General features: G+C 43.2%; 1 protein-coding gene across 1 annotated transcript; it reads right to left on the bottom strand.

The window, feature by feature from the left end:
* Window positions 1–865: 865 nt before the first annotated feature.
* On the bottom strand, window positions 866–55,733 carry KIT (KIT proto-oncogene, receptor tyrosine kinase). The gene is made up of 21 exons (XM_059817440.1): window positions 55,667–55,733; window positions 36,676–36,915; window positions 32,725–33,003; window positions 29,073–29,209; window positions 26,184–26,343; window positions 23,169–23,358; window positions 22,366–22,481; window positions 16,873–16,987; window positions 15,388–15,581; window positions 14,181–14,287; window positions 13,962–14,088; window positions 13,606–13,710; window positions 13,408–13,518; window positions 11,559–11,709; window positions 9,669–9,757; window positions 9,194–9,321; window positions 5,906–6,028; window positions 3,077–3,188; window positions 2,880–2,979; window positions 2,165–2,270; window positions 866–1,068 (listed from the first exon to the last, which is right to left on the bottom strand). The coding sequence occupies exons 1-21, from the start codon at window positions 55,731–55,733 to the stop codon at window positions 943–945; spliced, it is 2,883 nt and encodes a 960-aa protein (XP_059673423.1). The 3' UTR covers window positions 866–942.
* Window positions 55,734–61,084: the final 5,351 nt, after the last annotated feature.

Here is a 61,084-nt window from a genome sequence, read left to right as displayed (position 1 = left end):
GCACAGTTTACTGAAAGCAGCCTTCCTCCTCTATTTTGACCAACCTGGCAGGGCCCACCTATCTTTGGTGAACACTTTTGGACATAACTATTAGCAAAACAAGCATTGAAGCCCTCGGACTTCCAAGGCAGGGGGACGCAGAAGTGGTTCAGGCTCCACGGTGGGGTGAGACCCAGTGATGGGCAGCTCCATCCCTGGCGGGGAACAGGCCAGTGGGAAGTAGTGCATATACCCACGGAAACCTCGCGACCGGTCTGCAAGGCTGACAGAGCGGGTGGAAAATAAAGATGAAGATCCACACTCTTCTCACCTCTTCCGATTCAAACCCCAGAGCTCCCGGGAGGGTTTGCTGCTGCGCAGACCAACTTTGGAAGGGTCTCGGTCCCTTCACCTCTCTTGCCCAGGTACATACAGCACCCTCGCTGGCCTCCAACCTACAATACCTGCCTGGGAAAGCTTCTCAGGCTTGGCTGGACATGGAAAGGGGTTTGCAAAGCCATTAGCTTCATATCCGTTTATTTCTTAAATTCAGCAAAACAAGATTAACTAGAAAATGACTGTATGCTTTCCAGGCACAGATCCAGAGAAGGATCACTGCAGATTTGGTTTGATCTGTAGTCATCTTGTTCCACACCCTGGCTCAGGATTTCTTTTGTTGGTTGTTTTTTTTTTTCTTCAGATCTGGCTCTCTACTGCAAACACACACAATATAGCAAAATATATACAGCTTTAGTTAACATCGCAATGACGCCTGTAACCGTGCTCAGCAGATTAAGTTTATGTGTAACAATGTGTGGTAAAGGACAGTATTACAACAATGTTTCAGCTACACAGTGGTAGTAGTGAGTAAAAGTAAGAGAAATGATTGAAGTTGTCCCTCTCTCACCCCCTGCACAATACAAACAGCTAATACATCTGGGCTCCTCTTCTTCCAGATGCCACTCAGACATCTTCGCGTACCAGGAGAGGCTGAGTAGATGAAGCACTGCTACCCACCGAGTTAATCCTCACGGAGTGATCTGGAGCGTTTCCTTGACTGGAAGGTGGAGTTGAGAAGTTCGCATAAACCTGCAGAAGCCAAAGACCGGTGTCAATACTCTGCAGACCGCTCACTTCATGCATACTTGGAGAGCTCTCCTTTCCTAGCCTTTTCCCTCTGTGTACTACGCACCACCATGGAAGAGTTCCAGCTCAGGTGTTTCTTTTCAAATCTAAAGAGAGTTTCAAAAGCTCTTGGGCTTAACTGCTCTTTTGAAGAGACAAGAACCTCCATCTCAGTTATTAACAACACTGCAGCTTCCAACTGCATGCCAAATTTCAACTGAGCTTGAAAAAACGCAGCTCACGTTATTACTAAACTCGCCCAGAAGCCTCACTAACATTTCCTTCGCATTCTTGCTTTTGTTTTAGTAATGCCTGCACCTGCCAAAAATACACTACAGGATGCAATCGAACACCAGCAGCTTTCAGTTTCCTCTTTTCTCAAATTGTCAGGAAGCCATGTACTCGGTGCCCAAACAAGGCATCCAAAAGGTAAAAGGCAGCTTTATTTTTAAACCAGGTTTTAAGCTTACTTTTTTAAACCCCAGTAACACCAGTGTTATTGCGAGAGAAAATCCAAGTCTCTGATGTGCCTCCACTTTTTCTTTGGACTGTTTTGACCAGTAACCCTCTCAGAAAAAGCTTTTACTAGGGAATGGTCGAAAGAGCAGTGAATACAGTTTGTCACCAAGGTTATACAAATAGAGCTAGGGGAAGAATGTGAGAAGAAGCAGAAGAGCACTGAAAGCTCAACCCCTTCATCCAGAAAGATGAATTTTTCATCGTTTAAGATATGATGAATTTATGCAGTACCATTGCATTTTACAACACCAGAATTGTTGTGCCAGGTCTGTTTTGAATGAGAAACATCAACCATGCAAAGAGACTTCTCCAGCTGGTACCTGTTTTGGGCACGGGCTTAGACTGCTACTGTCTAATGGCACAACAAAGCAGGAGTGGGTAGCCCAGGCATCATTCCTACCACCCAAACTTACAGTACAAATCTACATAAATAATACTGGAAAATTAATGAAGTACCCAGGCTCTTTGCTCCTCACAGCTCTAGTCTAATGTCTTGCTTGAAACTGCTTTGACTCCAAAAAACTGATGATCCGTAACTTACCCGGGGGGCATTATCAGAAAGCTGCTGCTCTATCAGCTGTACGATTTGTTTAAATGTGGGTCTCTGTAAAGGATCAGCATCCCAGCAACTCTTCATTATGTCATACCTGCAAAGATACTGAAATTAAGTACTGCTGTTGAGGAAATCCTGAGAATTCTTATCTCGCCTCCATTATTATTTGACAGAAAAGTGTGACTCAGTCTTACAGTTAACCTTCTTTAAATGACTTTTAAGAATAGAAATAGTGCTGGTAACACCTGTGCTTATGACAACAAAGGACTCAATACTAATGGGAGTCTATGGACACAGTTTTCCTTGACAGCTTGCTAAGTGCCAATTCATTTACAAAACAGGGAATTAGAGGTGGCTTATAAAGAAGATCAGTAGCCAGTTCTCTTGCTGTCAGGAAGTACAGCACAAATGCAGATGCTGTAGAGGCTGGTGATACATTTCACTGACTGCTTTATCTGCATTAAAAATGTTTAATTATGTTCTGTGATCTGTCAATAACTTATTGACAGGGAGCAGATGCCATGACAAAGTGATCAGATGGTACAAGGCAGGAGTGCATTTCATTGCTTGTAGCAACACAAGCATGTATTCCGCTATTTAGATTACATGAATTATGTAAAAAGCGAAAAGAACTTCAAAAAAAGACAACGGGGCAGTGCAATGAGCCTTGTTTGGTGATTAGAGGTGCTGGGTGCTTGCTTACATTTCAGGTGGTGCACACTCAGGGCTGAACATCCTGTATCCCTCCTTGATCATTTTATAGAACTTGGAGTCCACGGGCATCCCTGGATATGGACTGCTTCCTGTTGAGAGAGCACACGAGCATCGTGATTTCTGCATTTGCAGTAAAACCAAGATGAAACAGAAGTCCCCTGAAGTACAGATCTTGAAGGAGCTTACCTAAAGAAAAAAGCTCCCAAAGCAATATCCCGTAAGACCAGACGTCACTCTCAAAGGTGTAGACGCAATTGAAAATACTTTCAGGTGCCATCCACTTGACAGGAAGACGAGCCTTTCCAGGGAAAAGGGAATAAATTAAGACAATGGACATAAGGCATACAAAATTTACAGGATAAAATTAACCTTTTCCACTGCTTATGTGTTTTAAATACTCGTTAAATCAGGAAATAGAAGTATCCAACCAAAATGGACATCTCAGCATTTTAGAGTCTCGAAGTGCTGCATGGTTATTGATCCATCTTTCTGTGGATCTACCAAACTGGCGCAGTTTCTTGCACTCTGATTTTCTGTATACTGTGTGATTCCTTCTGTCTTGTTTATAAGGGATGGTAGGAAGTCAGAGCAAAATAATATAGATGACCATCCCATGGTTCCTTATGCAAATATGCAAGTCTGCTTCCCTGGACTGGCTACCACAGGCACACAGATGAGATTCACACAGTCGAGATGCTTCAAGGCTTTAAGCAACAGTTAAAAGACATCTGCTTCAGCTCCTCAGTGTATAAGAAAAAAAAAGGAAGTTCACATGAAAGAAATAAATATTGACATTTTTCCTAAGTTTGTGTGGGGACAGACATCCCTGGAGAATGCTAACTGGAGCAGAGGAAAAGGCACAGAAAGCCGTTCGATTTGCTTCCACCTTCCTCTCCCTGCTCTGCCCTTTTCTTGTCTTGCCTGTAGGAGCCAGTCAGGCTTCTGTCCCAAGCACTCGTCCTGCTGTGGGGAAACCAGACCTCTTCCTTTCAAGTGGCCTTGCAACAACGCGTCCGAAGACATATTTCAACCATACAATAGAGAGGAGCCTTGACGTCTTGTAAGGAAAGGAGATACAACAGAAAAGGAGGTAACTGGAAAGGAAAAGAAGTGAGGTGGAGAAAAGGCAGCCTTTGCCACAGGCTGGCTCACCAAAGAGGCAACCCGAGTTGTTTATTTCCTGAGCAACACAGACAGCAGACACTCTTCTTGGCCAAGCCCCCGGCTGCTGTCAGCAGCACTGCCTCCCAGCAGCGTCCACAGCTAGCGAAGCCCCAGCGCTCCTGGTCTGCTCGAAGATCAGGCCAGATGCAACGAGACGCCTCCTGCAGCCACTGCTTCCTCTCTCCCCAGGCAGCTGCAGCCTATCCTCCTCTGACCCTTTCAGGCCACGTAAAATCCTGTTCTCAGGCAACTCAAGAAACTTAAAGGGTAGCCTAGACATGTAAAACTTAATTACTTACTGCTCACTTCCCTCCTAAGCTGCTGGTCTGCGCTTTCCACTCCCAGGATCAAGCAGCTCCTGACCTGACCCAGAGCCTGAAAGCAGCTTTCTTACACTAAATGCCACTCGGTATTTTGCCAAGACAGCCATTCCTGAATTATTTCAGCTTCCGTTGTTCCCTGCCCTCAACTTCTAGGCACCCCGTGGCTGACACCAACATTGTTTTTGGAGACAACCAATAAAGCCTTCTCTCCCACAGCCTAAAACAGGGGTGCTAGAGGTACCTCGAATATCAGGAACTGCTGGGTGACAGCAGAGCAGCAGGCATATCTCGGACACCTGAGATGCCATGGACTGACTGAGGTTAAGTGAGCATGGCAAACCACTTCAGTGAGAGGTGCTCAGGTGTGGGATTTTCCTTCTTCGTCAGCTTGCCCAAAACCCCGATGGCAACCTTCAGTTTGTGTGTTGTCAAGTCCCTAATGCCCAGCTCCTGACCATGGAGCACTCAGTGGGGCTGGGGAGGAGGGCTGCCTTGTTGAATATGGATCTTCTCTCCTTTGAAAAATGGTGCAAGTGAAAAAACATGTGTCCTCTGAAGGCTGCTTGTATCTGATGCAGACTTAAAACACTAATCCAGACAGCGCAAATCAGTTTGAGATGCAAAATACCTATACTTGGTAGCACACTTCTCCAGCTTAACCACAGACAAGCTCGATTTTCTTTTGTAGTAGGGCTCTTTTTACTGCGCTAGCACTTTGAAGGGGACATTGAGTACTGCCAAGGGAATCTGATCACTTCAAAGTGTCTTTGTACCCCTGCAGAGGTCTAGTGGGTACTAGTGTAATTGGTACTCTTCTACATAGGAGGTTTTAAACTTTTCTCATCAAAACATATTGTCTTGTTCCAGCTCCGTTACAGGGTTCAAACTATAGCTGCAAGTTGAAGCTGTATTTGTTACACATATGAGGTTAAAATCTGTATATGGAATCAGAGAAAACCAAGGCGTCCTTGCCTCCCACTATGGACATAATCCATAAACTCACACTTCAGAATCCAGTTTCTGTTGTCTGAATGATGCTTTGTAACAAAGAACAGGCTGCAAAATCCTGATTATTTAGATATATTGAAAATAAACTATTTCAGTAATGGGCAAATAGAGCAATGACCAGAGGAAAAAGTTTCAAAGTAATTGTAATTAGGATTGAGATACCAGAATATTCCAATGGCAAAACTTGCAATTACTCACAGAGCTGTAACTTCTAGTATGTTCAGATGTAACAGAAAGACTTGCCATTATATTGGTGCAGCAAAAACATCTCCACTACAACACACATTCAGATACGAGCATGTTTTTTTCCAGTATAACAAAAGGTATGTATCAGGGGTTTTATCAGCACATACGTCTACATCAGGAATCGCCCTACCTAACATTTCTGACCAGCACAGATATATACCAAAATTGGGAAGTCTAGATTTCCACCTAAGAAAGAAAGACTGTTCTTTCCAAGTCAAGACAACAGGAACTCCCCTAACTTAAAACAGGTGAATAAAATATCATATATACTTACGTTTCCTTTGACCACATAATTTGAGTCATTCCTTATATCTCTTGCCAGGCCAAAGTCACAGATTTTTGTTATCCGACCATGAGTGAGAAGAATATTTCTTGCAGCCAGATCCCTATGAATGCACTAAACAACAAACAGATGAACAAACAAAGCTATTTTGCAATATCCTTAACAGGCTGTTGCTTGGTTACATGTTTACTTAGCTATATAACTTACTGCATTATGCATTTTATGGTAAGCTGAAAGTCATAATGAAGCCATGTGTTAATAAGCGTACTCAGATGATTAAACAGTCTGGTGTAGTATCTTTAATATCATGACATTGATCCACATAGTTAAGCTTGTCTATGCATTTATTTTAGAAAAGTCTACTTGCAGTCACTTTGAATTTTCTAGTGTTTCACGTTTGCAGCTAAAGTTTAATGCACTTTTTCTCTGACTTTTTATCAAAAAATCTCTGGCTTGTTTCCTAGCACAGGACAAATAAGGGGGAAAATGTGGTTTGTTTCTAAAATAATTTCAACCTTTTATTAAATAACTATTGTGATTGAGGGAAAATTGCTGAAAAGCTGAAAATAGGGAAAATTATGGTAACAACTTCAAAGCACACAAGCCAGGAAACTGAATCCCGTTTCAAAAATACTCCTCTGGAAGATTTGAATTATTAAGTACCCAGGAGAGTTTTATAAGCAGGCCTCAGTATTGGAAAATACTGGAAACTTTCACATGCCAGTACCTTTCAATGAACAGTCATGCGTTCAGTGACCTAGCTAGTTTATATTCCAGTTATCACTTGAGAAGTGTGCATGTGTTTGTAACTGCAGCTCCAGAAGGGTGCCTGAGTTTCCTGGCAGTCGTGTTTTCTTTGTATGCAACTGTGGAGCTCACGTGCATTTGTTAGAGAATGGAGGTATTTATTTCTCTAACAAAATGACCTCTTTTTCCATCTGGAAAGGAGACTATTAAGATCCTGCTTTACTGATGGTATATAGCACACAGGTCACAGCTGTCTAAAAAATAGCTGAAGATGGTTCAATTTTTCTCTTCATTTTTTTCCTTGAAATTCAAAACTTTAGGAAGACCCTACAAAAATGACTTAAAATATCAAGAATTATGCAAATCAAACTCCAAAAATGATAACTGCAGGTTGCATAAGCAACTTAATCTCTGCCCCTTTTGCATGCTTACACAAGGAACTATTTTTAATGACAATTACTGTCTCAGGGGACTCTCCTTCACCTCCCAAACAAACGTATTCTTCACTTTGCATATAATAATCACCGTACTGAAGCAGTAAAGTGAAGGAATAGCCAAGCATCTGGCATGTTGTCGCTTTGTTCCTCCAGAAGCAGTGCCGTTTGCATTGAATAAAGACTTTGTCCATTAGAGGAAGCCCTGTCCTGTGATTAAGGCACCGTGTGCTTAATACGGGAATTATTCCCCCAGGACAGGCTCCTATCCCGACTCCTGCACAGAGGCACTTTTATGCCTCTGAGCCTTCATACACAAACAAGTTGCAAAAGAGCAGCTGGGTACTCTGTGCTGCTGGTCTGCGTGGACCCTCCTTCCCCCCAGGGCATGAAGCAATCTGAAGCATCTTATCCATCAGTCCACACTACTCTGCGATTACTAGCTGGAGTTAAGAGCACGTATGTATACAATGACCAAAGAGGGCCAAACACAGTAACATGTTAGCACAGTGCAACTTAATTCTGTGATAAAGCTATTAATTCTGCACTGCCAAAGCAAAACTGCATGCCTATAAAGAAAACGGTCACTGGGAATGATGCATAGCGAATCCTGGGGCTATTCTGTAGCAAAGCAAGATGAAATAAAGAATATGTGCGGTAAGCATTGGATGTCCTGACGAAGGAAGGATGCAGGAGCCTGGTGAAAACCATTAAAATCTGTAATATAATGTGTTTGCCTGTCAAGTCTGTTTTGAAGCTGATGATAGATGAAAAATAAACTAAAGGGTTTGGAAGGAGTAACAGTGGGGGAAAAAAAGAAGTGCAAGAGCAAGTTTTAACGTGGACTTCCTTTGGAGCAGAATTAGAGCCACATTTCCCACTACTAACACAGGATCCCAGGATTACCTTATTTTCTCTAAATTGCGTAAGTTTGGTTTTGTGCTTTATTCAAGGTGCACCTGTACTATCCTGTGTCTATATTAGTTACAATGTTTACGTGTTAAACAGCATTTTTCCAATAAAATGTAAGAACAACCATAGGAAGATCATAATTATGCTGTGCTTAAGACTTCTGTTCTTTATAAATACCTTTCTGTTATGCAATACCTCTCCTATGAAACCCAGAGAAATGTCTATTATGGTCAGGGTGGCCAATGAAGATTCTTTGTGGGTCTGTAGCCTGATTTTGTCTTTCCAGAAAATTAAAAACCAAGACATATCCTGTGCATTAAGCCATACTGCTAAAAAAAAAGCTCAGGATGTGATAGCTCCCCTGTTTAAGGCAGTATTCTGCATGAGAGAAGTAGCAAGTGCAGCATTGTTTAAAACATGCAAACAGATAGCTTTGCAGCTGTCTTCATACTGTTCTTTAGCTGTAAGCTCTCCAGCAGTGCCACAGAGACTAAATCTTAAACTCTGGAGATTTAATCGGTTTTGAAGGCATCCACATGTTGGGTTTCCGATTCTTTCCTGAATTCCATTTAATTCCCTTACACCAGAGAAGACTGAAGAAATAACTCCTCAGGGTTCCTATGGGTTTCACTGCCTCCAAAGTCATCAGGAGCTCTCATGAAACTACCTGGATGCTCCAGGAAACAAAAGAAGGGCTGAAGATCAAACCTGAAAGAGGCACCACCCAAGCTAGGCGGGTTCAGCTGCACCCGCCATCTCCCAATACATGACATTATTCATCAGTGGAGCCTGGGGTGCAGCAAACATACTCTGCTGCAATTCCTCTCCGCTGTCTCTTCTCTTGACATTTCTATGACTATTTTCTGTTCATGAGCAAGGCCACTGATTCTACTAGCCTGAACTGTGGACACGCAATAGCACTGCTTCACGTTGACTACTGTGTACCCTATATTCTGTTTTATGGTATATACAACACCACTTTTGGCCAATGAGCACAATACAGAACTCCAACATCAGCCAAAGCTTCAGGTACAAGAAGGAGCATATCAGTTTGCAGTGTTTGTTGAAAAGAATGCAGAAATATTCAGCATTTAAACATGTAGATCACATTAAAACACTGAAAGTGATGCTAAAGGAAATCAGAAATCTACTGATTCTGTCCAGCTCTGAAAAATTCTTAACTTACATTTTTGGAGGCAAGGAAGCTCATGCCCTTTGCCACCTGGTAAGAAAAGCTTAGTAGATCTTCAACATCTAGAGCAAGTTCATCATCTTCCAACATAGAAAGGGTAACATCCTGATCAGTGTAGGATCCTACGCAATATAAACAGCAACAGCTTTTGAGTGGAGCAAATGTAATCATTTAGAAACGGAGTTGTCTTAACATTAAACAAAACAGTGACCTGAATAAGTACCAGACTAGAGTCACGTAAATAGCCCATCTCCAAAAAGCAAAAAATAATCCTGATGCTCCATTTAAGTGTGGAGAAATACAAGACTGTAATTTAGCATATTGTTCTTTCTCAAGCCTTCTCATATCAATTAATGAGTTTTAATTGTCCCCATCCCTGAGAGAAAAGTATGATAAAACTGAAAAAATCCATGAAGCCCCTCTCTCTGCACTCCCACCAGCAAACAGATTTCCTTGTCACTGTACTCACCAGACTTCACTGGTCGTTTTTTATCAGCTTTTGGTGGGACTGCATATGACACTCCTGGTTTCATGTCCATGTACTCATTGGCAACATCACTGTAGAGGCAGCAGATGAAATGAAACATAGTTTAGTGAAAAAGGTCTCAAAAGCTATTCAAACAAAAAAGCAAGGTTACGCCAACCTTCTGAATAGAATGCCTCACAAAAGATCAGTAGATTGGAAATTCATGAGTGCGTCAAAAAGATGAGGAAAGGCCTGTACAGAAAGAGAGGTTTGTCAGTACAACTAATGATATATCTCAAAGTTTGGAGTTTGGCTCAGGTGAGCAAACAAAACCTTTCATATGTATACTGTTTATAAAGACTTCACTCTCTATAAATTAACATCCAGATGTTTCACAGGATCTGCTAGTGCTTCCTTCTTCTGCTTAGGCCAACTTCTATCAGACTATTTCAGCAACTCAAGTGGCAATTGAAATGCAGAAGACAAATGGTAAAAAATGTTAAATTCAGAGATTCCCAAGTTCCAAAGGGGATTTGTATGTATTTCAAAGAATCAGCCAAGGCTTGGGACAGCCATCTGCTACATTTTTTAAGTTTACGTTTTCTTATTGCTATGTATAACTCAAATGTACAGATTTTCATACTATATGGTTTATAAATATACAGTTAGGCACCTTTAGAAATGATGGATGTACTTTGGCATTTTTTACTTCATTGCCATTAGAACTCGAATACATAGCCCTTCCTTAGCCTGAAATATCTGTTTAGTTTATAAACAATAAATGCAGCCACAGAGCTAACATGGAAAGGAGTAATGAGATCACCAATAGCTTTAGTCACCACCACAAACAGATCTGACACATTAAGCAGCTGCAACTTTACAGTAAACACTAATAGAAGAATTTGGTATATACTCTGCCGTTAATACCTCAGTAGCATGTGCTCAAGCAGTGAGATTCCTGCACTGAAAAGAGGGCACAGCTCCAACGGCAAATCATAGCTTTGTGTTCATCATCTTGGTGGTCCCCAAGCTGGGCTATCACCAGCTATCCATATATTGCCACGGCACAAACAGCTTCACCGGTACTACATCTTGCCGGGACAAAGGACTTTACCACCTCCTAAGGGTCTGCCTGGTTCTTTTGTGTCTGCCAACACGAAGTAATGGGCCCAATGGAGCAATAAACAGACTAAAAATAAAAATGGGCAGGGATTGTAACAGCTCCTCTGTTTTGGTAAGTTATGTCTCCCTCACTTTGCAAAGGGAAGGAGTGAGCAGGAAATCTGCTTGGAAACATACTTGGAAAGAACTCTGGACTTCTATGATCTAAAACACAGCGGTTAAGAATATACAGATGAAGTAACTGAAAAAAAACAAAGTACAAGAGCAATCTCAGAATCGTTACATGGGTCACGTCATCACAAAACCTAGCGAGCTATCGGTGGCAGCTTGCCTCTGATACTGTAAGATGCTGGTTTGATTTTGTAAGAAGTCATTTCTGAAGGCAGGAACTTAGGAGAGCTCAGAGTATTAACACCCCAACACTGGGGGAATTGTCATTCAAACTGCTAAATGAGCACTGCCAATGCCACAGGAACAATAAACACAAATACATACGAAGATTGGAGCCAAGGAGTTGTATGAAATAACTACAGGAAATTTGATAAAGCAGTAAAACAGAGAGTGTATACAATCAATCGTGCTCTGTTGGAATAAACCACCCACTGTACAAATCATCTCTTTAATTAAATTGTTTCCTTGCATGGCAAAGAATCTTCAAAGCCTGCTGCATGAAAGGTTTCTCCATATTTCTTATCCCTAATAAACTTCTTTGATATCTCCTCCTTCCCAATCTTCTGAAAACACAAGTACATTTCAGCAGGTCATACTTACGCTGCAGGCTCTGCCTGATCCAAAAGGTTCTCATAAACTGCTGTTTCTGCATGTTCTTCATGTTTTGGACAAATAAATGAATCTCGTTTCCGCCTCAGAAAATTTAAAAGATCACCATAGCAGCAATATTCCGTAATGACCAGGGTGGGACCTGTAGATATACATGAGGTTTAGAAAGCAGGTGAGTATTGTTTTTAAAGCAGAAAACCTTACATAAAGATAGCATTCAGCCAAGCACACAGGCTGGACTATTAAAAATCATACTGCCTAGCACTGTCTAGACTTGAAAAGTTATAGAAAACTAACCCAGCATCTTCCTTTTCACAGATCAGCAACTATTGTCCAGCTAAAGCTGTGTCGCTCCCAATTAATTTCCCCCCCGACCTCAGAAGCATTGCATTGCACAAAAATTAAACAAATAAGTCTTTTTCTTCATGTGATAATGTTTCTGGCCAGACACATCTGTTTGATTTTGCTCACTTCCTGAAGGAAGTTATTTGTTCCAAACGTTAGAGTAATTCAAGCTTCAAACATTAATCCTTTTGATTCACTTGTGTTTACAGTAGAGCTTCTCACTCCTTCAGTGATGTTTTGGAAATGATGTAGAGTGTTATATTCTGCAGTATAATAGGAAAAATCATTCAATCAGAACAGCCCGCTGCAACAGAAAACTACACTGCGCAAAGGCCTTAGAATATTAAAATGAAATCGGAAAGGAGAATCAAGTCATCTGCAGCACGGATGTTTATAGATCAAATATATGTTTTCTGAGTGAATGACTCCAGCTCTGGCCCTTGAATATGTAATTACACTGCGTACTATTTCATCTACGGTTCGACTTAATGATCTTAAAGGTCTTTTCCAACCTAAATGATTCTACGATTCTATCTGTAAAGTTATTCTGCACCATCGTTTCCTAACCTCACTGGTTTATTTCCATTTTTCTGCAATTGAAAATTATAGCTTTCGTAATGGCAAAAGCAGTGTTTGTCATGGGACTTTCATACAGATGCCACATTTTTTCAGCTGAAGCAGACATGCACTCAGGCCAGTGAGTCTACTTTGTCGATTGTCCTATTTTAAATCACTAAATGTGAAACTAAGAAATGTTTTGCCTCCATCTAAAACTATGAATTTTTACAAGCTCCTTTTATCTGAAAAATGAGCAAAAAATTCAAGAACAAATATTTGTGTAAGAAGCAACACCACCTTTCACATTAAAATGCACATAAATTAAAAATACAGGACTGTATCACTCTGTATTGACACTTCAGCTGTTTTGTAGCTTTTACTATGCATGAAAACAAACTTATTAAGCTAATATTACATGTGAAACATTTGGGTTGTGCAATAGTTTATTTGGAAAATTCTTTTTCTCAAATTTCTGCTGCTTAGAATTTCTAACTTCAGTGGTGCCTTAACAGATGGATTTACAGTTTAAACAGAAGTCTGGATGACTATACAAGACCGGCCTGTTGACTTCACCTTGGATACCAACAAAGAACCAGTTCACGTATCTTTTCTCATTTGTGAGAAACAGTGTGGTTGAGGAAAAAACTTGCACCGTGTATTTTGTCATGTCTCAAGAAGGAAGCGCACAATGGCTTACATAAAAGAGAATAACAGCAACCTTCCTTTTTAGCTGCAGCTACAGCAGTCTCATTACTGCTTTTAGGATGAACCGAAAAATCTAGACTCAGGAATTCGCAGGTGATAGTCATGAAGATCTGCAAACTGCCTAAGCAAGAAATGTATTTTAAGTTAGTGGCACTGCATTCTTCTTCACAAGGTTCCTCCTTCTGGCAATAAAAAAGCACAGAAATAATCAATATTCTGTTGATAACTCCACCTCCAATAGTGCAAGCTCCAAGCAGATTCACGATATTAATGTGGTTTCCAAGGTAACTCAGCACTTTAAGCTCTGACATCAAGGCTTCTCTTTCTGTTAAATGGGCACTTGCTGCAAGGCAAAGCACAATGTTCAGTACATAACATACCGACCAGAAGGAAGTGAGAAAAAATTGTACAGTATATTACAGTAACTTACGTTTCAACATCTTTACTGCTACTGTCATAGCAGCATCAGATTTAAATAGACCATAAGCAGTGGCTTCAACAACTTTTCCAAAAGCTCCAGCACCAAGGGTTTTACCTAATAAAGCAAAACAAAATACTCTGTAACTTGGAGCACTTATTCCTGAAGGGTTCAACAATTTTATTTTATGATATCAAGGAAGCTATTGTAGATACGCTTGCTTGCTCTTTGTCCCAAGGTAGGCATGAGCAATTATCACTATCTGCAGTATTGCACATTTTTTTGACAAAGCTCTGCTGTGTTTGACCAAAGTCTCATATGAGATCGAAGGTTTCACCTTGCAGTAAGTTAAATAAATCTAAACTAACCAAAACTCAAACGGTTTCTAGGAAATTCCCATTTGTGATCATAAGGAAGTTGTGTTGGGTCTATGTAAACATAGTTGTTTCCATTTATTTCTTCAACAACTTTCCACTGAACTTCGTATTTGGGTTTCTGGAAAAGAAGGAGAACGGCTGTCACTACCAAAGCCTCCACAGGCAGCTCACACACTTTCCTAACTCAGGCAGAGGGGCTTCTGATTTTACCTGCAAATATATGTACACCAGGATCATGACTATGATGCACATCAGTCCTGCAGCGACTCCAAACGCGATTAGTAAAGGGGTGAAAAGGGTATGGGTACGGATTTGTTCTGGAAAGAAACAGAGAAAATTCTGCTTAAATATTGATCAAGAAAAACGATATTAAAAAGATGCAGGTGAAAACCTTTCCTTGGTTCTTCCTTGTGAAACACGGTTTGGGGTTTTGACTTCCCCAGATGTGCTCCAGGTACCACAGAATGGCTTTCCTGAATGAGCTGGGGGGGACAGAGCTGGCACAGAAACCATCCAGTTTGTTGCCTCAGGATTCTCAGCTTCATCAATTCAGGAAGCGTGACACCAAGATCTAATAATGCAAGGGGTTTGCATGATCTCAGTCAAGTTAGGTTAAAGAAAGAAGTTTTTTTCTAAAGTCCTAATTTCTTCTCTTCCCCTCCCCCCCGCACCCCCAACTATGATCTCCACAGCACGGTCTTTACAAGTACAGGTTGTGACGAGTAGCAAAGGAATACTATTCCAGTAAAACCCATCTGCCCCAAATCTGGCTTATTTGTTTATGTGTTATATCTGGGTGTAACAGAGAAAAAAGAAGCAGCAGAACATTTGATTTTGCAAAGCAGAGCACAGATTTACAAACACATTTCAAGTAATCTATGTTCTAGTGCTTTTTTTTCCCCCACAAACCCACAAATACTGCTACAAAACTCATAATCCCTTTTGCAGTATGTTGTTGTTCCTTCTTTTACAATAGCAGGGTGCTTAGGCTCCAGGCAAGTTTGGGACCACATTTTTCCTGAGACATTGTAAAAACATTAAAAAAATGCAGTCTTTCCTTGAAAAAAAAGTGATGACCTGAAGAGTCAAAACAGACAGTGACAGGAAAAGAAAGGGGAGAGAGAGAAGGAAAGCCAGTGTAATGCTGTAGGTGGTTTGCCCCTGTGCTGCACAAACAGAAGAAAACCAGCTACCTGCTGTGCTGCAGATATGGAACCGTAAAAAGACGATACCACAATATTCACTGAAAAATTAAAGCAATGCTTTGACAGGTAGAACATATAGCATAATACGTTATCACACACTCAGCCACAATACCATAAACTTTCTTACGGCAAAGGTAAACCACTTAAAATCATTTTACAGAAAAAGCTGAACGGCACCCACATTTTATGGGCTCATTCACTCCAGCCATTACCTTTAATAGCAAAGTTGAAGAAAGCAGAGCTCCTGTCCCCATTGCTGGAGGCCTCGCAGCACACGGTGCCGGTGCTCCTGAACATGCTGGCATTAATGGTGCTTTCAACCAGGATTCGTTCAAATGACGGCACTGATGAATTTGTGTAACTGATTTTGACATCCATGGGGGATATTGTTGGTGAATCAAAACACCTGGGAGAAACAACACTGCCAGTTACCTGCCGTAGATTGCTACCTGGAACGGATGACAGGTCCTGCTGTTGAGGCAGATAGTCACTGCCAGACCATCAGATCAGTTACTAAACAACGCTGCTCTACAAAGGGATTCAGCTGAAGAACTTATCCTCAAAACTTAGCCTACTCACAATGTTGTCTTGTCTTCTGTGTGGTGGGTGAAATAGATACATACACCAAGCCTGATCCCACTGGACACCATGAGGTCTTTGTGTTTGCTTTTGGCTAGAGATACCTACAGGTCTGTAAGTCCACTATGGGTTTTGTACCGTTCAACCTGCATCTCCAACTTTAGCTTTAAGCAGTTGTGCTCTACTATCTGGTCTTGAAAACTTTCTCCAAGCATCGTTTTATTACAGCACAAAAAAATCCATGATTTACATACACTATCACCAAGCTTATATGCAGCCAGAAAACAGCCAGTTCTGTTCTCTCAAGATGCTGCCTCCCTTTCTTTCCTTAGAAGTGGTCCATGAACTAATTAAAATTCTGCATTCCTTTTTTAAAATTACTTGCAGTGTTAAAAATGTAAAATATTTACTACATGAGCACAAAGATAAGATAAAATGTACTATTTCAAAAAATTAGGGAAATAACAATTATTTTTGGCATAAAACAAATTACGCAGGTGGGAGACCCATGACTCGCTAGTACGAGATCTATAACCACGGTGGAAGTCGACAAAACCCTCAAAACATTCTTCACAAATGCTCACTTCACAGTGAAACTACAATCTTTTTAGAAACGTGGTAACTAGACATCAGGTTTTATTCATAGTAACTCTGGACTTGTTTACTTGTCATATGCTTCATTTAAATAGAAATCTAATTACTTTATGTCTTGAAAAATTATATCATTACACAATAAAACAAAAGATAACAGCCATATTCACAAGTGATTCTGTGATTGTCATTCTGTGAAATTGCACACAGAACATGTGTCATTTGGGGCCAAACCGATACAAACTTTAGCTAGCTTGCAGCAGGGAGAAAGTTTGGCTTTTACTTTTCCACAGCAGAAAATGTTGGTTATTCCCCTTTCAGAGATGGAATGCAAAGGGGAATAATGAAACATACCCCTACCTTCCCCTCAAACCACTGCAAATAATGCAATGCCAAAAGTGATGAAAACAGTGATGCCACATTTGAATATAACTGTTCTCGAGTCATTTTATGTTCTTAATTTTTAATTATAAATTGGGTGTGTTGCATCTAGAATAACCTTTGGAGACTCTGGTTACTTAACTCACCTCTGCTCAGTTCCTGGGCAAAAATACCAGTATATGGTGGGGGCTGGGAATCCAGCTGCTACACACTGGAGAATACCATTGCTAAGTATATCCAAAGTGAGAATCTCTGGTTTTGCTGCAATAAACACAAAGGACAGTCACATGTTAGGGGAGCCCAGCATTTGCATTGCCACTTGCTCTTCACCCCAGCAACTTGTGTGCATCACTGTCCATCAACTTACTCGGGTGAACTGAGCTTTGCATGTTCAGGGGTGTCTGGGTCTGAATTGGTGTCCTGCAAGCACTGACCAGCTGTGAAAATATCAGTTCTTACACTGAATGCTTGGGCTGGATTTCAGAAGAATACCCTACCTCCACCAAATATTTGGTTTGATGAAAGATCCTAAACTAGCAAAGCCCAGAGCTTAAACAACCCAGAGAAGTATGTGCTTGGAACAACAGTGCAGTTCCCATTCCTGCACAGCATGACTTTACCTGCCTGTAAAAGGGACAGTTTCTTCACAGTTATAAGCGCACTAAATCTGGCAAACCACATCTCTCTTACCTCTGCCCTATGTGTTAAATATTACCACCGCAGCCAGAAAAGGAACTACAGTGCAAGGCAACCAGCGCAGACCTCCCCGTCCCCACAGAAGACATATGTGCCTGTAAGATACCGCTACCAAAATGCCCGACTGCCTGACTCTCTGAAATATTGCATGCAGAGGAAGCTAATATTTGGCTGAATGTTATCAGCTCTCCAAACGATAATTCGTGATTACTGTGGTAGTTTAGAAAGCAATCTGGCCATCTGATGCCTCCCATCGCATCCTGCACCAGAGCTGGTCCTGCACCCGGTTCAGGAGCTGCTGTTTCAAGTATGGCAGGAAACCAGAGAGATTAGATGGACTTTACAGTCATTAGTCCATAGGCCTTCAGCTGAGGGCACCACCAACACAGCAAGATTTACTTCTTGCAGAAAATTGAATTAGAGGCCTTATTTCCCATACTTATCTTAGCTTCCTTGCAAAATCGCCAAAAAAAAAGTTAATGGAAAAAACAGATTATATTCTAATGATGCTGCTCACCTGACAGGTACAAGTTAAGAGTTAATATAACTTTACATAAATGTAAGATGAACTGCTAATATTCTAGAAAGTTGTGAAGCTGTATAGACTACAGTGGAAAAACGCAGATTTATTTCCAGTAAAATCCACACGCAAAGACTACACAGAATTAGTTTTTAACAAATATTCTACTTGCTGATTAAACTGGAGGCACTAAAGCACACGTATATTCTCAATCACATAGCATCTCCTCATGACTCATGTTATAGGAACCGAATGTTCTTTCATTTCTAAATCCGTGTGTTGTGTTTTATGCAAACCACCAAGAACCAAACATTGTTGCAAAATGTTGAGATGGATTTTCAGCATTACTCATTTGGTGAGGAACTTTTTGGGAGCACACAGCATCTCACCCAGCCTTAGCGCTCACAGATACACAGAATTCATGTTTCCGAAACTCCTATCAAAACGGTTGGCTTGTGAAATTATAATTAGCTAATCAAGCAATTTGTTTAGGTATATGCTATGTTTTAGGCAATGTTACAATGCAATGTAACTCAAGAAATGAGAGATATGAAAAGTCAAGTATAAGAGGAAAATGAACATTAAGCCCCAGAAAAAATATTGTGCCAGATTTGGGCTGCATCTAACACTCTGAGTGAGGGAAACGAAAATGCCCATGTTAGTCAGGCTTTTTCTGCTGTAAAAAAATAGTGCAATAGAAGCCTGTCTACATGGCCACGAGTCCACGTGGACTCATCCTGCAGCAGCAGAGGAAGATGAGACGCCACGCAGGGTTAACGCTGCCAGCAGCCCGGCAGTGAGGGTCCAGCCCTGGTGCCATGGGAAGCTGAGCTGCAGCAGCCCCAAGAGCAGCTGTACCCCAACTGTGAAGCACTGACGACTTCCCTGGTGAAGCACTGACGTGGCAATCAGCGTGATCAGCCTCTCCCCACCAGCATGGAGGGCTCCCAAGCTCCACAGCTCAGAGAAATTAAGGGATGCGTTTCACTTGAGGCAGCGAAGAGACCCCCGCAGCCAGTACCCAAGGGGCAGAGGCGGCTGCTACTGCCATCCCCCCAGACTGTGCCATTTGCCGGCTCAGGCCACAAGCGTGTCTCAGCACCTGCACCCCTTTCTGGAGCCAGAGCCTCTTCCTCACCCACCAGCATAGGTGCTCCAGGGGATGCTGCAGCAAAGATGGACTGGCTTTGGCAAACAGATGCCAAGCTGTCACCGAGCATCTTCTTTTTAAAAGAGATTTTATTGTTCTAGATTTTATGACTTTCACTGCCTGATTACCCCTGGTATCAGACAGGCTCCTAATGACTAGACTTTGCTTACTGTTTCAGCTTTAACCCTTTAAATATTTAATGTTTCATTACATTACTTGGCATATATACATATTGCCTTCCATAATCAGTCATTAGATGTCTTAAACTTCTAATTTCACTAAGTTTATTAACTGCTTTTCAGCTTTTATTAATGTTGATTCTGAATGTAGCAAAGTGGATTTCTAAGAGGTCACTCCTATTTTAACTCAATGCTCTTGCGCATTTAATTGCTTTCTATTGCCGATTTCCTCTTCATCATTAACAAAGTAAATGTCTAAAAAGTAACATTTAATAGGTATTGTCTGTCATCGCAGTCAAAGAGAGAGAGCTTTCCTCCTGGAGCCACATTTTCTGGATTGGAACAAATCTTTTTATAATATCACAGTGACTCCTCATTTGTTCGCTGCATATTCCAGTGACAGAAAAATTGCTGAGCTTGGCTTCACGTGATGTGTAATACTGTGACCAGTTTTCTCTTTGCAGGATGAGCCCCAACTGCATAGGTAGCATTTCATTGACTATAATTAAGCCCAGATATTATTTTGCACTAAACTCAGGTACTAGTTGGAAGATTCCTCCACTAATTGCTAGACACACTGTACCTTGCCACTTGGGAGATATCTACAATTTCTTTATTGTAACTCAGTTCGGCATGCTGCCTGTCAAGTTGTAATTTTCTTTTCGGCTCCTAATTTCTGAGCTCCTTCCTTCCTTACTTTATGCTACATTTACTATGACTGACTACATTATTTTTTTAAGCAATTTAGTATTGTTTCAGATTAGCATATGCAACTGCTAAATGTGTTTAAATCCAAGGCAAGCATTTCTGCACAGGGTTTTTCACGTCTTTCAGCAAATGCTTCAGCATCAATTTTTGTTTATGTGAAGACATTCTCCTGATTATGAATCCTGTTTTACCTGTTTGATTACTTTCTGCTGATTACTCGCCCAAGCAAGATGTGTAAACATCACAAGCTACATCCCAGCAATTCATGCGAAATCCCCGCTGACAACAATGCCAGGGCTGGTCCATCAGGATCTGACCCACCCACACATGACTTACTATGTCAAATAATATGGTACCGTGGAGTTTTCTTTTTCATACCTAAATGATCAGCATCTTATGAGCCACTAAAAACAGGAGGTTATTTTTCTTAAAAACAAACCCCTAGAAGGATCAATCTATTTCACCTCCCCATTTGAAAATGAAGAAATATTTACAGGACCTTAGTCAAAACTCTGAAACTCTTTTTGAGTCAAGGGTGTCAAATCCAGCTGCTTCAGCAGTGGCTGCAGTCCACCCAGCTCTGCAGCACATGGTAACCTGGGCTCTATGAGACAGCTTAAATGTCCTCATTGCATCTCAAGGCAGATCTTACTACTTATAAGACCAGTAGTTGAAGCAAGAGGAAAGAAGACTTGAATGCTGGTGGTTGCACAAACAAGCCATTCAGAAGAACTAAGCCATCCATGCTCCCTCCTGCCTTGTCCATCCTGCTTCACCATGCTCTTCCTAGTCTGGTTTCCTAACCATGTCCCACAGGGGTTTTCAGCTTTTATCCAGTAGCCAAGTCCTCAAAAGCGGCAACGTGGAGCTCTGCACCAAGAACTGACACCTGATGATGACAAAACTGTGGGGTTCTTTTTAGTTACTGTGCCCAGACTGCTCCCAAGCAGCCTGCAGAGCCTGGGAGAGCTGAGAGGACCATGAACTGCCCACGGCGGTCAGCACCCACAGCCCGTTGCTCCAAGCACACGGATGGTGCCGCAGGTCAGAAATCACCATCCAACTTCATGTGAACTGATGGCTGCATGGACAACCTGCAATTTCTCCCATTCCTTCCCAGAAATTAAACTTCTGGATCAACAATTTGCTCCACTAATCTGTAAAGTAGTAAACTACCCTCATGACTGTAACCCACACTCATCCAAGGTGGCAAAGGACATCTGAGGTCGCCAGTGCCCTCATCTCAGCAATCATAGCTAGGAAACGGAAAAGGCACAATACAAATGACAACATTCACAGATGAAGGAAGAAATGCTATGTTCTGAAAGGAGCCCAAGTGACATTTCTAGACCCAAGCTATGGCATTGCTAATAGTGACACTACGAATGTTGACCTTCAGTGATAAATAAGAATTCAGAAATTAGTATCTGGATTTTGTGCATTTGTGGAAGTCTCAACAGTCCTCTCCATAAACATATGCCTGGAGAAGGACACATTGCTGCCAAAGCACAGCAGTAACACAGACCTGTATTTGCAGCACATTCACTCACTTTCTATACAGTTCCTCTTGCTGGGCTTGAAGGCATCATTGTCTGCCTCGCCTTAGTTTCTCCAGTTTGCCTGCAGTCCCCTCCTGGTTTCATTTTCTTTAACTGTGGCCTTTAGCAGCTGCCAATATTTGTCTGCCGAGAGCATGGAATGCTCTAACAGGATGCCTCTGCTAAGAAGGACAGGGTTTCCTGAAGGTTTCACTGAATTCATTCTGAAGTTTAGCTTTTGTCTTGAAGAATGCTGTTTGGAACTGAGACCGATGCTCTTTTGTAACAAGCAGGTCCCAAAGATGACAGCACATGCATTTGTATATCTATGCAAATTTCTCGAAAACAATGGTTATCTATATTATTGTACAGAAGTATTTAGATGCCAAAAGGCACAAGTGAGTAATTCCCCTGATGTTTTCAAACTCTGCATCCAATTCAAACAAATTAAAGATAATTAACAGCTTAACTTGGCTGCCAAAAATGCAAATTATAATCCCTGTATATCCTGCTGCACCTTAAATTATCAAAGGTTTATAGTACATGCTTATTTTTGAGATCATCTTTCCAGGTGCTACAATTTTTTTCCTGTATAAACTATGTATCTGCTCCCCGGAAACCTCTGGAACATGTTTGCTAGAACGGAAGGTCACACTGGATAGTAGGTGGATTTGTGTAAGTACTCTGCACTTTTAAATCTTCATATTTAAATAGTTTTCCAGCATGTGCTTCACTTCAGAAAGCCTCTCATATGCTGAACCACACTGTGACATCTTGTGCATACATTATGTTGTATAAAATACAATGACTGTGATAATGAAATATTTCAGACTGTTCACTTTACTTACTTTTCACATAGACATTAAATGTTACAGAGGAGCTGGCATCAGAATTGGACACAAAAAATGTGTAAATGCCTCCTTCTGTTCCTTTTAATCGGGTAAGGTGAAGTTCACTTGTATAACTGTAAAGAACAAAATTAAGCATTACTGATGTTCACAACCTGCGGTGAGCAGCAGGCAATTGCTGCACAGAAGCTAAGGAGTGAATCATTAGGACACCATCTTCTTCTGCAGACACTGTCCACGCTGACACTCTTATCTTGCATTATGACTGCCTTTGCACTACAGCATCCAAAAGTTTTGGCACTTCTAACACCTAGATGTGTGCCTGGGTGACAGCTCAGCACCAGGCTTGGACCCCATGCATGCACCACCGCCTGCTCCTTTCCTCGCTGAGGAGGGAACCCAGATACACAACCCAGGCCACAGGTGCTAGGTGCTACACCGGGTTTTTGGAGGACCAGGGCTTAGGAGAGAACAGTGCACAGCAGAAGCAAAAGCATAAGCTTTTGTCCAGAGCACTGGGCTCTGCTGTGGTGGTGGAGGGAACAGCTTTACATTCTTATTTTTGCTTATTGGGCAGGAATGACATCTTGTAGGTGAGTCGTGAGTTTGTGGCCCACTGGTCCTCAGATGGTGTGGTTAGCTCAACGCTATTCCAAATCTAGGTTAGCAGACTTTGCAGCAGTTACTGTGGTAAGCGATGCGGACTACGAGATCTTTTATAACCACAATTTTCTCACCATCTCCACTTTTGTCTTTCCAGAGCAGACTCTGAAATAGATAGCACTTACAATCATTCATATTACCTGTTATTGCCCAGAGTCTTGAACTTGACATAATGGTCTGATGAATTCTGTAATGTTTCGTTCATGTACATCCAGACTTCTTCCTTCGGTTTTGGATATGCCTCATACTCAACTGTTAAATTTCCATTTTGTCCTGCATTTATATCTATTGTGGTATTCATTGTTGCAAATAAATGGACAAATCCTTTAGCTGATGGCCATAAGAGAAGAAGAAAAACAATTTCAGGGCCATTTAGAGGATTGTCAGTACTCTAACCACACTTAGATTACTTCAAGATCTAGTGATCAAACATCCAACTGTAAACAGGAAACCTTATCTACAAAGCAGAACTTGAACCCTCACCTGCCAAAACCAAGGCCACTAGCTATATATAGCAATGAGGCACAGGACTTAAAGCAGCCTTGAGTGCCTTAACAGAAATAATTCCACCTTCTGGTGATAAATAGCCTCCATTTGCTTTTGGAAAAATGCAAGCATGCGCTTGCTTCTACTCAAGTATTTACATTTTTCCAAAAATCAGAGTTGCTAAATGTAAGAAACACTAAGAAAAAAACAACATAAATTGATCATTTATGACAATATACTAGAGCATTTAAGGTTTCTTTGTCAAGTGTAATTAAGAACATCATTACAAATGAAGCTATTAAAAAACTGCAATTAGTGAAAAATGTGCTAAGTCCATAGGCCTGGATACCAATTGTCTTAAACTAAGGCATTTCTGTTCATCTGCTGCTGGGTCTTAATCTTTTATTTGGCAGATACCATTTATCATCGTGCAGTTCCATTCCAAAATATCATGTGCAGCACCATCCTTACTGCAGTGGTTTTAATTTCATTAATAAACTCATCAGCTTCAGGATTATTCACTTTGAAAAGACAAATTTTTCAGTCCTATTACACAAATTCATACGGGAATTATCATTTCGACAGGCAGAGTGCAATTACAAGGAAACGCATTTGCTGAAAGAGCTTGAATTTAGACCGAAAGTCAGTCTTGGATCCCTGCTTCTTCCCACTTTCTAGTAATCAAACTGCTGTGGCCAGCTGGGCACCTGAGCTCAGGAAAACCAGAGCCAGCGGGGCTTGGTGAAAGCATATGGAGCTACCGGAGCATTTGACAGATGCTTCGGAGAAGAAAGGATGAAGTAAACTCACAGCAGGCAGGTATGCTCTAAAATGCTCTCCATCGTTAGGAAAGAGAAAAAGGTTTTAAATCTGGAAACTGAAGATTTTCAGTTCCTTCACAGAGCTTTTTTCTATTTTCTGTATAAACACGGGATCCCCTATGCAACCTAGATTCAAAATTGGACCCAAGAGCCTGCAAATAAAATTTTATGATTGTGCTATCAGTCCCCGAAACAGTTGTAGAAACTGTTTTTGATTAGATAAATCAGCTGTTTAAAAAGTAATTAGGAAGTTTACCAAAAACCCCATTATTTCTTGTAAACCTTTCGGCTAATGTTAAAGCCACAACGATTTAGAAACTGATACAATCCCGGGATCTCTCCAGTACATGCCATAGGCCACTTCCCAGGACCCTGGAAGCTGGCACAGTTCAGATAAATATAGTCAGTTTGACAATGAATGGTGAAAGGCATCCAGGAGACAGAGTTTATTTTATTTTAAGTCAAATTGGAGAGGGTGGGGAAAGACAAGTATCTTGAAAAGGAAAGATCCCAGCTTTTCTCTGGTATTTTTTATTAAATACAAACTTTGTATTTTACTAAATACAAACTTGTTACTTTATTTTCTACTTTTTATAATGCCGTGCTTTATTTTAGTCCCCAGACCTTCCAAAGTAAATCCTTTTTAAAGCCACATTTGCATACATAGTAGTCCTAAGAATTTCTGTAGTTAAGAACTTCCCTCCTCTTATAATAAAAGCTTTCATATTGTTCCCCTTGGGTAAAAGATTTTCTTTCATACTTCACACTGTTTCACTCTTTTACATATGAATTTAGTCTCTCCTGTAAAAAAAAAAGGAAAATATCACCATCATTGTGAGCCCTACCCCCTTGAATGGTGGAGCACGGTTAAGGGCACCCAAACCTCTGCCACTCTGCTGAAGATCTGACCCACATAGGTCAAATACTTCTATTTTCTTTAAGTTACCGGGGAAAGCAAAAAAGCAATGTTGCAGGAGTAGCTGTGCAACAGCAGAACAGATTTGAGAAGGAAAAAGGATCCAAGGCTACACCTCCCTCAGTCACTACACCCTTGAACGGTGAGGAACTGAAACAATTTTAGCCAACTATACGGACTCCTTCAGAATGATCTTGTTAAGTATACCAACATGTCCTTAACTGGTTTATCAAACTAGCAGGTTTCAGCAGCTTTAAAATTGAAAAGGCACTGCTGTCACCCAAGTTAATATATAGCAGACTCTAAACAAGTCTGTTAAACAAGAGGAGGGAGGGAGTTCACTCACTGCAAGGGACATGATCCAAAACCTGTGCAAGTGATGGATAGTGGGTTTACCACTGGGGAGAACTCTGGAACAATTTCATGCTGTCTATGCACACTGCAATGGCCTTATTTAAAATAAAGGTACATATATAGCTTCTACGTAAAAAACACTGACACGCCAATGTCAGTGAAAGTTCCTGTGCTTGGAAGGCAGGTATTCAAGACATGCTTTGTGCTTGGGCTGCCAAATTGCTTACGCATAGGGATAGTACCAGGCAAAGGTAAATTACTTGCTTCATTAAGACTGGATTAAATTTAAAATTAAACCAGGAAGGATGAGACAAACCAGAGAGATGGAAACACTGTTGGATAGTTGTTCTAACATCACATTCCAATAACATGCAAAGGGTTATAGAAATTAAAGTAGTCATACACACCACAACACTTCCTCAGCCATCCCATATGGTACCAGTCAGCAGTAACTTTTTAATAAAGCAACTTTACTCACTGAGGGTTGGGGGAAAGAAGAGAGATGGAAGGTTCCCCAGTGTTCTCACCACCCACCTCCCACTCTTAGAAATGTTAAGATTTCTACAAGAACTATTTACCTAGTGCTTTCAAGGTTACTGTGGCATTGTGTTTTCCGAAAGCATTTTCTGCTTGGCATGTGAATTCTCCAGAATCATTAACTCCCACTGAACGGATATTCAATGTTAATTTCCTTTCGTATCCATAATCACCCAAATTTCTGCTTTTGCTTGTAACAATCTGTCGGTAAAAAACAATTAACATCTAAAACACTGTGTATGCAGCATCTTTCCTAGATAAATTAAAAATAGAAGTAATTATAACTTTGTTATATTAATATTCATAACTTTAAACCAGAATAATAAGCCAGCACGACAAACATATCACTAGAATCTCTCCATGCAAAACAAGTGTGTGATCAGCTGTCTTTGGGAGATAATGTCCTCTCCTAAGTCCTATCACCTCCCCCCTATTCTTTATTTTTTTCTTCCTCAAGCTCCACTGTAAGGCATCATTTCACTCCTCAGGCAAGAACATGTGTGTGTGCGTGTGTTCACCTGCCCCAATAGAGCCAAACGGGAGAGAGCAGCCCAAGTCACAAAGCTGAAACTCTAATTTCTTCAAATATTTCAATCATATGGAGAAAAGGGTGTCATGCCCAAGGTCAGACCCAGCTCCCTCTAGCAAAATTTCTAATGCTGATGAAGTTGAGGAACCCACAGAAGGTTTTATTTGCACTAACACTGCTCCTAGCTGTAGGGCTAGATGCAAAATGACTGCTGTGTCTTAACTTCTCATAATGCTCAGAAGCTGCAGCTATTGTAAAAGTCATTGCAACTCTGAAGTGTGGGTCACCACTCAAGTGGTGCCTAAAAATCACTGAACTCTCTAATGGTTGCAATGCTTCCCAGTGAATGACAAGGGAGAATTTAAGGTGCCGGAGCTTCATTTTAAACTGGGTGGCTCTATGCCCCAAGTCCATGGCATCTCTTCATTGCAGACATGCTGCAGAGGGACCTGCTGGTGGCACGTCTCACACGGCATCCTTGCTCTGGAACCCACTCTGCCTCTCAGTCCATAGCAATCCAGATTTATTAATCTCACAGGCAACTGGAAACTTCATTCTCTTTCCAAAGCATTAAGTGTATCATGACTCTATGCCTACGTACACGTGCTAAAATAAAGGTACTAAAGAAATGCTTTGTAAAATAAATGCTTTGAGGTGTTGACTTCAGTTTCTGTGAGAATGGCCGATGTGGGTGGGAAGACTGGTAAATTAACACTGATTGATCCAAATGCAGACCTGGACTTGTTACCATTTTCTAGCAGGGTGATTTCAATTCTTGGAGGTACCAAGAGGTCCTCAGTAAATCTAACCTCAATGCAGTTTTGCTTCCTCCTGAGCTATAATAATCACAAATAGCAGTTTGTTTTGTATGGATGTGCTTGTTTATAACAAGTCTCTGAATTTTCAGAAGTGGTGATAACCTCAGTCATACAAGGAAAGTTTTTTAGGTTTTTTTTTCCTTTGACCTGTTCAGGATAAAATATAATTCTGCATCTATTTAAACATGAATTTTATGAATTCTGTTTCAGTACAAAATTTAATTTGATAGTCAATATTCAGAAGATATCATCCCTTGCTATTTAACAGAAAAGACAGAAAGGTCAAACTTATTTGGTCAAAAATATTTTCCTCATGGCCTTTACTCATAAAATGAAAAGTGATAAAGCACAAGAACTTAAGGGAAGACCCCAATTTCATCACACTGTATCAAAGAAAAGGGGAGGGAACAAGAGAAGAAATTAAGTTCTCAGATTGAAGACTTGCAGTTGACCTTGGCATAGGACCAAAAGCCCCATCTGCGTGTCCCATGCCACCTTCATGTCATTTAGACCTCCTCAACCCTTGGAGCTGCGAGGTGGGATTTCTGGAGCAGTGAGCACTTAGCGAGAGCAGCTCTGCCAGAGCTGGCGGATTAGCTAAGCATGGCATACCCAGCCCCAGGGAACAGGCCTCCCGTTTGCTATCTGCCTGAGGAGATGCGTTTTATCCAAACATCACAGCATCAGAAGCCTTTTTTTTCCATACACACGTGGACTGAGAATTACATATTCTGGTCACTACCATTAGCAGTAAAAGATCAGCCAATTAGCATGGAAGCATATACAGCAGGAGTTACTAACAGGTCTTCACAAGGGCTTTTAATTCATTTAAGCTTCAGGGTATCCCCAGAAGACCAAGAAACATCCTTAAAAACAACCCAGTGCCTGCAGCTCATTTCAAAGGCAGAGCTGATCGCACACTGGCTGACCAGGGGAGGGGATCTCTCTGCCCCTCGTCCTCAGAACAGCTGCGCTGCCAGTAGCGAACCCTCCCGGAGAACTTAGCCTGCCAATAATTTAATTTGGTGATGCCAGGCAGTAACTTCATCTATCACTACAGGCAGAAGCCAGTTCACTGGTTCATTTTTCAGAATTTTCCCAGTTAGTGAGGCACACCATGTAATTTAAATGAATTAATCATTCCTGCAAATGCTCACTACTATTCCTGTCACATACAATCCCATGCTAATTAGCAGGTATTTTACTGTTAATGATAACGACTAGAATATGTAATTTGTAGTCCATGTGTTGATATTTGCAGCTCCCATTGATTGCAATGTGATGTGTAGGCACTCTGCGCTTCCGTATTTAGGCAGCCCAACAGAGGTCACCTAAACTTCACATTGAAGAGCCTAACTTTAATTTCTGTTTGGGAAGAGAAGCCCATGCGGATGCTTTTCCTCCCAGCCACCTGCATGGGCACGGGACAGTTGTTGCTGGCCCCTCACCAGCCTGTGGGATGCGGAACCTTTGGAAATGCAGCAAATCCAAACCGATTCAGCATCAAGTATCCAAGACAAGCATGTGAACATCTACAGAGAGTTTGTGTACTGTGCATATATGATACATTGAAAAGAACTCACCCCACTTTTGTGAGAAATCCAACTAGCCTGTACGCTGCTATCCACATCCGTGATTATGCATGTAACTTCAAACTCTTCCCCTTCTTTGAGAAGCTCGTAGCTTTTGGATAAGGTGATGACGGGAAGAGTTTTGTGAACTGGAAGATAATTTAAAAGTGCATTACTTTTCACTAGCTTCAGAGCTTCCAAAGGGGGATAAAAATCAACAGTCATTAACTTTCCAATAAAGTTTCAGGCCTCTGAGAGGTATTCGAATTTCTTTAACATATTACACAGTTGTTCCTAACAACAAGCACATTTCTGTTTCAATCTCCCTTCAAATTACACTTAAAGTTAGATAATACTTGTTAGAGCGTAGCAACTTGCATGAAGAAACTTGAACGATGTTGAACCGTTAATGAGACGATTCATTCCATGACAGCGATTAAAAAGTTGCACTCTGGAATCAAAAACACGGTGAGGATCAGCCACTGAAGAACAGCAACAGAGCATCAACTGCAACTTTTAATTACAAATTACTACCGCTGACATGAAGTACTGTCCAACAGGTCCTTGAAAAGCCCCTGATGGACAGCCTAGGAAGGATAGGTACCGCTCAAGGACTTCAGCACACCTGCCCCTGAAAGCACCACAACCTCTGCTCACGGTGAGGGTTCACAGAGGTGGCTGGAGCCAAGATCATGGACAAATTCGTCACACAAGAGATAGGTGGTTACAAGCAGTCATGGGCTAGCTGTAACCCTGTTCTGCTTCGGGGTGTCTTTTGTCAACAGTCAAGTATATTTGAGGATTATGTGCCTCGTATCTCCGCAAAGCTCTTTAGCTCTTCCTTTGTTCCCTCCACAGTTTGTTTTTCTGTTTTCTTCATCCTTTCTTCAAATTTTCCTCATTTATGAGACTCCAGTGAACTTCCCGCTAGGGCTTTTATGCAGGAAGACTCACTTTCAAACTGTGAATGCGACATATATCAGATAAGGCCTTCCAGACTCTCTTCCTGCCTCTGACACAGGCTTTGTAGTTGTCTTAGGTAAATTATATGAAACTTAGGAAAACGCCACGCTTTTTAGCCATTCATACTTTAACAATAATGTTTTCCTCATGTTGCTGTAAGAGGGTATGGAAGAGAACAAAGAAACATGTTTGCTCTCTTCAGATATAAAGGCTCACATAAAAATCCCCCCCCGGCATTCAGCAGTACCCAAGAGACAGGAGGAAGCCGGTGCAGAAGGCGTGCTGTGTTCTCACCCGCCAGCAACATCTACAGACAACCAAAAAAAAGCCGTAGGGCCATAAAGCCCCGCATTGTTTTGAGAAGGGCTGGAAATAAACACTCCCTGTGCTATGGAAGTAGAGCTGGTGGTGTGTCTGAGTACGCCTGCACAGCTCCCTGTTGCATGGGTGCCTCTTCTGTCTTTCTGCACCAGAAGCTCAAGCCTGGGGGTCTGAGCGCCCCGGTTATGATTACAAAAACAATGTCCACCAAAGGGTCTCCAACACACTTAAGTCTTCAGCCAAGGAGAAGGTAGGAGTTTTACCTGGTGAACTTGACAAGGATCGAACACCACAGCACAGTAATTACAACGCTGAGGATGACAACAATGCTGCTTTGCTGCCGATGGCCTCCAGCAGATGCTTCCACTTACTGCACGCTTCCCCACAGACGGAGACGCGGGCAGAGCGCCCAGGTCCCGCCGGCCACCTACAGCTGCCAACCATCAGTGGGCCGCTGGCGATGGATGCCAGGTCAGCACCCTTCCCTCTGAAGTCATTGCTATATCAAGCAAGTACAGACTTTTATCCCGTAAAAAAATGAAATAGTCCAATACTACAACTTGCATTCTCCTAGATCAGAGAAATGTCAGTTATGTCAACCCACTGCTTTCTTTCTTCGGCCATCACTGAAAAAACAGCTGAAGAAAAAATCTTGTTACAGAACAAATACCAGAAACAGCAAGAATGGACTTGATTTTGTCATCAAAGGAGAATGCCAGAGATGCCTCTACTGATTAAACTTTTGTTCTCTTCTTGTTAATTAAAATATAGTATTCATTAAAATTCACTAGCAGAGTTTCCAAATCACCACGAAAAAGGCTTTTTCAATTTGCCACAGCAAACTGCAGACTTGAGACAGCCCCCGCTGCCCACCCTCTGCCCCACCACCGAGGAGCACGGCACTGGGCAGGTCACGCAGCCCCAACCACGGAGCAAACACCAGCGTGTCCCCTCAGCACACCGCAGGGCAGCCCTCCTTCACCAGCACAAGGGGCGATGCTGGTGGTGGCCCAGCCTCAGCTCCTAACGCCTGGCACAAAACGGGCAGCGGGGGGAAGCACACCAGCCTGCTGGCCCGAGCCGTGCACCCCCTCCTCCGGCAGCAGCCTCGGCAGCACCGCCGGCACGGCATCGCGGGCGGCCAGATGCCTCTGAAAGCACAAAGCCAACCAACGCAGACCCTACCCGACGCTCTCCTTTCAACAACAAAACACCAACGCGACACCTCGGCCGCGTGAACAGAAACGCGCTTGCAGCCAGCAGAAACTCCCGGTGCACAACCTACGCCTGTGCACGGAGAGGGGACGCTCCCTCCCCAGACCTCACTGCAGCCTCCGCACCACGCGCACGCCTTAGCAGGGCCACGTGCTCAGCCGTAGCAAGGGGTTACTTCATTCAAAACGCCCCAGAGATACCTGCAGAATAAACTCATTTACTTGCCCCTGAGGAAACCAGGGGCTGGCTTGCTGAACCGCTCCCTCCGCTTCTCTCCCGGGTATTTATACAGCGGATTAATGACACACAGGGTAACCGTAGGCTCCAAAATGCCCAAACAAAACCAGCCTGTAACGTACTGCACAGACAGGCATTGGCCTTCTCCTCCTCCCCAAACCCACTTAACTGCCCAACCCGAGGGCACAAGGGCATGTGAAAGTCAAAGGTAGGGCGTCATCAACAGGTTTGCAGAGCTAAGTGATGCATCTGGCAGCTCAGTCACAACACAATCCTCATCCTGATCTGGGCACATGGTTGCTGTTGTGACCATCCTCACTCACAAAGATGGAGACAAACAAGGGCTGTCTGCTGCCCCAAGCTCTGCCTCTCCACTGAATCCCTCTTCTTCAATGCCATCAATCAGCTCCTCCTGCTGTCACTTGTGGGCAGCAGACATGTGAGTCAGGCACCCAAATCTCCACCGTGCCTGCACAAACCTGTCCAAACCTCAGGGCACTGGCTTTTCCTCAAAGTTTAACAGCACAGCCCACATTTCTTAGAATGGTGTAAAAAACACCTGGAAATTACCAGGAACAGAAAATAAAAGCAATCATGGCCAAACCTGCTCAGCACAGTCACAAGCCAAATGTCAGGAGATCAACTTGTGCCCCCACACAACTTGCCCAGAACAAGCTTTCTAAGCCCACCACTTTCCTCTGGACCACCTGCAGCGATCGCAGGCGCCACAGAGCAATCCCCTGGTGTGCAAGCACATCTGGCTCTGACTAGGAGAAGACTCCAAAAGCCTCCAGAGGAGACTACCATCTCCAGCCTCCCCATGACAAGGTCAGGACACAAGGTGAGGCTTCACAGCACTTCCCATCAGCTCCTGGGAGATAAAGGGGAAAATCAGGTGCTCTACCAGAAGGTGAAAATCCCATGTTACCTGGTCTCACATTCAGGAAAATGTGCTCCGATATTTTCTCAACGCCATTGTGGTTGGCCAAGCACTGGTAGCAGCCCTTAAATGACCTCTGTACGTTCTTTATAATGATGCCTTTCTGGGGATTGGGAATAAACGTCATATTTTTGGGGAGAGGTTTGCCATCGCATTTTCTGAGCGTGAAATTGGAAACATCTGGATCTGTTAGTGGGCACACTAACAGGATGTCACTGTCTTCTTTTCCATAGATCAGAGAATCAACAAGGAAGAGCACATTTGGATCTGTGAAGAAATGCAAAGACCTGTCAGAGAAGCTGACATTGCACAGGGAACTTCTGATGACCCTAACTCTGCAATTGGGCACTTACATCAAAGAAAGTTTTACATTCAGCCAGTAAAACAGAGTATTACCCAATTCATGTTTACCAAGAGACATTAAATTTTGTCTTAAAAGACCAGCACAACAGGGGATGTGCAGTAGCATTCAATACCAGACACACTAAAGAATCATGTGCACTAAAAATAATCTTACTGCTTTTTTATTTGGAGATGGAGATTTTTTTTTTGTCTTGTTTAGCTCCAAAACCTCCACGCTCCGCTCCCAATATCAGTAAACAGATTTTCACAGACCATTAAAAGCAATTTGCTTTTAGCTAGTGGCAGGGCTGTAAGGTTTCATGCCCAGAAGGATTTTGAAGAAATTTATTAGCAAATGGAAGTTGAAAAGCACCTAAATTATGGTTTTCACTTCTGTAAAATACATAATCTAAATGAACACACATTGCTACCAGAGGAAGCACCAAACAACTTCTCTCTTTCTCTCCCCTCCCTGAAAGCAGGGTTTATTTTTAGCATCCTTAGAAAAAAACTGGGCATACAAACAGCGTGTTTGATTGAAAAATTGTCATGTAATCTTTCGCAAGGTAACTTTTCTAAAGCATTTCATCTGTGCCAACCACAGCACAGAAACATACAGTACTTTAAACACTTTTACAACCAAAGTCGAAGCCCATGATAGGTGATGACCTTGAAATGCTAAGAACCTGGCCATTAATAGCGAGCACAAAATAAAGGATGGTGTGGTGACAAACACTCTGTAAAAGCTTATTTCAGCTCCCATCTGCCCTCCCTACAGAGTAGCATGAATTAGAAATGTAGAAACAGAGGGAAAAGCTTGCTTGCTTTTTTGCAAACTGGCCTCATACACTATGAATGATTAGAGATCAACAAACCATGACTTAACAAGGAAGACAGAGAATTTGGTTAAGATGATGGACAATGTGCATTTGGTTTAAGACAAGAAGTACGAGGCTGAAAATGAAGCATGGGACCTTTAGGTAAGCAATTAGGAAATGCTAAGTTGAAGGTTGCTCATCACTGAACAGAGAAGTTACTGGCTGGCTTCTAGTTTAGAGTGAGGGTGTAGTTTTAGCCTCGTTTGATACTGTCGCCCAAGAAGCCACCCCAAACTAAAAGCTTTGAAGCATCAGTCTAGAACTAGAGGATGGAGACTACTAACAAATGAAAAAGTAAAGCGTGTCTGAACAGAAGCAAAGCGTGATGTTTTGCACACGGAAATACTTAGGGAAGTGCTACGAATAGCTGTCACTCCTGAGCTGGAAGAGCACGGACTAGAAGAGCTCATCTAAATGTCCTTGCCAACAGAGACTTAACTGATTGGTTTCCTCTCAGTCCACTTTTTCTCCAGTATGGACAGAGCCAAGATATCTTCACTACACAGAAATTATGGCTCCCCAGGAAAAAAAAAATACACTTGAAAGTAGAAGAAAGGAACAAAGACCTGTTTCACCAGCTGCTGAAGTTGCAGGGAAGGCCTTGCTGGGGTAAGCAGAATTGCTAAGGCACTCCCTTTCCCATTTTCCACCCCCCTCTGGAAGGGAGACTTCACGGTGAGAAGACATGAAAGGATTTGCCATAGGGAATCCAGGCACAAACAAGGCTGCTCACAGTCATGTTCTTCCCTTGACAACTTTCCAACCCAGGTACAACTCGGGTAGCACTTGCCTTCTGGGTATACCTCAGGTTTCCAACACAAGATGTGGCAGTGCTTATCATTGCTTGTGTCTGAAAAGACTTGAGATCAAAATCAAGAGATTTTTTTCTCTCTTATGTAGGTGTCTGAACTAGCTTGATCTTCACTAAATTTACTTGTATAGGGACACAAATCGCTTTTCCAGACGAAACACAGGCACCTTCTGCCAAAGCAGAAAGGTGAAAGAGGTAAGTGCCTACAGTCTTGTCAACACCATGTCATCCTTGGTCACAGAAGACTAGAAAATTCATTGTTAGCAGATCCAGATGGACGTTAGAGATAAACAGCTGCCACCATTTCATGTGCCACTTGGGACTGCGCAGGATCGAGGTTCTCCTTCCAGTGAGTTACTCTCGGTCCTGTTCTCTCTTCATTCCCAGTTTTACAAGCAGAAAGCATGTAGGGTGCTTGTGGCAACCCCACAAGCAGCTGAGCTCATGGTAGCATCTTCAAGGTGGTGTAAGATGTCATTGAGCCACAGCTATGAAGGTTACCCTATTGCAAAATGATGGCCAACCTCACAAACATACTTATTTTACTGCCAGGAACTTGTCAAAGTGAAGTTTGCATATTTTTCACACAATTGAGACAAAGACATTAACATGTTGCATGAGAGCCACATAACTTCTCTGATGATTTGGTAATCATGCTCAGTGGGAGGGTTGCCTATTACCCTGAGGTGAAGGAGTCACTCATGTAATGGAAGGCACAAACATCTCTATGATCACAGCTGTCTGGGATAATTACCATGACCTTCAGGAAAACAGTCATGGTAGATAAAGTCAACAATGATTGTCACGTATAGGTAAAATACATGACAGATTTCCTTTAGTCATAGTCTCAGAGAAACACAGAAGGTCGAGAAAACTCATCCATGGTACCTGTATGGCTATTTGGACAACTCAGGAGCGGTTAAAGGAGCACTCTTTAAATTGTATGGCCACTACATCATATGTCTTCCCTTAGGAAAATACTCTTCGCTGTGCTGTGCTAGTATGTCCCTGTCTTGGAAAACAACCTTGCAGTAATTCTCAAAGGACTGGCAGGGTTCAGAGGAGGCTCTTTGAGGCAACCCCTTTTGGACAAGGAATGCTGTTTCCAAGAAAGTGGATGCTGTAGGACTTTTTTCCATCAACAGGGAAAAAAGACCACCAGAGCTATGTGAAGGAGAAGCAAAATAACTGTCTTCCTTGGAAAGGAAAAGGGAATGCCAGGGATGGTAAACTGGTGGCTTGAGGACAGCTGATGAAGCCACAGATAAGGACCCAACAAAAGAAGAGAAGAAATCTGAAGAAAACACTGGACAAAGTGTAAGGGTAATAAAGGACTGGGAACATGGGTCAGAGCACAGGCACTTTTTTCCCATCTGAGACATTTCTGATCAGTCACAAGGTAGATAAGGAGCTGAAGGCAGAGGAATCATTGCTGCCTGCTGGCTTAAGCCTAAAAGTACGGCCTCGAAAAGCCAAATCCTTTAGCTAACTGCCTCAATAAATCAAGAGCTTGGGGCCAAACCTTACATGACTCCATACTGATGGATGGCATGGAATCAAAAAGACATTTCTACATACTGCTTGCTTCCTCACAGTACTACTGACTCACACAACTGATTCAGGTCACTTGACTAGGTTCTAGAAAGAGAGCTCAGGTATATTTCACCACAAAACAACAGGGATGTAAAGAGAAACTCATCCAGAGCTTTGTTCTGGTGACAAAGGCCATTGCAAGCAAAGCTGGGAGTGAGTTTTCTTTCTACTGGACAGAGGAGAAGATTTCTTCTATCACACTGTATTCTCCTTCTGTACCTCAAATTCATTCCCTCCTCTAGCGTTTACTGTCCTATTATTTTGGGAGTGGGGAAAAGCGGGGGAAGCAAAAATAATGCCTTCATTGATATTTACCTTTAACAAAAACATAAAAAGAGGTGACAATACTCCCTTTGCTTTTGCATATGTATCTGCCTATGTCTCTGACTGTTGCATTTTTGGTGTACCACTCTTTCTCATTGGAACTCCTTGCTTTTGCCGATGGGTCCGAGTTCTGGAAATTCCAAGTCACGGGTCCATCCTCATTGCACCTCAGCCTTAATTCCTCCCCTTTATTCACAACCAGTGAAGATTCTTCATGGGGCAGTGAACCACCTGAAAAAAAAAGCACAAAATACAATGCCAATCAATATAATGCTCTCTTTTTTTCTGCAGCAAAATTGATATTTATAGTTGTGTATGTGCAGTTAACATGTTGAGAGTTATTTCCTAAAAATACTAAGCTGCAATGGCACTGTGCAATTCTACAGACACCTTTTGGCTTGGTAAGACCTTTGGGACACAGAGCAAATAACCACTGCAGATGGAAACTGGCCTTTAAAAAAACATTTTAAACTAGTTTCAGATGCACCAGTTTCTGCAATGGTTTGGCTTTTGAATGGGAACAGACCCAAGCTATTTAAAAATTAAATTCAAGAACATATGAGCCTGATTCTACATGGCAGCACTTTTAATCATTCTTTGTCATTTACTCAGTATGTTGCCAAGAACTAAAGTCTCCTTGCTCAACAGTTATCTTTTTCAAACTGCTCTCTCATGTATTCAGAAGTTCCACTCACGCTCTTAGATGAGAAATGTCCAGTCTAATCAAGGTATCAGTACATGCTTTCCATACTGGCTTACTTCTTTAGTTGAAGTGCTAATTTGTCATTTCTTACCTCCAAAAAAATTTCATGCAAAATATTCTTCAAGCTTCCTACCCAACGCTACCAAATCATTTTTACTGAGGTACCAATCTCCTAGTCACCAAAGCTGCTCTAAATGACCTCTTACCTTCTCTTTCACTGAACATGCTATAACACAACTTTTTAAAAGTTCTCAGAAAATAAAGCTGTGTAAAATCAGCAGCTTCAATTCACAATTCCCAACTACTTCCCACCTTACACTGCATACTTGGAGAAAGAAGCACATTCAGGCTTCTCTGCCACCACTGTTAAGGTAAGTCAAGCAGGAGGTTGCTGAGTTAGCACACCCCTGATGTGAAAGTCTTAGTGAACCTACAAAATGGCATTCATAAATGAAAATGCATATAAATTCTCACCACTACAGACCTACTTGAACATCAGAAGAACATACGCAAATATTGAGGTGGTCTTGCAGGAACAAACCTTTCCCCTTTCAGAGTAGCTCTTTAGTCCTACAAGTAATCCTTAGCTTACAGTAAGTGTACTATTAGCTAATGTCCCCCTCATGTGAAGCACAGTTGTACAAGACTGTACAACATCCATATGTAGTAGTAGAGTCATGCCACTGAAAATACTACTTACATTCAAAAACACACTCTGCGGCTCCTTTCAGAGCCGAATTTCCCTACCCACACAGATAACAACAGACGTTCAAGCAAAACAATCGGATAATTAGTTGGGATGAGATTATATACTCCAGACTTAATTCACTCATCTCACAGCTTTAGTTGGTCTTAAGGTATATACTGGATTAAGACCAGGTCAGGTAACTGCTCCTCTTCCTGACAAATCCACCACAGAGAAGGAAGCAAAGGATGGTCAGACCACCTGCAGAGTCTGATTACTTTGTCTGTGGCCTGGGTTTTGGAGGAACCCTTGTTCTCTCCCCATCTCCCTTGGATGAAGATCTATTTATCAGTGCTAAACCCAACAGGCAGTCATTTTTCCAGCGCCACCAGAAATTTTCCATGAGGTTCACTAACCCTGCATATACAATTCCATGACTAAACACATCAACAACCATACTAGAAATAATAATTGCCAGAAAAAGGCAGAAAAAACCCCCATTTTTAATTTCAAATCTGCTACCTCCAAGTGCAGGTGCGAGCCTGAGCCATGAAACTGCAGCTCAGCCGAGGAGAGCAGAAGTCCAAGACCTCAGGAGCACAGGTCCCAGCCAGCAGTGGCTCTGCATACAGGAGAGCTGGAAAAACCCTTTGCCTGGGACAGAGGGGGGCCTGACAGCAGGGTAAGGAGAGGCAAGGAGACCTCTGATTTGCAAACCTCTCAGATCAGAGCACAAAACTTTCACTTGAGATGGCAGAGGGCGAAGACCTCTGAGAAGGTGTCAGGAAAGACCAGGCAGGTCCTTGACGGGGATGTCTTTGGAAGACTGCTGCTTCCCACAGGCCATGGGGTGATTCAAGCGACAAATGACAGGAGCTGCACAAAACAGCAAATGTGCAATGCTGTATGCCCACTATGGCACTAGGTCCTCGGACGAGTTGGGGAAGGCTGGGGAAGGAGAACATCAGGACATCCTTCACTGTATCACTCCCTGCCTGCAGCCAGCAAGGTCTCAGCATGGGCCCTGCCAGGGAAGGTGCACGTGCGGCCAAGCTGGGACGGCCCCCGCTGCCCACCCTCTGCCCCACCACCGAGGAGCACGGCACTGGGCAGGTCACGCAGCCCCAACCACGGAGCAAACACCAGCGTGTCCCCTCAGCACACCGCAGGGCAGCCCTCCTTCACCAGCACAAGGGGCGATGCTGGTGGTGGCCCAGCCTCAGCTCCTAACGCCTGGCACAAAACGGGCAGCGGGGGGAAGCACACCAGCCTGCTGGCCCGAGCCGTGCACCCCCTCCTCCGGCAGCAGCCTCGGCAGCACCGCCGGCACGGCATCGCGGGCGGCCAGATGCCTCTGAAAGCACAAAGCCAACCAACGCAGACCCTACCCGACGCTCTCCTTTCAACAACAAAACACCAACGCGACACCTCGGCCGTGTGAACAGAAACGCGCTTGCAGCCAGCAGAAACTCCCGGTGCACAACCTACGCCTGTGCACGGAGAGGGGACGCTCCCTCCCCAGACCTCACTGCAGTCTCCGCATCCTTAGCAGGGCCACGCGCTCAGCCGTAGCAAGGGGTTACTTCATTCAAAACGCCCCAGAGATACCTGCAGAATAAACTCATTTACTTGCCCCTGAGGAAACCAGGGGCTGGCTTGCTGAACCGCTCCCTCCGCTTCTCTCCCGGGTATTTATACAGCGGATTAATGACACACAGGGTAACCGTAGGCTCCAAAATGCCCAAACAAAACCAGCCTGTAACGTACTGCACAGACAGGCATTGGCCTTCTCCTCCTCCCCAAACCCACTTAACTGCCCAACCCGAGGGCACAAGGGCGCGTGAAAGTCAAAGGTAGGGCGTCATCAACAGGTTTGCAGAGGAAAGGGACAGATCGGAGGTAGCAGTGCATAGATTAATGTCATAACTGACCTACTAAATGAGTGTGGATCTGTCAAACCATACACATCGCTTTGATGTGTGCAAACGCTGACAAGGGTGCTGCAGGAACAAACCCTTCCCTTTCTGAAGACTGGCTCTTGAGTCCTACAAATAACTATCGCCCCATGCCCCTCTAATGCATAGCACAGTATTGCACAGTTGGACTGGATGTATAATAGCCATGTCTGAGCCGGGGGGGGGGGGGGGAACATCTCTCAAAAACCAACACCTCCATGCAAAAACACACTGCGGCTCCTTTCAGAGCCGAATTTCCCTACCCACACAGATAACAACAGACGTTCAAGCAAAACAATCGGATGATTAGTTGGGATGAGATTATATACTCCAGACTTAATTCACTCATCTCACAGCTTTAGTTGGTCTTAAGGTATATACTGGATTAAGACCAGGTCAGGTAACTGCTCCTCTTCCTGACAAATCCACCACAGAGAAGGAAGCAAAGGATGGTCAGACCACCTGCAGAGTCTGATTACTTTGTCTGTGGCCTGGGTTTTGGAGGAACCCTCGTTCTCTCCCCATCTCCCTTGGATGAAGATCTATTTATCAGTGCTAAACCCAACAGGCAGTCCACCAGCGCCTGTTTTTCCAGCACCACCAGAAATTTTCCACATGACGTCCACTAATCCTCTACACAAACTCACATGACCGAACATACAAACAACCATCCTAGAAATAATAATTGCCAGAAAGATTAAGAAAAACATAATTTCATCTTTTTATGCAACATCTGTGACTTTTACCTGCTCTTTCCCCTAGCACTCATCACACCCATTCAGGTTAGGAGTTCAAAATTTTGAAACACATTATCAGGACTATCTAGCAAGTTGGTGGAACGTGTTCAAAGGTGGTAAACAACACAGCAGAGTATGACTCTATCCAAAGGCACACAAAATACGTTATGTACTGGAGCTGGGGAAAGAAAGGTGTAGAGGGAACAAGCACACTGTGGCACTCCACAACAAAAGCCACGATATTCCAGTTGAAACCATCACTCCTATTTCGAGACAATCTTGTTATGGTTTCTTTACGCAGACTACAAATTCTTAGCAAAACAGTTTACAAATCAAGTTAATGCCTTGTGCAAAGGATTCCAACAATCTAAAGTTTTTTTCTGTTGCCTTCTGAAACCAATGTGTCTTCAAGAAAAGTATGGCAATGTAAGAACAGGTTGTAAATGCAAAAACTATCAGATGTACTTAGTGTTAAGCACCTAAATATCGCCTGTCTTTAAAAGGTAAGAATTTAAATGGTGCTTAGAAAGACAGCAATGACTTTGTATCTCCTTTTTGGAAGAATAATTAAGTAACAGAAATCTGAGAGTTTAACCAACAACTCGTAATCCAGTGTACTAATCCCCACAGCATGCGTCCATCTGCTATCTCTTGATCCTTTCTCAGGCTGCTAACGCCTGAGGTCTGAGACTGCTCCATTTGTACCACACCTGAGGCAGGACGGGGTTCCTCCCGGCCCGCTGCTGCTATTGCGCACTCCAGTAACACAAATCATGAGCATAACCGTGACAGTAACATGAATAATTTGGGAATTGGACATGTTGGCAAGATATAAACCAGGGATGGTAAGCCATCTCCAAGTGCCGAACCCCAAGGGATATGGAGTCTGCTGTCTCCTCCCAGGGCTCCATGTTCACCCCAGGCAGGACCACGACTTTACCAGTCACCAGTGGGATTGTAAACTCTCTGAGCAACAGGATGGAGGAACCCATGGCCATGTCTCCACTGAAGACTTCCAGGTGCAGGTGTGCATCCTTACTCTGTTATCTGATGCACACCTGGGCATGCCTCCACCCCCCCCACCTCCTTATACCTTGGAAAAGGAGGTGGACCACTACCTCATTATTCAGCTGAGTGTCACCACCTCTGTGAAGCCCACGTGACCAGAGGGACCCCACAGGACAAGGGGAAGAGAGGAAACCCATCCTCTGCCCCCATGGCTCCTGCGGGCTAGTGTGGGCAGATGATCCCACTGTTGGTCAAGGGCTGTGGATCCCACTGTGAAACATCCAACCCTTCCCATACACTGCATAGCCAGAGTACCACACTGGGGTTCTGGATGACCCTCTAGAGTTGTTATCAAGGGCAACTAGCAGGTAATTATTTATGCTAACAAAATATGTTGATAATGGCAAATATTTAATAATTACCAATACATTTTTTTAAAAAGTTTAAACATACATGTAAAATATATTGCAAAGCTCAGAATTAGACAGCCCAAGACCCATTTTGGATGTTCTAAATTTGTGTCCCACAGCTGAAAAGAGTCACTTCCACTAGCTTAGCTTCTCCTTGTAATATAACAAATTTAAGTCAAAAACTACAACGCTGGGATCACTTGTGAACAAGGCTGTGTAACTGCAAAAAGAAGCAGAATATATGAATATATTACAAGCAACTTCCTAAGCCCTAAAAATGAAGGGAGAGGGAGGAAAGAGGGGGAGTACACCAGTTGTGACTTCTGCATGCAGAAGGAACATCTGGAAAACCGGGCTGGAGGAATTAGAAAACGCAACAGCTCTAGATAATACGGATAGGAAATGCAGGTCAAATTGCAGGGATATGATTAAGGACAGCAGAATGTTCCTGCAACAATTAAGGGATGTGCAAACAAAAAAAGCTTTGGCTAAGGAGTGCGCCATCCTGGAAAAAAATGTTTTCTGCGGGAGCTTTTGAGCCTCAGCCACAACACTGCTTTAGCACAGAAAAGCACATCAGGTGCAAGTCCGCATCACCCCCACAAGCAACTGGAGACCATCTCCAGCTGCCAAGCAAACAAAAGACGTGGGACTGCCATGGAATAAGATGAAGAGTCAAGTGGTGTGGATTTTATTCCCAACTCTGCCACAGATTTCCTGCACAACCTCAGGCCAACAGGTTAGTCCCTCTGTGGCCGTTTCCTCTTTCAACTCTTATCGAAACATTAAAAGGAACAAGAATTTTGTGGCCGCTCTACAGCACAACAGATTGCTTTCAGAGGAAATAAACCAAACCAAAACAAAAAACCCCTGTGCCTTATCCCACCCCCTTCCACATGAAACTAATCTCAAACATCTCCCAAGACAGGGGCACGACGCAGCTTCACAGTACAGCCACAACCTGCTCACATGCAGTACCAGCACCTCTGCCGAGCCCAGGGGACTGGCAGTGACCTGCCAGCGGGTTCATTGCTACCCAGCAAGAGCGAATCCCTCTCCCAGGGCCGGGATACACTGTAAGGGCATGGTAGGCTCTTCTGAGCTTCTGCCTCCTCCCCTTGTGGTTCTCCATAACCTTCATAGTCATCAGCAGTCCCCACGTAAGCTGTACAAACACTGCACAACAAAACAATGACCTGACCGTGACCTGATCCTGACCATGATTTCTAAACCAGTTAACGTTTTTCTATGACAAATGCACTGAGGAGCTAAGCTTCAAAGGACAAAATGTCCGTGACTTTCGTGTGAGATTGTGGTGATTGGATACAATTAGAGACACTACTTTCTTTTCAGTGCCTATTCATTCTGGGCAGTGGGTTCATTTCAAGGGCTATCACACAGACCTTACCCACTGCATTTTTCAGTTTCTCATCTACAACAACATAAGGGAGCAGAAACAAGAGATACGCTTTATCAGTTAAAGTAGTGGCACTGTTGTAGATGCAATGGTCTGGGGATATCAGCAAGACATGGCTTGCAGGGAGGTAATATCCTCTTTCAGCATACCCAACGCTGCTGGAAAAATGAACATGTTTTCAGATGCACAAGTCTTCTGCAGGTCTGAAAGAAAAGCAGAAGCAAAAACGCCTCTTTTACACAAGTGCAGAAGTCCTAGCCAGAAGCCTGCCTCGTCTTCTTTACAGTATTAGTTGGTCTAATTGAAGAGTATCGCCTTTCCAGCTCTGTCTCTAATTTGTTAAAGCCACTATGACACTTGACATATGCTATGATGGAGATAAATTTAAGACCCTTTCAATTATATTTTCTTTGTCCTGCCATTTCATGCCCCAAGGAAACCAATAAAGTGTCAAACTCGCACATTAATCACACTGAAACAACTTTCATTTACTCTGATGTATAAAATCTCCCAGATTTTTCAAAGGAGAAATGCTATCATATGCTTACTTGTTTTGTTCCACTTTACTAAACAGACACTCTCACTTCTGCTGGATGAAAAGTTTAGCAATGGCAAACGTCAATTTTAAATTATTTGGTCTGAAAGCTACATCAGATCCCATTTCAGCTATGCTGTGGGGGAAAAGAAGGCTAGCAGTATAGCCTCTTACTTCGCAAAAGAAACCATCCACGCCGGCAGCTACGCTAGTGTCTTCCTCAAAGACACATGCCAAAAAAGACCGAAGACGTGACTGTCGCCTGCAAGCGTCACGGACTCCTGGCATATATGAATGCCACAAATCCTTGCTGATAGAAATGCTGACCGGCTCCTCTGCTCCAACTTCATCTTGCAGACTGAAAAATAATTTAACTGTCACGGGGCACGTATTACAGGGTCTAGACTGATTAGGCTTTCCCGCAGAACTAAGTGGTTTGTGTCTAACCCATCTAACAGAGTCAGTGGCATCTGCTGACCAACAGATTCTTCAACGCCCTGTGTTTCCCAAGCAGAAATGCAGAGCTCCTGCACTTGCGCTTGCTCTGAACTTCTGGATCCTCAGAGGCTGTAGACTACTAAGCAGAAAACCAGGGGAGAGGATTAGTGGGGGCTTTGACATTTACCCAGCTGCATGAGGGCAACCGCTGTCTTCTCACGCAGACTCCCCTCCCCGTAGACCCTTCACCCTGAACGGGAAGAGGGCAGAGGAAGGGCACTGTGGAGGGCAGAAGGCAGGAGCTCACCAGCCCAGCACTCAAAGGCGCAGCCAAACTGACTCCAGCTGCAGGCGGCATAAAGGAGAAATGGGTATCCCCCAAGACAAAGAGCAAGTGTGGAGCCAGCCAGCCAATTCCTACCCATGGCAAACCCAAGAGAGGAAGTGGACGGAGGCTGGAACAAAGGTTGTCTTTATCATCTGTGGAGGCATAAGCATGGGGAACCACAGAGGCAACTGGACCTTGGCTGTGGTTGTGAGACACCCCCCTTTGCAGTGATGCCCAATGGGAAGCTTTCAGCTCCACGGTTTGGGATTGCTCCTACATGGACCTGCCTCGCTAAACACTTCACGCCCTGGGAGGGCACTCCACAGGGCAAGTAAAAGGCACTTGGTGTCTACCCCTTGCAGAGAAAACAGCTCAGGCGACTGAGGAGACACCCAGCTACACCTGAAGAGAGGTTATGCACCCCTCCAAACGAGATCTGGTTAATCAGAAACAGCCAGCATCAGAGGCGGGGGGCAAGAAGACAAATCCAGCCAGCTCTCTAGCCCCCGCACATCCCATTCTCCAAGAGAGACATGCACAGGATCTTCAGGCAGAACAAGCGTGAGCACCTGGGCTGATCCCCTGCTTGTGGGTGGAAGCCAGCAGATCCTCCTGCAGAGGGTCTCGCCGCAGCAATTAGCAATGCAGCTAATCATGCTTTGCTTCCTTATTTTGGAAGCAGGCTTAGCAGAGCAGATTTGGCACATGACCTCCCAAACGACCGTGTGAGAGCTGCCTGATACATGCAAGCGCACCACTCGGTCAAGGCAGAGAGCTGGGGGATGGAACTGCACCTTCCAGAGACAGAGACGCACCTTCCTCTTCCCCGGCTGCTTTGTTTTCCCTTGCTGGGGTGAGGAAACTCCAGCCATGCAAACAAGACACTTTTCCTGCCTGCCAAGCAGCTTGCCCTTTCTGATTGACATGCCTTACTCTGCTAATATAGCTAATAGAGGCATTTGTCAAAGACAGACAGAGCGAAGTATAATTCTAGTTCAGCACACATACTAAATGCCCACAGCAGGATCAAACACCATGTTTCTTCCCATGGCTGGGTATGATACCTTTCTGAATCCTCTTGTTCTGGGAAGTCATGGCTTTGGGGCTTTTCCTGGTTTTTTTGGGTTTTTGGGTTTGTTTTTTGAAGGAGGACCATATGCACTACAGCAGTCCAGTCACTCACCTTGAAGCACTATAAGCAACAACCTATTCTAGATGATGAATTCATTTTATTACACTACGTTGATGCACTATGGTCTCTTACACCTAAACTTCCCACCACAGAAGGAATCTACAGGCAATGTGTAAACAAAACCAAACGCAAAGCATGATTGACCTATCAGGTTCTTTTAAACTAGAATGGTTTAAGCTTAGAACAACTACCTGCTAATTCTTATTCACAGAAAAATACAGAGGACAGATAAATACGTATGTATGTACACACACATAAGTAGGATTTGCAAAAAAAGAGCAACTGTTTGCCACAACACTTGTCAGTGTTGAGATTTATAAAATATTTAGACCGATCCTTACTCCTACTGAATTTCTGACTTCTTCCCTCTAATTTCCAAAATTACTTATTAACCAGCTATTCCCACAGTTAGTTTTATCAGCTGTTAGACACATAAATAAACAAATTATAAAGTAACTATGGAGAACGATTAGAAGCAATAAAAAAGCGCATAACACATAGTGTATTCAAATTCAGCTGTCACTCATCCAGTCTATTCCTTTAATGGCTTTTTTTCTCACTTCTCTTTGCTGACATTTACATTAAAAGGTGTGATATCTTCCAACTTCCATTTCGAACGAATGTTCCTTGTAATGAGCAACATGAGCTTGAAAGCATGTTTTCTGAAATGCAGTGAAAAGGTAGTTTTAATGAAGAGAAATGAGAAAACTGGAGAACAGTGAATCGTTTTGCAATCCGAATTAATGCCTATTTGGAAAAGGCTCAACTGAGGAAGGAGATGTAAGACTTTTGGCAATGCGAATTCTAATTATTTCAAGTCTTGGCAGTAATTTTATCAAATAGTAGCAATTTCATTAAAAGGTGCACTGGTAATCATCTACGTAAGGCCTCCAGAGGGGAAAATATACCAATAATTGCATAATTATGTTATCATTGCTCTTATGATGGACCACATTAAATACCACAAAAAGGAGCACTGCTTTTTACTTTCTCTATATATTTAGTTCAGCACTTTTTCCTAGAAGATTACAGCAAAAAACAAGACTTTCAGATTAATAAACATGCTCACCAAATTTTGCAGAAAAGACACAGCTATCTTTTATGTCCATGTTACTTTGTATTCTCTTTTCCTTCACTGAAAGAACCAACAGATTCATGAGAAAAATGCTGGGTTTAGTAATAAGATAGCTAAAGTATTTATAAAGCTCTATTACTGAAATACAAGTCATTGCATCAAATGTCATGCATCCACATGGCACACAGATCCATTTAAGAAGCAGGTTTTGGAATATTTCCATATCTCTCCATATAAATCAACTTCACCTAGTCAGTGATTTTTAACAAGCCTGCAATAAGCTAGATTTCCTTTGTCTAACCACTGCACAAACTTTGCTGCTCATTAGGATGCTGTTAAAAAATTCTTGTAAAAGCATTGTCTTGCAGACAATACCAAATCTAATAAACACACTTTGAATGTGTTAGCATTACAGAAGTATCTTTGCACATGCCTTCTGAAACTGTGACTAGGACAACTTCTGGAGTATTCATCGGCGGGTTCTTCAGAACCTCCTAGGCGGAACAAATCTTGCTAACACTCAGCAAGATCTGTCACTGATGTTGTCTTGGAAGTACCTTGAATACAGAGATTTAAGTATTTTTCTGGCAATCCAGTTTCATTTCCCTAGTCGTCTTCTGGCAAGGAGGTACGTAACTCGGCCATTGAACTTCATCTCCAATGTCAGCAGAAGTCTCACTTACATATTTTGCTTGCCAATTGTACTGTATTTCCTAGTTTACTAATAAGCCCTAGCATAAATTGCATATATATGGCATATATACAGGTAGCTGCTTTTTGAAAAGTGGTCCTCCTTCCTTCCCCAGGAGAGATACACAAGAGGGCATCGCGCTGTGGGCACAGTCTGAGTACCTGCCTAAGCAGGGAATCCCATTTAAGCATCGCTTCTGATGTGATCTAGTTTACGGGAGGAGACCAGAAATACAGGGTTTACTTCTGCTCCTTCCATTTGACCTCTTTTATTATGCTGCATACCTCAAATCCAAGGTATGATGATATTAGCGTTACTGCAAAATCAGCAATTTTATGTATAATACCTGGAAGTCAGACGTGCTATGGAATAGGAAACTTCAACAGCTTGTGTTACAATGAACACTACTGGGAGGAAGCTTTTATTTTGTTCAAGATAACATAATTTCTTTTCAAAGTTAAAAAGTTATGCTCATCCAGGCATAGAAAGCACTTCCATGCCGTATAAAATAGCAAACAAAGACTAAGGCAGCAAAAGTAAAGAAAAGAATCAGGCAGTCACCGAGCAGCAGAAACTGAGTGCCTCAGTACCAGGTCCTAGTGCAGAAGAGCATCTCACACATACGAACAGAACCACCTTCAGGTAAAAATACCATCTTAAACTCCATATTTAATTTAATATTACATTAGAAGTAAAAATGCAGCATTTTTATAATGCCTATTTTTCTATTAAAATGTAAAAATAGTCAACACTGATTTTGAAAATACAACAACATAAATTAAAATTTACACCTCCTCTAATCATTAAAAAAAAATTAAAGGCAAAAAAATTATTCAAGCTGTACATTTGCTGCCAAGATTTTAAAGACACTACTGAATTCACAGAAGTCAGTAGCTGAGCACCTCTAGGCAGGTTGTGCCGCAGCAATAAACCAGCCTTTGGCATGTGGAGCTTCCTAGCAGGTGCAGAGAATATATTTTATTTCAGTTCATTCAGTACAACTCAATTAAGCAACTAGTCCATTCAAAGAGGAGCTACTGATCAGGAGTTGAAAAAAACCACCATGAATGTTTCTTTCCATTGCCATTCTAAGAATAAAAAGAGGATGAGATGGACTAGTTCTAAAATTTTTACAGCACAGTGATTAGAAACCACCAGTTTTGACTACAGATAGGCCTTTCAGACATTAATTCTTTATTTCAAAACATTTCTCAATGAGTTTTTTTCTTCTGAATTGGCTGGCTTCTATGTGGTGCTATTTATCTAACGGAAGAACATTTCAGAATTCTCATTTCCTTCATTGTAATCGATGCAAATAATCAGTAAAAAAATCAATTATCTAATATGTCAACACTTTCTATTTTCATACTAAAACATACACATGAAGAATCAGAATAAGTGTATATATAACAAGCTACATAATTGCTTAAATACAGGCACAGTGATTAATCAAAGTAAGTGTAACATTAAGTGCAAAGGCTATGTTTAATTAAAACTCTATCTCAATGGTAATAAAGGAGGTTAAACCTTTCTTTACAAAATGATTAAGTACAAATGCAAAACAGTTAAAATGAGGCTTACTGTTGGCTGATTTAAATCATGATTAAAATCAGATTTACAATGCTTTGAATCAAATTGAAGCACACAGTACACAGGGAGGTAACTATTTTGTTAAACCTGGGAGCACTACATTTCTTATCTGGAGTCAGATGTCAGTCTTACATATCATATCTTGAGGAAATGCAAACAAGTTGGAGAGAGCTGAGAAGAAAACGAGGAGGAGGAGTTACAAAAGATGCACCAAAAGAAAAGGCTGAAGAAGTTACATCTGTTCACCGTAGAAAAGTCAAAGATGTGATATTGTCAATGTGTAAAATGGTATTGTAAGAGGATGGTGATCAGCAGTTCACTATATCCATCAGAGCAGGGGAAAAAAAAAGGATGGAATTAAGTGACCAGCAAGGGAGATTTGGTTAAGTATCAGGAGAAGCTTTTGAACTTTAACAACTAGTTATGCACTAGAAAAAACTGCTGGTAGACTCTGCACCACAAGTCTGCCTTAGAGCAGGTTAGACAGCAGTCTGCCTGGGAAGATCTGATCCGGGGGAGACCAGATGACGTCGGCAGGTCTCCTCCAGCCTTACTCTTACAGTTCTGTAGAAGCTTCCTAAGACTTGCTGTCTTAGAAACCCAGCAGCAGGGGGGCAGGTGAATGCGTGAGAAAGTCAGATTCCATTCGGCAAAGAATGAAGCTTCCAGTTCTGAGGGCTGCGGACAAAAACTTCAACACGTGACATTGGTGCAGCCATTAACTACTGAACAAAAAACAGATTAAGAGAGCCAAATGCAAGTTTTTAATCTCATGATACCCTTCAGCAGGAACCTAGTTAGTTCTGCGTGGCCTAGGTATGTGAATACCCAAAACACTTCTATTACACAGCTTATTCCTACCTTTCTCCTCCTCTGAAACATGCAGGCTCTGAATGACACGTTATAACCAACAAGTTTGATTTCTTTTTCCAGTGTGGCTTTTGCACATTTTTTTCTTTAAAAGAAGTCCATTCCATGTCACGAGGAGCACGTTCACCCAGCATGAGCAGAGGAGCACCCTTAGCTTAAGACAATTACTGATGGAAAAAGAAAGGAGATGTAGGACTAACCTGGCATTTGCCAGGCTTCCAAAGAACCTGTAAGAGACTTTCAAATTTCCCTGCCATGGTTTTCATCTCTTCTTAACGTAAATCAGCCCATGCATCCTCTTTATCACTTAGATTTACAACCGTTGGTGCCTAGTTGACCAGCAAATTCGTCTCCGTATCAGATAATTAATGATTTTGTTACATGATTACGGACTCAGCTGTCAGATGACATTTAAAATCATAGACATTTAACGCTGTCAGCCTCTCCAGTGGCAAAACCCCCTGTAGCTGATAATTTTACTAAATGATGTCTCTTTTTAGTTACAATTTCGAGAAATGATCCGTATGGAGCAGCCCAGGAGTTGCATAGCATGGTACCACATTAGAAACGTCTCTTTTATTTACATGCCTGTAAGAGATAATATAAAGATAATATAACCAAGAGCCTTACGTGGTGCACAAAAAAGTTCTGTTGCGACATGAAGAAGATCATTAAAAATCCATTTACATGTATATCTGAAAACCTGTATTTTCAGAATAAATCAATATAATCCCCAAGAATAAACCTGCTGAGAGATTAACATTTACTGTGCTTTCTAATTGGTATAGCCGAGAAAATAGGAGTCGTGTTCTCCCTTCAAATACAGATGTTTACACTCCCCTCACGCTTTTATCACTAACGGCAGCAATCTTGGCCAGTGCACAAACAATACACTTCGGTTGCCATTAGGTTTGGCAACTGGCCAAGGAGACTACTCACACGCGTAAAATTACGTTCATTTACGACTGTTTGCAGGATTCATTGTCAAAGAGGGTCCTTTCAGAAAAAGCCCTTCTAGTTTCCTAAAAGTCACTGAAAAAGCCAAGCACAGTACTCTGCGGTAAAGCAACATAGAAGAGTAATAATAATTTTAAAATCCCTTTTATGTCAAGTCCTAGTAATTTGCACATGCATTCTCTTTGGATTTTCCTAAAAAAATGTCCAAAAGATGTAACACGCTGAAATCTGGATCACCATTTTCATCAGATGCCTTTAGCATCATCTCTCCCCTTTCGCCTAAGGTTACAATGAACACCTTAAACTCTCTTAAGACTGAAGAGAGTCATCAGGGGAAGCTGAACTTCTGAAGGCCAGAAACAACTGCAAGTTGTTTCTTGTGCAGGGGAATATTCAGAAGGCCATTCAGAAATTACAAAAAGGCAAAGTTTTATACTTAAAGTGAGAGGGTACTTACAGTAAATGCAATGCATTAGGCTATTAGACCTCATTTCCTCCAGCCATTCTCTGAACAGCTGAAAGAGACTTAAGGAAATGAGTCAAAATCCTGGAAGATGTTTGTACTAGATGAAAAAGAAAACAACATCTGTAAAATCATGTGTCACACACACAGAGCAAGACAATGTGCAATGCTTGATCTCTGCAATGGCATTCATCTTCATGGACAGACAGAAAAAGCTGAGAAGTGGCTTAACCTTGAGCAATTACTGCCTCTCTTCTACAGGATTGATATGAGATTAGATCGGTCGTCGCGTATTGTAGATAAACATATATGCTGTTGAAACTCGTTGATGCTGCGCGGTTCTTGATTCATCCAGAATTTGTTGTCCCTTACCTTACACCAAGAGTGTTGACTGAAAGTTCAGGCTAGAAAGCAGCTTTCCTTCAAACTACAAGTGCATAATATTTGGAATTTAGTTTGACAGCTCCAGATATGCATTAAAATTTTTTTTAATAGCTTGCACTAACAAAGAATTACAGTTCAGACAGAAATCCAAAGAATATAGAGGTATCGTTAGAGTCTCTCACAACAGACCAGAGAGAGAAAAGCTCCTACTGACAGGAACATGACTCCCATGTTCCTCCTAAGACCTGTCCTAGCTCGTGTTTACATGTGCTAAAGACATATCCTCGCTGCTTCCACCTGTGTCCGGGTGCAATATGTCACTTCTGGAGGTGACTCAGGATCCTTTGATCAATTCGGGCACCTGCAAAGCAGCGTTACTGTTTGGACAAGCAACGATAGGTTTCTGGGAGGGCTGAAGCGAGGTGGAAAGCCCTCGGAGAGCCAGTATAACCCAGTGGTACTACAGCTGCAGTCATCTCTCAACGAGAGGCTCTCCCTTGCAAAATGAGCATGCAGAAATGCCTCCAGTCTCTATCAATGGTACTTAAACGGGATGCAAATGGGAGTCTCGCTTCTTGCCAAATTTATCACAATCTTTATTATAAAGCCTGAAGAAAAATCACTTACGCACTTGCTGGGAGAGGGTTCCCAGTTGTAACAGAAGGAAAAAGATTTGAGTATTGAGCAATCTTTGACATTTCCATTCTGGTCCTGGCAGTGGCCTTGGGCCACATTTCTGCACAGGAGAATCTGCACTGCCGCAGGGGAGGGAGGAAAAGGAGAAGGAGAGAGCAGAGATGGAAATGGGGGAGGAGGGAGGGCAGGGTACTCAGATGGTTTGCGGGGGTCAAGGCAGCTACTGAGTGACAGCAATTAGAATCCTCATCAAGTTCAATCTTCCTCCTTCAAGCCTCCTCCCTCCCGGCTGACAGGTAACAGGAAGCATTATGAAAACAGACATTCTTCCCTCTGGGCACAGGGAGAGCCTCCTATTACTCTGCAGCCGACGGAAAAAAAAAGGCTGTATTGATGGATTCTGAAAGGAGCCATGTCCAGTCTTCCATGACTGCGGGATGGAAATGCCACAGAGACTCTGGCAGAGTACTGGGTGGTAGGGGACAGGGCAAGCCTTCGGAGAGGACAGGAGAGGCACAGAAAAAAAGAGCGTTCCAGAATATTGCATAAAAGGAGGACTACGCAATCCCCAAATGGAGGGAAAAGTGGAAGCATATGTTAGGATGCAAGAAAAACAAAAGTAGGAAGGGGCTGTGGACAGAGGAGATAAATGGTTTACCCTCCAAGAAGCTACATTAAGCTGTGTTTTCTACATCCTCCTTCCGTATTTGCAACTAAAGGAAGAAGCTCTTGACTGAAGGCCAAAGAAAGATACTTAATATAAATTTGTATACCAATAAACAACAGGATAGGTCTCAGTAGGGACTGTGGGAGATCATCCAGTCCAAGCGTCTGCACTGAGGCAAACCCAAAAGTAACCCAGGGTCATGCTAGCTCTAGAGCAACCCAGCACAGCAGATCAGCTCTGTCCTGCCTGTCACTTCTCATGTCCCCTGCGCCCTTGCCAGCACACGAGCCATCACTCTTAATACCTCCTCCAGCACAAAACTAGCCCTGAATATTCCTACATCTGTGTGATACACAGATGATGGGCATACGTACACAAAGACAGCTGTCTTTTGCAACAGCAAGTCATTTATATCTACTACACAGTGTATTTTTGTCTATACAAGTTTGTCTGATGTGCCCCTGAGGTGAAATGTCTCCCACAAGTAAGTGTCTGAACGCAGAACCAGAGGAAGCATCACGAGAAAGGTTCCCTCCGTGCCTCTCCAGTATTCTGGAGCCTGCATCTCATGACTTCCAGGAGATGCTGCCAGTTTGACCTGTTTCTCAAGCTTTCCTTAAGGACAGTCTAACCATATGATGAAGGATAACCTTCAAGCACAGGCAAGAAATCAATAAAGAAAGTTGGTGCGTGTTAATAATTTCAACTTTTTATTTATTTATTTATTTTGAGGAATAACCCATTGGTCAGAGACTTTCCCATCCCTGTAGCCACAGCGCTAGCATTTTGCAGATGTATGTGGGTATTCCTAAATAGGAAAGTCCAAATTGTCGGATATCACACTCTAGTTCAGATTCTCAATAAACAAAAGGGAGAAAACCCAAGAAGTTACCCAAACAAAACTAGTAACAAAAATGTTCGTAAATCAACTACTGCCCCCTCGCACATCCCAAAGTAAAGTGCTTACAATGAAGAAGCGTGAATTGTCACTACTGTTAGTTCCTGGTATTTTAGCTTTATTTGCTTCCCGCAGGATGGGCAGAGACTTGCAGAGCCCGGCTGCTCTCACACGGGGTGCTCTGCAAGACTCCTCTCTGTTGGTGGCAGCAGACGTTAAACACCTAGCACTGTGCATCGCCTCCCTGGATCCTCAGCTTGCTCTTAGCTAAGTAGCAAAATAACCTTTCACGCTATCCACTTTCAGACTGGGGGGTGCATAGGGCCAAATGCCTCCCTGGGTGCAACTCCTCAAACACTAGCAGCGACGTCCTTACAGCACCTTCCTCCACAGACCTCCAGATGCCTCTTCAGCCTTCAAACTGTGCAAGGAACTGCAGGGCAACTCCACCAGCCATGTGCAGGGCTGCCCAGCACTGCAGCCAGATGCTGTATTCGAACTCGCTAGCCCTGTGCACGAGGGCTGTGAGGAAGGAAAAGGCAAGGGGTTTTCCTTAGGCAAGGAAACCCCTTTTAGCAAGGAAGTGGAAGGGAACCTTTCACTTTACACCGGACACACGAAGGGAGCCTTTGACTTTATACCCGACACACCGAAGTTTTAGCACTGACAGACCTCCCGGAGGCCTGAGCGGCACCGCTTGCCCCCCTCGTCAACGCGGAGGATCGGCAGCGCCAGAGCAGACCAGCTCTCATGCCTTGTCCCGCCGTGAGCCGCCTGCCCGGCCCCTCGGACCGCGGGGCACCGACCCGCCGGGGCGCCGCGGGGCACGGACCCGCCGGTGGGCCGCAACCGGGGCACCGACGCCGGGGCAGCGGCCCGCCGGCGGGGCGCGGCGGGGCCCCGAGCCGATCAGCGCCCCCCGAGGAGGCTTCACCTCTGGCTGGGGAGCGCTGGACACCTGACGGCGGCGGCTCGGTCCCTGCCTATTGTTCAAGGAGCACTTAACCGCGGGGACATTTTGTACTGATTACCAGATAGTTTATTGTCAAAACAGCCCGGCCCGGAGAGGTGGGGGGGCCCTGCCGGCCCCTCTCCCAGCCCCGGATAACCGCGCACGGCAAACAAAGGACTTTTTTCTTCCCCGGCGGGGCGTCCCGCAAAGGCGGCGCGGGGCGATGCCAGGGCAACCCGCGGGCTGCCGCCGCGACCCCCGGCACGGCGCTGTCCCCGCCGGCCCCGCGGAAGGGGCCGCCGGCGCCGAAGTTTTCCCCGCAGCCGCCCGCACCTGCCCCGGCCCCGCCGCCCCGCGGGGCTCCGCACCCGCCCGCGCCCGCGGCTCCCACCTGCGGGAAAGAGGCTCAGCAGCAGCACGGCGTGCGCCAGCTCCCAGGCGAGGTACGCGCCCTCCATGCCGCCGCCACCCCCCGAGCCCGGCGCGGCGCGGCTGCCGCTCGCACCGCCCGGCGCGCAGAGATGCCCGAGCCCCCGCGGGAGGGCTGCGGAGTACAGCCGGCCCCGCCGCGCCGCCGCCGGCCCCGCCTCCGCCGCCCGCCCCGCGCCGCGCCGCGCGGCCCCCCGCGGCGCCCTCCGCCCCCCCCCCCCCGCCCCGCCCCGCCCCGCCGCCACGGGGATGGGCGCAGGTGGGACGCTCCCCCCCGCCCCCCTGGGGAGGGGGCGAGCGTCCTGGTTTGCCTCGGTGGGGCTTACCATAAAGACCCCAAGTACCCCCCAAAATAAAATAATTTTATAAAAGGAGAACCCCGGTGGCCGAATATGCACACGGTGCCGTCATGGGGGAGAGATGGCCCTCCTCGCGGGCTAGGGCTTCTGCCGTGCTGGGCACCGGCAAGTCCTGCGAGGAGGGGTCGGGCTGTGGGGCTGCGTAAAGCCGGGGGGCAGCGTGCTCCGGGGCGGGGTGGGGGGGGCCGGCCAGGCTGGGCACGGGGCCTGGAGAAAGAGAGAGAGCATCCCTCAAAGAGCGGGTACAAAGCCATTCGTCTCGCTCTGAAATCCTCACTTACAGCTCCTGGAGGTGTCACTGCGGATTCTACGTGCGCCAAAGGTAATGCTTCTGCCCTGGCCTGCACCACTGAGATCTCAAACTGTGCCTGCTCTGGGCTGTCACCTATTAAGGGTCAGTCAGAGCACCAGAAGTGAGACTTGAAAGCATATGCTGTGACATAAAGGGAAGGATTGAAAGAACTGCCTGGTTTGGTACGGAAAAGAAAAAGCTGACAGGGAGCTTAAACATGGGAAAGGTTCTTACAAAAAGGATTGTGAGCAATTGTTTTTCATGTCTCTCAAGGGCAAGATAAAAAGTAATCCATTTAGTTCTCAGCAAAAAAAGAAATCGCTTAAATGTTAGGAAAGCACTTGCAAAGAGTAAGGAGAATTTAGTCTACAAATGCATTGTGGAGAAGAGGCTGTGGAATCCCACAGAGGGATTTTTTTAAGCACTGATGAGACAATTGACAAGGAGGATCTGGGAGCACTTGCTTCTGTAGCTACAGAACCAGAGTGGAGCTGCTCTTCAGGCAGAAATAGCACAAACTACAGAAGCGTCTGTCTTTAATACTGCTTTGTCAGTCGGTGTCACACACTGCTGAGGTGAAAGAAAGGTATGTAGGTAACCCAGGCAGAGGAGTCATCCATGCATTCACCAGCTGCGCTCTGCCCGGGTATCCACAGGCAGCACCCTAGCAGGCAGGTGGGGGAAGGACACACAGACCGTCAGAAAATCCATACCAACACTTCTGGATGTACAGAAAGATGTAGGGGACACATGGCAAAACCTTCACCCGTGGAAAAGCAGATGTGTAGACTTCTTGAAATGTGTCGGTACAGATCAGAAAAGTTATTGAAGGTAAATTATTCCTTTTTTTCCCTTCATCTTCTTTTCTTTTTCAGTCCTGGGAGATTTTTTCCAAGGTTAATAGCACTGTCCCATATGGTCCAGCATGAGATGAAAGTCTTGTCTTACATCTTTAAAATGGCTCTCTCCATTTCTTTACTCTCTTTCATCTCTGACAGCCAGCCTCTTTTGATGGGTGAACCCTTCCTCTGCTGCAAAACGGAATACATTTTTGTTAGCACACAACAATTTCAAAATCAAACACGGTTTTTAAATCATATTTCTCACTAGGTGCTAGCCTCATCAAATTAATTCTAGGTAGAGGGAAAAAATAGCTGAAATACTTAAACGTTTAGTGCACTCCAGATTTTTGAGGTGTCTTTGGGTTTTGTATTTGTAGGAGAAAAAAAAGGGAGTTGGAAAATTTTTATATGAATGCTTGGAGCATTTACAGTTTCATTTCTTAAAGATGCAAAGGCAGCACACAATATGCTCCTAGAGGTTTCCACTGAAACATTATCAAGGAACATGTGATGTTATTGTGACAGGTTTCTCCCTGTTCTCCTTGATTAGTGCTCTTTCAGTTAGTGGCCTGCCTTTATGTCCTGCACATCCCTGATCACATGAAGCCAAACGCCGCATGGCCCTGCATCATGTGCCTCATTTTCACAAGCATTAGCTGAATGTTAGACATCTCAAAATCAGAGTGGCAACAATATTCTCCGTGTACTTTGCCTGGCTATAAATAGCTAAAGTAGGAAACAAAGGTGAATTGGTTTTAACCTTGCCACTTCATTTATTTTTAATAATCATAATAATAAACACAGTTGCCCTTTCCACCTCTGTCCAATGTGTTGCACTGAATGCTATAAGTTCTCACAGCCATATTCTGTTTGCATTATAGAAGAAAAAGAAAGTTTCTTAAGCAGTGGAGGATTCTCTTAGGTCTTTTTTCTACCTTTGTTTAAAATATCTGAGCTTAAGCCGAAATGGGTCTTCCCTCTGCATTTGCAGCCAGCCTCACGTGTTCTTCTCTTCAGTCGTCGCTGTGGTACTGTGGCAGTATGTTAGGACAGGTAATGCCATCTCTCATCATCTGCTGGAACCAACTTGCAGTAGGTGGACATTTGGTGGGGGGGACGACGAAAAGAGAGAGATCTACTGACTTTGGAGACAATGGATGCACATTTGGAGATAAGAATGGTAAGCTTGGAGAAATATATAAAACTCTGTATTTGGAAAGCTCACTTCAGTTTGAAATCGGTGAAGTGATTTAGGAGTTATAGACCAGCTCCTTTGAATAGTCAAATCAAAAGATTGCTTTTACACATCCATGGGACTGCTTACTGGAGTAAACATTGAATAGATCGAGAATATTGGTAAGATTAAGCTAATGTCATTGAACAATTGGTGCCCTAATGAGGGACTTACATTATTTCTGTATCTGAATGAAAATGCATTTGTAAATTAGCTAGTTTGATGGCTTCAAACAGTTTATTTGTCAGGGCTATGAAAACCTTTTTATTCTAAATCTTTACACCATAAATAATCCGTGGGATCTATTTTATCTATGGCACAATATATCTAATGAGAAGAGAGGCAAATACCCTTCTGATACAGCCAATCAATGCCAGCTAGAATCCCTCCTGATAAAACCCTGTGATAATGACTTCTTCTGTAAGGTCAGAGTTTCCTTTTTCTAAATTGCAGATTGATAGATCTTGGTCTGGGGCATCGCTGTCGCATATAAACTGGCAGCCCCAGCAAGCCACACAGCTCCAGAATTAACTCCTCTGTGATTCCTGAAGGCTTTGAGAAATTACGAGAGTTTGAAATGTGTATTGATTTACCAGTGTTGTTGTAAAAGCTATCTAATCATTGGCATAAAAGTTTCTTAAGCTTTTTAAAAGTGAAAAGTGGTTAAATTTCTGCCTTGTGTGTTCATCGAAAACAGCATTTCTGAAACGTGGCTGTCAGAAATGTCATATGACTACTGTGCAAAAAATATATACTCAGCACTCTGCTGTATCTTAATTTTAATCGACAAAACCATAGCTGTGAATTCTCCAAGCCTCTTGTTTATTAATAAAAAAAAATATGTGTAAACTGCTGGTCTGAACTGTTGGTACGGCAAGGTATAATCCAGCTGGACCTGTTTTCTAGAAACCCTGAGATTTCAGGACATCCCATTGCCTTTAGTGTTATTAATTTCCAGTCTTCTGCATCCTCACACTGACATGTAAGGGTGGGTTAGTGGAGATAACTGATGGTATTTGATAGGCGTATGTCTTAAGACTTCATCTGTCGATGGAAGGATTTTGATGTCTTCCATGCAGTTAAACTGAAGAAACTTCCACTATTTTTAGCAGGGATGACACGAAAATTAATGCAGATCCAGTGGACACCTTTATCTCATTCCCCCCTTGAATATGAGCCTTCAAATTGAATCCATTCAGTCTTACTAAAGTGGGAGGTATCTCTTACTCCCTTTTAATCCAATTTTGTGAAATACTCACTAAATCCCATTGTGCCCGTGATCTTAAATCAGCATTGCTATCCTACTTAATTAAAGAGTTTTCCAGCATCGAATGTCAGGAGCCGAGATATAATCGTCATTGAAGCTTGGAATATACACTGTTTTTAAAGACATCTCGTATTATCACATGCATAGCACACTATTATAAAAACTGTCTTATCTGTATAAGCTTAAGTGGAAAATAAAGGCTCTAATCTTCTTGATAGCATTTTTTGCTAGTTTATAGCCTGCAATCTTACTAAGAAAAGAGATTTGTCTTTATGAACTGCCAAGTACGGCTCTTGCCTTTATCGCTTGCTGCTTTATTTGCACAGGCCACTGTTGAGAGCTGACTCCATGCAGCAACTTAGGTCTTTTCAAGTGTTGTTTTGTCTTATTTCATTTTGCTGCTTTTTTATTTTAAACAAGTTTAAAATATCAAAATAATTGTGGAGAAAAAGCTGATTTGGCTTCCTCAAAAGCATTCTCCTTTCCCAGCTCGCTGCTTTTCCCATCCTTCCCTGGCCTTCCTACGCAGGGGAGCTTTGGGCTGCCAACGTGGAGAGCCTCGTCCTTGCCCTCTTTGCTTGCTCCCAACAGGATATTAATGCCTCGATTGCTGAAAACATCCAGGCTCTGCATCTCATGACAAGAACTAACTTTGCTTTGCTGTTCATAAAGAGTCCTTCTGTGTTTTCTCATAGCGCTTTGCCATATCTGAAATCTAAATAAATGGCTAGAGAGGGGTTTTGTCAGGCATTTTTCTTCTGAGGTGATTAAAGCCGCATGAGATCCAGTTGACTCCTTTGGCATTTTTGTTAAACTGCGCTATTTTGTATATGAATTTGGGGATCAAATAAGAAGAAAACTAAAACAAAAGCAAAAGAACCCCCTTGATTGAGACGATATATGTCAAAAGTGTGATGGGGAGAACAGGGTGCTTCTCTTGTCTGTGTTCCCTGAGTAGATAAACTGAAAAGCTTCTTTGTTTTATCACGTCTTGTTTGTCGCATCACCTCTCAAAGTATCTTTCTTTAACCTATTTTAATTTATCGTTATTTAGGTGTGTCAGAAATTGCTTGGCTCCTTTTTAGTCTTGCAAGGCATCTTCAAAGTTCTTTAAGTCCCATTTTTGTGTACTTTGCAGAAATGTGTCGGTTCCCCTTTATTCAGCTTCAAAACTTGTTACTAACCTGGGTTGTACTTTATGGGTGAGCGGCCTCTCTTGACTCCTCAAGGCAGTGCTTCTCTCACATGTCTGGCCTGGAGCACTCAGCCTTTGTCAGGGGAGCATCATATGAGCCTCCCGCTCTCTCCCGGTCCCATCCTCAGTGCCCGCTCTGCCCATCTCCTTGTGCAGAGCAAGGCGGATTTGTCACAACCCTCCCATCTCAT

Source organism: Gavia stellata, chromosome 5, assembly GCF_030936135.1.
Source record: "Gavia stellata isolate bGavSte3 chromosome 5, bGavSte3.hap2, whole genome shotgun sequence".
NCBI lineage: Eukaryota > Metazoa > Chordata > Aves > Gaviiformes > Gaviidae > Gavia > Gavia stellata.
Note: the sequence above shows the minus strand (reverse complement) of the source record. Positions and strands in the feature narration are given on the sequence as shown.

Bases quoted from the DNA above. Each gene is read 5' to 3' on its own strand.
- KIT (XM_059817440.1), bottom strand. From the start codon at position 55,733: ATGGAGGGCGCGTACCTCGCCTGGGAGCTGGCGCACGCCGTGCTGCTG. The intron at 22,482-23,168 runs GTAATATGAATG...TGTTCTTTACAG, and splicing joins AAGACTCTGGGCAATAACAG to TTATACAAGTGAACTTCACC. The intron at 14,089-14,180 runs GTAAAATCAGAA...CTTCTTTTCCAG, and splicing joins TGGTGTACATATATTTGCAG to AAACCCAAATACGAAGTTCA.